The sequence below is a fragment of the Somniosus microcephalus genome, chromosome 2 (genome assembly GCF_052327205.1).
Source record: "Somniosus microcephalus isolate GS21.2 chromosome 2, FLI_Smic_1.0, whole genome shotgun sequence".
Lineage (NCBI taxonomy): Eukaryota > Metazoa > Chordata > Chondrichthyes > Squaliformes > Somniosidae > Somniosus > Somniosus microcephalus.
This window is the reverse complement of record NC_140988.1, coordinates 384,399,126-384,471,214: the sequence shown is the minus strand read 5'-3', so window position 1 is coordinate 384,471,214 and position 72,089 is coordinate 384,399,126. Positions and strand designations below refer to the sequence as shown.

General features: G+C 47.0%; 1 protein-coding gene across 1 annotated transcript; it reads left to right on the top strand.

Annotated features, from left to right (window-relative positions):
- Nucleotides 1-39,098: 39,098 nt before the first annotated feature.
- LOC147123827 (uncharacterized) lies at nucleotides 39,099-70,631 on the top strand (the record flags this gene model as incomplete). Its single annotated transcript, XM_085967338.1, has 2 exons — nucleotides 39,099-40,112; nucleotides 70,578-70,631. Coding segments are annotated over 2 exons (1,068 nt in total), but the record flags the coding sequence as incomplete, so codon positions are not given.
- Nucleotides 70,632-72,089: the final 1,458 nt, after the last annotated feature.

The following is a 72,089-nucleotide window of genomic DNA, read 5'->3' as shown; positions in this document are numbered from 1 at the left end:
AATGTTAAGCAATAAGTCTGAGGAGCCAAGGAAGGTTCGCATCTGTGGGGATTTCAAGGTGACGGTGAACCCAGTCCTTCACACAGTACAATATCCTCTTCCAAGGATAGAAGACATCTTCGCCTCACTGTCTGGAGGGAAGCGTTTTACAAAAATTGACCTAGCACAAGCATATTTGCAGATGGAGGTTGAAGAATCCTCTAGGAAGTATCTCACGATAAACACTCACAAAGGTCTTTACCAGTATCATCGATTGGTATTTGGAGTAGCATCGGCTCCGGCGATATGGCAAAGAGCGATGGAACAAGTCCTGCAAGGGATTCCAGGGACTCAGTGTTACTTGGACGACATCCTTGTGACAGGTGAAGATGACAGTGAACACCTTAACAAGCTAGAACAGCTGCTCACTAGACTACGGGAACATGGGCTACGAGCCAACCGCCCCAAGTGCGAGTTTTTAAAGAAACAGATATCGTATTGTGGCCACGTGATTGATGAAGAGGGGTTACATAAGTCCCCTGACAAAATTGAAGCGGTTGTTAAGGCCCCAGCGCCTGAAAATGTGTCGCAACTGAGGTCATTCCTCGGATTGGTGAATTACTACCATAAGTTTTTGCCGAATTTGTCGACAATTCTGCACCCACTGAACGCCCTGCTACGAATGGGAGTAGCATGGAAATGGAGCAATGATTGTAAGCGGGCCTTTCAAAAGAGTAAGGACTTAATCACTTCAAGAGAAGTATTGGCTCACTACAACCCAGCACTGCCGATCAGACTGGCGTGTGATGCGTCTCCCTACGGCATTGGGGCGGTACTGTCACATAAATTCCTTGATGGTTTAGAGAGGCCGATAGCTTTTGCGTCACGCTCGTTAACTTCTGCCGAGCGTAACTACGCCCAGATTGACAGAGAGGCCCTCAGCCTAGTGTGGGGGGTGAAGAAGTTCAATCACTACCTGCACGGTCAAAAATTTACTCTACTAACCGATCATCAACCTCTTGTCTCCATTTTCAACCCTCAGAAGGGCGTACCGATAATGACAGCACAACGGCTGCAGAGGTGGTCCCTTTTCCTAGGGGCACACCAATATGACATCGAGTACAAAGGAACTAAACAGCATGGGAATGCTGATGGATTGTCACGCCTACCGTTGCCGACGGTGGAAGAAGAAGACCTTGCAGTGGATCCAATGGAGTTATTCCACTCGACCATAGTCGAATGTCTCCCTGTGACGAATGCAAACATAGAAAAGGAAACACTGAATGACCCGACACTATCACAGGTCTATGATTTAACGGTGAAGAGATGGCCAGCACATGGCGAACCACTGCTGCCAGCATTCTCGCCGAGAAGAGAACAGCTGTCAGTGTGCAGAGGAACCTTGATGTGTGGATCCAGAGTAGTAATTCCACCTAAGTTGATGGATAGAGTGCTCAATGAGCTTCATGAGGGTCATCTGGGAGGGGTAAAAATGAAGAACTTAGCCAGAGCGTTTGTGTGGTGGCTGGGAATCGATAGAGAAATCGAAGAGATGACCAAGAGCTGTGCAGGATGCCAGAAGGTCCAAAACACACCACCACAAGCTCCTCTGCATCCATGGGAGTGGCCCTCATCTCCATGGCAAAGGGTGCACATTGATTTTGCTGGTCCCTTCATGGACTCGATGCTTTTAATTGCGGTGGATGCACATTCAAAGTGGCCAGGGGTAATAAAAATGTCCTCAACCACCACGGAAAAAACTATCACAGTTTTACGAACCATATTCGCTAGGAATGGGCTGCCTGAACAGATTTGCTCTGACAATGGACCACAGTTTGTGTCTGAAGAGTTCCGGAGATTCTTAAAGAACAATGGTGTTAAGCATTACACATCTGCCCCATATCATCCAGCCACTAATGGATTGGCCGAGAGGTTTGTTCAAACATTCAAGAAGGCTATCAAGGCAATGTGTAATGAAGATATATCCCTACAACACAAGGTGGACAACTTCTTGTTTGCCTACCGGAATGCGACACATGCGGTTACCAACCAAACTCCAGCCATGATGTTCTTCAATCGAAGACTACGATGCCGCTTGGATTTGGTTAAGCCAAACGTCCGAAGAGATGTGGAGAACAGGCAGTTTCAGAATATGAATGAAAGGCCGACCAGGAGTTTTAAGATAGGTCAACCAGTTTTGGCCCGGGACTACCGCACTGAGAAATGGCAGCCAGGAACGATTTGTACACGGCAAGGACCTCTCATGTATACCATGGTCATTGGAGAGAGCATTGTAAGACGCCATGCTGACCAGATTCTAGAGTCACTGGAAAACCTCAACTCCACACCATGATTTGATACACCTGGCAATGAAATCGACGTACCAATTGCAGCTACCGCAGAATCGGTGATATTAGAAGCAGATGAACCAAACAACGACATTGTTCCCGACTGAACCTTGCCAGAAGAACCTGATACCCCAAAGAGGCGTTATCCAGACAGAATCAGGAAGCCTCCTCAAAGACTGAACTTATAATTGCTTAAACTTAACCAATGTATCTAGCAACCGTAATTGTGATTGTAATTAGTTATCATTTAGTTGTTAAATGAATGTTATGTACTGTTTATCTAAAAGGGGAGGAATTGTTGTGTATGTACCTTTAAGAGAATAACTGGTCTCAGACTGCAGTACCGGCAGTGACCACCCCTGTATAAAAGGCGCTAGTGAGCCTCTGTGTTTTCAGTTTCACTATTGACTTCCATCAGTAAAGACTTGTTTTGTTCAACTCCTGCTGTCCGTGTCTCAATCATTCACGGACATAATACAGACCATTCTAAGGGCTGTGCTTGGGTCATTTGTGTACACAAACCGGATCCTACGGGCATGTTCTGACGATTCTTTGCCCAGCCATGTTGACAATAAATCCAACTCCTCACTAGCACTCAGGCTCAAGCCGCCTGTGGCATTAAGGAAGGATGACTGCCATGCTCTAAAACTCTCTGGCTTGTCATCAAATTTTGTGAGACCTGTCCTTACAAGTTCTCTACGTGCCAAATATTGGGCAATGGCTGTCATATTAGGAGTCTGTGCATGGGTTGCCAGAGTATGATCGCATTGGAAGGGCTGCGATTGGATGGGAGACTGCCATGCCGGATGATCTGTTCTAGCCTTTAAAAAGGGTTCTTTTTAAATGTGAGGAATTTTGGCATAAGTACCTTCCAAGTGTTTGGGAGCGGCGGATTGATGCATAGGTTTCTTCGGGAGCGCTGCAAACTCTCCTTCGTGTGACCAGTCGTCAATAACAAGGAAGGGGTCGTCATCAGTGTAGTGTGAATGATCCACCTGAGTGACCTCATTGTAAGAGTCATGAAAGTTTAAGAAAGTGTAAAGAAGAAAGAAAATACTTTAAAATATTGGTTAAATATTATGGTACAGTATGTGTGTACATTTGTTTATTATTGATGCATATTCTAGTATAATATAGTTAATTTACTTGACTGACTTATTGTATTGAGAACCCCCCTCTTTTCTTGTTCCAATGGTAGAGTCTGAGAGACCCCCTTTATTCTTGCTCCAATGGTATAGTCCTCAAGCTTGTCACATGATATTCAGCCATTTTTACAGTTCAAGCTCCACGAGGCTAGAAAAGGTAGAAGCTTTGAGGGCTGTGGTGCAATACAGTTTTTGACCGTGTGTGTATTTAAACGTGTTTTACTTTGAAATCCTGTTTGAAATGTACTACAGTAAACAGTTAAAAGACAAAGTTACGTTTTGGAACGTTTTATTTCGACACACGTCTACTCATTGTTAAAAGCCTCAAAGCTCAGTGGCTGCATATTGGAAACTACGGAGCGCCACTACATTAGTCAAAAACTAGCTCCCTAAGAAGGAAAGGACGGAATTGTCGGCGAACGTATATACAGGAATCGTCATGGAGCCAGATGGCAATATCAGAAAGCGAAGGTACAGTGACTGTTACTTGCCTTGTTCATTCTATTGAGAAGCTAAATAAGAGCTGCGGGTAAAATGGCCGAGGCCTTATGGAGCCGTGAGGAGCTTCCCCCATCCAGAAGGATTGTTGGCCAAAAGAGGGAAGTAAAGCTCACCCCAAAGGCAATGGAAGAGAAGTAACATAGAAGCATACGTGCAAGGAGGGCTAAATTAGCTCAGATAACTGGAAAAATGAAGATAATTGATTGTCTCATGGAAGATAATGCTAATATTGAGAAAGTTGAAGACATAATGCATTATGATTTTTCCAAGTTGCATGAAGAATTTACTGTACTCAATGAAGATGTATTAGCACTTTTGTCTGAAGATGAGGGAAACGCTGATCAGCACAACTGGTTTGATCTTAAATCATCTAACATTAAGGACTATGTCAAGGCCACAGAACAGTGGATGTTAAAGATTCGTCAAGATGCTGATACAGCAGAGAAAGATAAAGATGATGATGAAGTCGGACCAGATGATAGCATTTCAGAGACTTCAGCCAGACTGAGCAAAAATCGAAAAGAAGGTAGCTCTGTTTCTGGACACAGGTCAGTCGCTTCTACCACATGCTCGTCGTGACACATGAGAGAGTAGGTTGAACGGGCAGTGTTGATGGCGCGCGCAGCATCTTTAGTGGAGAAGCAAGCTCTTGAATGGGAAGAGGCCCAACTGCAGGCCCAACAGGCCCAACTGCTGGCCCAACTGAAGGCAAAGAAAGAACAGCTGGAGCTAAAAACAGCTATTGCGATCTCAAATGCCAAGTTGAGAGTGTTTGAAGATTATGAAGGCTCACAGGATGGCATGAACGACTACTGCCAGTCAATGGTGTCGCACAGAGTTGGATCCAGGGCACCTTCAAGAGTTAAAAGAGAGCCAGAAGACCATCTACTGGCATTACAGTGTGGAAGAGAGGCCTCGCCACTAACAGGAGCACATGATGCTACCCCAGACATCAGACGGTCTAGACTAGACCCTGCTGATGACCACCAGAGGCCTGAAGACCCAGAGAGAAGCCTATACCGAGTGATGCAACGTCAGAACGAAATTACAGAGATGCTTGTAAAACAACAGAATCTGTTTCGACTCCCTCAAAGAGACATACCAGTGTTCCAAGGCGACCCACTCAAGTATAAGCCCTTCATCAGATCCTTCGAACAAGCCATTGACTCCAAAACAGAGAGCAGCAGTGATAAGTTGTACTACCTGGGACAGTACAACAGTGGTAAACCACAAGACCTGGTCAGAAGCTGTGAACACGAGACCGGACCAGGGATACATAGAAGCCAGGAAGTTGCTTCAGGAGCACTATGGTAACGAGCTGAAGATAGCCACTGCATATATTGAAAAGGCTATTAAGTGGCCACAGATCAGATCGGAGGACGGGGAGGCATTGAACACATATGTTCTTTTTCTCATAGGATGTTGCAACACCATGGAGGATGTTGAATTCATGGAAGAGATGGACAATCCTACGACTATGAGAATCATCATCTCTAAGCTTCCTTACAGGATGAGAGAACAATGGAGAGGAACAGCCTTTGAGATAATGGAGAGATGGAAAGGTAGAGCCAGGTTTGCAGACTTAGTGAATTGCATAGACAACCAGACTAAAATTGCTATGGACCCATTGTTTGGAAACATCAAGGATGTCAGCCCTGTATTGATTTCTTTGTGGGTTCAATGATGAGACATTTATGAAAGAGAATGTCTTTTAATCTAAAGCTTGTTCAACTCTTTATACAGCATTTCAGGAGACATCATGCTAGTGATGCATCTAGAACGAAACTGAAACTAAACTGAACTGCCTTGCTTGTCTCTGTCACATGCCCTCTGCTGGTCAGGCACAAGCAATCAATACATGCAAACATGCTGTTAAGGCATCATAGTGGAACAGGCAAATACCATCTCTATTTGCTGATATCATTACATCTCCTTTTCTTAAAACAAAAGTATTTTACTTTTAACTAACAACATGTTTTCTTTGTATTAATCTGCATTTTAACTGTAACACTTAATGAACTTACATTATCATTATCATGATCAAGGTTTTTTAACCTTGCTTTGTGTGTTCACATGAAATATGTCAATACACTAGAACTTGAAGAAAGAATAAGATAACATTACTTCCTTCTATAACAATAGTCCTTAAATTTGCTCAATGAGTCTCTCAGGAGGCTTCACGTGTCTTGAGGATTTTCTGATTGATTGTCCTTGAATCTGAGTTGTTGCCTCAGATGATGGTTTCTCAGCTGTGTGATCAGGTTGTTCAACAGTATCAGTCTTCTGACTTGCTGTGGCTGGTCCCATGGGAAGATCTCGACGATTTCTTCTCAGAACAGCACCCTCATCTGTCTGAATGGTGTATGATCTTGGTTGAACTTCACTCAGGACAGTTCCCTTCTGAGTCCATGTGTTTGTTTTGTCTTTGAACCTTACTTGGTCACCAGTGTGGAGTTCAGGTAGGTTTTGTGTTCCTCTGTCATAGTAGTACTTTTGCTTTTCTTTCTGTTGTTCTTTGAACTTCCTCACTTTCTCCCCCTCTTTTGTTTTCAGGAGGTTCTCCGGGATGGGTAAGTTTGACCTTAGCCGACGTCCCATCAGGAGTTGGGCTGGTGACATACCACACTCGAGCGGCGTTGTGCGGTATACAAGCATGCTCTGGTAGAAGTCAGTTCCGCTGTCTTTTGCCTTGTACATCAGTCTTTTCACTGTGTTTGCGGGCTCTCCTGGGTCAACAGCTCTGGACAACGTGTCTGCTGTATACATCAGCTTACCCGGTGTGTACACAACATTCAGTTCATCATAGACTGTCTCTCCTTCGCTTTCCACAACGAGGACTCTCTTTACCAGGTTCAGTCTCTCACAGGCTTTTAAACCTAGTATGGCTTGCACATCCTTTGGCACCACGATTAATGCTAGCGTGTGCTCTCTGTCCTTGTGTGTTACTTTGACAATGCATCTTCCTTTCACTGGTATATCAGTACCTGAGTATCCTGTCACTTTCACTTTGATTCCATGTATCTTTGGTCTGGGTCTAATTTTCTTAAAATCAGTCTCTGATATCACATTAACTTGTGCTCCAGTATCCAATTTAAATGGAATGTGTATGTCATTCACTTTTAGTGTCAACATCCAGTCTCTTTTTTCTTCTTTGTTTTCAGACACAACATCTACATAGAACTCCTCTATCTCGCTTTCATCTACTGTATGGACCTTGCTTTGTTGCACTTGGTTCTTACAGCAACGGGCATAATGGTTGTTTTTGTTGCAACTATTGCATGTTTTACCATATGCTGGACACTTTCTTGGTGTATGCTGTGTACCGCATCGACTACATGACTTTCGATTGTCCCTTTCATTTTCGTTCGCTGGCCAAGCCTCTTTTTTCACATTGGCGCTCTTTTTGTTAAACGGTTTGTATCCGTTCTTTCGCACTGCATCCACGTTGCAGCTACTGTCACTGAACAGCTCCTTTGCCTGCGACTTCACAGTCTCTGTAGCCTTACACAGTGCTATGGCTTTTCCCAGGTCTAGATCTTGCTCTCTTAGCAGTCTTTCCCTTAGACCATTATCTGGAATACCACACACCAGTCTGTCTTTTATCAGCGAGTCTGTCAGTCCCCCAAATTCACATGTTTTGCTTCGGTTTCTCAGTTCAGTCACATACTGATCAATAGTCTCACCCGTTTTCTGTACACATGAAAAATCTGTGCCTCTCAAACGTCACATTACGTTTAGGTATGCAGTAGGCCTCAAACTGTTCCATTATTTTATCTAGCTTCATTTTGTCCCCATCAGCAGCGAATGTGAAGTTATTATACACCTCCAGCGCTTCATCACCCACGACATGTAAGAACAGTGATGATTTCTTTTTATTACTTTTCTCGTCAGCTCCGATTGCCGCTAAATACAACTCTAAACGTTGTTTGAATCTCCTCCAATTTTCAGCCACATTACCTGTCAACTGAAGCGTCACCGGTGGGTGTAAACCTTCCATTTTTTCACTTCGTTAGCTATTCTCCAATGGTAAGCAACGATGTTCTCTTTTGGCTTGCTAATTTGTGGAGAGCTGATTTAACTTCAGATTTTTTCTCTTCATCTCTTTCAATCACTTCTGACACCATGTATTGATTTCTTTGTGGGTTCAATGATGAGACATTTATGAAAGAGAATGTCTTTTAATCTAAAGCTTGTTCAACTCTTTATACAGCATTTCAGGAGACATCATGCTAGTGATGCATCTAGAACGAAACTGAAACTAAACTGAACTGCCTTGCTTGTCTCTGTCACATGCCCTCTGCTGGTCAGGCACAAGCAATCAATACATGCAAACATGCTGTTAAGGCATCATAATCGAACAGGCAAATACCATGTCTATTTGCTGATATCATTACAAGCCCAACTACTGATGGAAGAGTGAAAGCCAAGCCTGCTGAATCAAAGACTCTCAGGAAAGGTGGTTCCAAGGGAAGCAGCTTTGCAACTTTTGTCTCTCAAGCTGGGGAAGAAAAGCCTCAGAACTCCTCTCCCAAAGAGAGCAGCACAGTGACGCCTGCTAATGCCTTTCAGAAGCCATGTTTATTCTGCCAGAAGAATCACACATTGGATTTCTGCAGTGACATCAAAGCACAGCCACATAAAGACAGAATTGAATTTCTGAAGAACAATGGCCTATGTTTTGGAAGTCTTTCTCAGGGGCACCTGAGCAGAAACTGTAAGCAACAAACAACATGCAGAGAGTGCACTCGGAAACATCCCAGTCTGCTGCATATCCATAAAGAAGAACAAGTCTCTAAGAAGAGTGAAGAAAACAATACCGACGAGAAGGTTGTTTCAAGTGCTCTGGTGTCGCTAGAACCAGAGACTTGTGTATTCACTGGGGCCGGTGACAGTGATTGTATTCTTGCCATCGTACCTGTAAAGATCAAGTCTAAGAGGAGTGAGAAGTTTGTGGAGACTTACGCCTTCATGGATCCAGGTAGTTCAGCAACGTTCTGCACAGAAACACTCATGCGACAGCTGAACATTAGAGGCAGAAGAACAGAAATCCTATTACGCACCATGGGTCATGAGAAGTCAATGCAAAGTTATATCCTGTCAGACTTAGAAGTGTGTGGACTTGAAGAGAAGGACTTCATAGACCTGCCTAATGTTTTCACACAGAGGGAGATTCCTGTTAAAATAGGGAACTTAGCCCTGCAGAAGGATGTGGCGAGATGGCCTTACCTGGAAAAGGTGCGTCTCCCATACATTGAAGCAGAAATTGGCCTATTAATTGGAACCAATGCCTACAAAACTATGGAGCCATGGCAGGTGATAAACAGCAAGGATGATGGACCCTACACTGTCAGGACAGCCCTTGGATGGGTAGTCAATGGACCGGTAAGGAGAGATGATGGCAACAAGTCGAACAAGGAGCAACGACAAAATGTCACAGTTAATCGTATCTCTATCGCAAGCATTGAAGAGCCGTTGATACAACAGTTCAAAGCAGACTTCTCAAAACACAGCTGTGAGGAAAAGACAGAGATGTCACAAGAAGACCATCAGTTCATGGATTTGATGACAAGGTCTACACAGTTCATTGATGGCCACTATCACATTGGTTTGCCACTGAGAAGACAGACCGCGAAGATGCCGAATAATCGCTGCATAGCAGAGCAGCGCGCCATCAGTCTAAAGAGAAAGCTGAACAAGAACCCCGACTTTCACGAAGACTACAAAGGCTTTATGAGAAACATCATCGCGAAAGGCTATGCTGTATAAGTGCCCGAGGAACAGTTGAACAGAGAAGATGGAAGGGTCTGGTACATTCCTCATCACGGTGTGTATCACCCAAAGAAGAAAAAGATCCGTGTAGTGTTTGACTGCACCGCTTCATTCAGAGGAACTTCACTGAATGACCAGCTGCTTCAAGGTCCTGATCTTACTAATACCCTCATTGGTGTCTTGACGAGGTTTAGACAAGAGCTCGTTGCCATGATGGCAGATATAGAATCAATGTTCTACCAAGTCAGAGCCCCTGATGAAGATGCTGATCTTCTGCGTTTCCTTTGGTGGCCAGATGGCGATGTTAGTCAAGCTATGGTGGAATGTAGAATGGCTGTACACTTGTTCGGTGCCACATCATCTCCCAGCTGTGCAAGCTACGCTCTCAGAAAGACTGCAGAAGATGGCAAAGGCAAGGCACCATCAGAGGCTGTGGAGACAATCTTCAGAAACTTTTACGTCGATGACTGTCTGAAGTCCGTGTCAACAGAAGACGATGCCATTGCACTGTCAAGAGACCTTAGAACTCTGTGTTCGAATGGAGGATTCCATCTGACTAAGTGGATAAGCAACAGCAGAGCAGTTCTAGCTTCTATCCCAGAAAAGGAAAGAGCCACTGAAGTCGAAGATCTGGACCTGAGCCACGATGTCCTTCCTATCGAGAGAGCTCTTGGTGTACAATGGTGCATTGAGTCAGACACGTTCAACTTCAGAATAATGGTGAACGAAAGACCATCCACAAGACGAGGGATTCTCTCCATGGTCAGTTCCATCTACGACCCTCTTGGATTCCTGGCACCACTCATTCTGCCGGTGAAGCTGATCCTACGAGAGCTGTGTAGAGACAAGAGAGGATGGGATGAAGATATCCCAGAAGGCCAAGCTCAGAGATGGCTCAGATGGTTGATGGATTTGCAACAACTTTCTAGCTTCAACGTCAGTAGGTGCTGTAGGATTCGCAAAATTGGACTTTGTATTAATAAGGGTCAAGTGGCAGAAGAGGCCATGATTTTAAAGACTGTTTTAAAAGAAGCCCAGAAAAAGGGGCATACAAAATGGCCACCATACCATGTGACCGGCTTATTGGGACACTTTAAAATGGTTCCTGCGCAACCTCAGACAGCTTTGTGGATTCAACCCACAGTAAGTTCTGGAAGCCGTTTCTGAGAGAACGAAACCAGACCCACACATATACATATGGATTAGATGCAGATCCAGCCAAGATCGGCCTGGAGACAGAGGCCATCTAAATGTTGACCCAGACAAAAGGGAACAATTTCATATTCATGAGAACAGCACCCAGGACTAGATAACGAGATCAGCAGGACATTAAAAACAATGAAGGTCATTCCAGACCAGAGATGGGCCTTTACCGGCCTTTTAAAATATTTTAAAACATAATAACTACCCCGCTGTGCTCCCAGCCTGCCAAAAGTTAAACAAAGACTAACCTGATTTTGGGCGGGAAGTGGAAGCTTCTGGGGAGAAAGTATAACTGAAGGAGTTGCAGTTGTACAGACACTCTCTCAAGGAGACACCGGAGTTGTAGTTGCGAAGACGGTTGGAGACAGCAGTGGGTGAAGAGGAGTCGCTTCGGGAGAAGATCAGCAAACTCCTCTCCACCATCGGAGGAGGAAGAAGAATCAAGCCAACATCAAGAAGGCCGTTTCGAAGCCGGCGTCCCGCCCCGGGGAAAACATCGGGAGATCATCGACCATCCCTGGGCCGTTGCCGGAACGAGAGGCCATCGACCCAACTTGGGAGAAGAGACAAAAACGAACTGAAGAAGCGATGGGAGCCAGCCCAAGGCTCCTCTAACCGGGGTCGAGCCGACGATCCCCGACCCCGCCGACATCCAGAACCAGCCGGTGTCCAGCCGCCCCCGACCCCCACCTCAGGAGAGAGGTGTGGCGCAGCTCGCTGGGGCTCCACGATCCACGTGGAGACGGAACGCCTGAAAGGATCAAACGCAGACTGGTTCAAAACCTGGTACTTCCTAGTTGGATTGGTGAGCATGTTTCTGGCCCTTCACAATCAGATCTAGATAGGTTTAAGGGGGTGGATTTAAGGGTACAATTAACATGAGTTGTTGTCCCTCGATATTCCGTGTGTTTCCTTATTTCATGATGATTTTTGTAGAGTATAAGATGCCTGTATTTGCCTTAGTTAGTATTGTGTCGTTATGATTTGTTTGTGTTTTTCCCTCCCATGTACTCTCTTATCTGCTTGCGTTTGATTTATTTTTCCTTATGCAATAAAATTTCATTTCGTTTCATCAAACTTGGTCTATAAGAGTTTTCTCTACATTGTAGTTCCTGCCCCAAAGTCCAGAGTACAGAATCTAAGGGGCGAGTGGGTCGAACCACTCATGGTTTTACTGTGCAAGAGAGAGAGGCCTCTAGAGAGAGAAACCTCTGCGATCTAAAACCCCTTACAATGCATCAAGCCTGTGAGTTTTGGAGTTACAAAGACAGCTCAACTACATCATTTCTCGGACGCCAGTGAGGACGGCTATGGCACGGCTATTTACCTCATGCTGACAAATCAACAGGGCCAGAAACATTGTTCCTTCCTCATGGGGAAATCCAGGGTGGCTCCGCTGAAGCAGGTCACCATCCCGAGACTGGAGTTGACGGCAGCGGTTGTTGCAGTTAAAGTTGACAAGGTGATGCGGAAAGAGTTACAGCTCCCACTAGAAGAATCTGTCTTCTGGACGGATAGCACTACGGTGCTGAAGTATATAGAGAATGAGAAGATACGCTTCAAGACCTTCATAGCAAACAGAATCTCATCCATTAGAGAAGATACACAACCATCTCAGTGGAGGTATGTAAACACCTCATTAAACCCAGCAGATCAAGCCTCACGGGGATTGAAGGCTGAAAACTTCATGAGGAGCGAAACTTGGATACAAGGCCCAAGTTATCTGCTGGAAACAGAGAGATCATGGCCAGAAAGGCCAGATATGCCAAGTCAGATTGCTGAAGACGACGTCGAAGTCAAGAGATCAGCCACAGCAAATCTCATAACTACGAAAGAGAACTTTGACACAGTGAACAAGCTTGTTAACCATTTCTCAGGGTGGCACCAGTTGAGGAAAGCAGTTGCATGGTTTCTAAGGCTGAAAGAATTGCTGCTACACCTGAGCGGTAAGAGAAAAGAGTACCGAGCCACTATCAGTCAGTCTGAAAGTAACCCTGATAAGCAGAGAATGCTTCTACAGCAGTATGGCCTAGAAATTCAGTTGGTTGCGCCAGCCGCTAGCGCCTTAGGAGGAGTAGATGTCGGGCGCTAGGCGGCTAGCGCCCGGGCGCAGCGCGATCTGCGCCTCCCCCCAACTTCACTAGAGATTTAGCGGCGGCGCAAAGTCTTTGCGCGCGCTCAGCTGCGCGCGCAGATCATGACGTCATTTCCTCGTGCAACGCCCTTTGAGCGCCCCCAACCGGAACTTCAGTCGCGCCGCCCCATTGTGCGCCTGGCGCCCCTAGCGACTGTTAGAGTGGAACGGTGCTCAGCCGATGCGGGGCGCGGGGGGCGCAAATTAAAGGGCACTCCTCCTGCATTATAAAAGGCTGCCATTTTGCAGCACTCCTTCTTGACAAACGGATCTTTGGAGAGAGACCAAGGTAGAGAGCTTTCTGCTTTGGCCCAACACTAGGACAGGTACTTCTGGCTTCAGGCCACAGCTTTCCAATTGTCTTTGCCTTCATTGACATCTCATTGTTTGCCAGCATATTATGGGGGCTGCAATGGGTGTCAACGCTGGCTTTCTCAATTACATCCAAAGGGCTCACAGACGCCATGAGAGAGTGGCAGCCCTGGCTAGACGGAGAGGGGGCAACAGGCGTCGGCAAAGGAGGCCTTACCCACCCAGGGTATACCGCCAGCAGTTCTCCTATCTCAACATGTCTGACGAGCAGTGTGTTCGGAGGCTGCGATTCAGAAGGGAGGTGGTCACAGAGATCTGCCACCTGCTTGGCGGTGATCTGCAGCCACAGCTGAGGAGCAGGACGTCTGTGTCGGTGGCAGTGAAGGTGACGGTGGCTCTCAACTTCTATGTCACCGGATCCTTCCAATCCGCTACTGGGGACATTGCCAACATCTCCCAGTTCTCCGTGCATTGCTGCATCTGCCAGGTGACCAATGCCCTTTTCAAAAGGAGACGTCAGTTCATCTCCTTCTCCATGGCCCTTGCCAAGCAGCAACAGCGTGCAATGGGCTTTGCAGCATTCGCGGGCTTCCCCATGGTGCAGGGCGCCATTGACTGCACGCATGTGGCTTTGCGGGCACCTCTGGAGAATGCCGAGGATTACCGCAACCGGAAGGGCTACCATTCGCTGAACGTCCAGCTGGTGTGTGACCACAGGCAGCTCATCCTAGCTGTCAATGCCCGCTTTCCAGGCAGCAGCCACGATGCCTTCATCCTGCGACAGACTTCTGTGGCAGACATGTTCCAGGCACAGCCTCACCCACGAGGATGGCTTATCGGGGACAAAGGCTATCCTTTGTGTACCTGGTTGATGACCCCGCTCCGTGCGCCCAGCACCCCTGCTGAAGAGGGATACAATGAGAGCCATCAAGCGACCAGGAACATCATCGAACAAACAATCGGCGTCCTGAAGCAACGGTTCCACTGTCTGGATCGTTCCGGTGGAGCCCTACAGTATTCGCCGGAGCGAGTCTCCCATTTCGTGGTCGTTTGCTGCATGCTGCACAACCTGGCTATCCGCAGGACTCAGGCACTGCCACCAGAGATTGGAGGACCACCTCAGGAGGAGGAGCAGGAGGAGGAGGAGGAGGACCAGCACAGGAGGGAGGCACAAAGTGCAAGGGCCGCCCGTCGCCGGCTTATTGAACGTCGGTTCTAGGCCCCCTCTCAGGGAATGGCTTGTGCCAATGTCAGCAGATGAATGTAACCGCTCCACAAGCCCTCAGCCGAGCAGGGCAACCAGGACTTAACCAAAAAACCATGCACACTGCAACTTAACTGCAATAATTTATTGAAAACCTCTGCCCTTCCCACATTACATGCTCATGTGGAGAAGCCCCCTCCAAAAAGACAAAACTACCAGTCTCGGCCTTACAAAAAGAAAGAAAGACACCAGTCTCGGCCTTACAAAAACACAACAGGCATTTGAGCATACCTTCTACTTTTTGCCCTGCGAGGGCGATGCCTTTCGCATCCTTGCCTGGCCCCTGCCCGCCCTGCAGCTCCTCCTCAATGGGAGCCCAGTGGCTGCAGCAAGGCTGGGGGAAGGCTGCTGAGGGGCAGATGGCGTGACGGCAGATGCCCTTGGGGGTCGGCCTGCACCAGCTCTGGCCTTGGAGTGGCCGGCTGCTGACTGCTCCAACTCTGGCTGGGCAGCAGCAGTCTGTCCAACAGCTCGTGGCAGCTGCAATGGCGGAGTGCCAGTGTCGGCTGCAGGAATGGTGCCAACCTGGCAGATCGCAGGTGCTCGCTGGTCGCCTGATGCAGCGGCACTCGCACGGGCCAGCACTGCAGCATGCGCAGCAAACAGCTGAAGGACAGACTGCTGGGCTGCTGCTGCGTGGTGGGTGCCCTGGCGATGCCTGGCTGATCCAGCGAGGGTGGCAGCAGTTAGTGCCCGTGTGGCCCTGGTCTGTGTCCGCATGACACCAGCCAGTGAATGGACGGCACGACTGAGCACTTGGCTAGAAGCCGACTGTGCTGCCGCGAAGTCCTGCAGACTCCTGGCCTGTGCTGCACTGAATTGTTGCAGACTCCTGGCCTGTGCTGCACTGAATTGCTCCAGACTCCTGGCCTGTGCTGCCCCGAATTCCTGCACACTCCTTGCCAGTGACTCTATGGAGTCAGGCATCCTTGCCACTGCAGCCATGAGCTCAGTGTGCCTGCGCTCAGCCTGGACGGCCATTTCCTCTAGGAGGCGCACCTCCTCTGCGCTCACTGTCGCAGGACTGGAGGCCACACTCACCCTCTGGGGAGAAGTCTGCCGAGCTTCCCCACCCCTCCCGCGTTGCTGCAGGCCGCTGGGCCCCGGAGCTTCACTCTTCTCCGACTCTTCCCCCCGGCTCCCCTCCAGGGAAGACGTGTCCCCTACATCGCCATGGGCTGGCGTGGCTGAGGGTGGCACTGATGGGCCGGCTTCCTCTTCCTCCTCCTCGTCTTCCGAAGGGCTGACAGTGGCAGCTTGAGGGCCCGCCTCCTCACCTGGCGAGTCACCATCTGAAAGCAGGAAGGCACAAGAGTAGCTTTAGAGTGAGGACAGGGCGGCAGCGAGGGAGGCATGAGTGGTGCCATTCACCGCATTGGTCGGACAGTGGCAAAGGATGCTGATCTGATGCGCAAGTGGAACGAGAGAGGTCCAAAAGGTGATGCCCTTACCATTGGTGCCCAGAACAGGGTCGGCATCTCCACTGGCGACGGGGCCAATCAGCCGGCCTGCCATAATGCACTCCACACGCTGGTCGAGGTCGGAGAGCTCTTTGAGGTCAGGACGGCCTCCCCCGGTCTCAGTTCGGTTGCGCCGGTTGTGCGCCACCTTGGCCTGCAAGAGAAAGGACGGCCTCTAAGTACAGTGTGAAGCCCTGATCTTGTCTGCACTGCCTCCCATGGTCGAATAGCTTCTCCAGTGTGTAGCCCTGATCTTGTCTGCACTGTCTCGCATGGTCGAATAGCTTCTCCAGTGTGTAGCCCTGATCTTGTCTGCACTGCCTCCCATGGTCAAATAGCTAGTACAGTGTGTAAAGTGCTGAATGTGCAATTGATTTTCATGCCAGTCCCATAGCTGCTGGATGAGGGCTGGCCATTAGGGCTTTCAGGTCCCTTTGCCCATAATGTGAGGTGCACATGCAAGGATGAGGAGGACACTGGAAAGGGTACTCACCCTCACAACCCGAGTCAGGTCATTGAACTTCTTCCGGCATTGCACAGGAGTCCTGGCAACCACGCTGTTGGAAGACACCCTGTTGGAGACCTCGCTCCAGGCTTTCCGGTAGGCGCTGGGCAGCGGCCTCTTGCCACCTTCTGGGAACAAAACATGGCGCCTGCGCTCCACTCCGCCAACCAGCAGCCTCAGGTCACCGTCGCTGAAGCGCTGCGCTCTCTCCCTGGCCTTCTCCATAGTCCTGGGCGTTGTACAGGTGAAGCTGAAGTGGTCAGGCCTAGGTTGAGGGCTGCAGTGTGCAGGGCATGGCAGGCAAACAAATCCACCCTCCCCCTTTAAGAGCTGACCGGCGCCAGAGTGTCTGCCATCAATCAAGAACTCGCCGCACCTGCGCTGCGCCCGGCCTCGGGGGTATCGCTTAGCACCGCCGGCTTAGCGCCTAAAGATAGTCGTGCATTGCCTGTTTTAGCGCAGCAGCAACCTCTTGGGGCGATGCGACTGAATATCGGCGAAGGGGGCGCGACTTTGCGCCGGGCGCAAACTTTAGCGGCCGCCCGACTTTACCGCCCCAAAAGTGGCTATACTGAATTTCTAGGCCTATATGCACCAGCACAAGACCACATTGGGCAAGAATTCATTGACCGTGGAGGATTTGGCCAAGGCTGAGATGGAGATAGTTTGCTTCAGTCAAAGACAAAGATATCCAGAAGAAATCGAAGCTTTACAGTGACATACTCCAATCAAGAAAGGTAGCCATATCTACAAGCTGGACCCTACACTCCAAGATGGAGTACTGAGGGTGGGAGGGCGAATAAACAAATCTGCTATGCCAGAGGAGGCCAAGCATCCTGCTATCCTTTCTAAGGACCTCCGGGTTGCTACTCTCATTCTTCAGCATATACACCAGAGTATTGGACACAGTGGGAGGAACCATGTGCTTGCGAAGCTAAGACAAAGATACTGGATTCCAGGAGCTAATTCTGTAATAAGAAAAATACTCCCTGAATGCATTGTTTGCAGACGGTTACATAACCCTGGAAAGACCAATCACAAAGCTCTGCCTGCTACAAGAAGCAGCGTGAAAGGTTCCCGAATAAAAAAAAGAAGGGGACATTTATATTGTAAATATGTTGAACTCATTAGTTTATGACTCTTAAGAATGTTTGAGTAATTGCTATGCTTCATGTGCCTAGTCAATTAGGGGCCGGAATGTAAGAGTCATGAAAGTTTAAGAAAGTGTAAAGAAGAAAGAAAATACTTTAAAATATTGGTTAAATATTATGGTACAGTATGTATGTACATTTGTTTATTATTGATGCATATTCTAGTACAATATAGTTAATTTACCTGACTGACTTATTGTATTGAGAAACCCCCTCTTTTCTTATTCCAATAGTATAGTCTGAGAGACCCCCTTTATTCTTGCTACAATGGTATAGTCCTTAAGCTTGTCACATGATATCCAGCCATTTTTACAGTTCAAGCTCCACGAGGATGGAAAAGGTAGAAGCTTTGAGGGCTGTGGTGCAATGCAGTTTTTGACCGTGTGTGTATTTAAACGTGTTTTACTTTGAAATCCTGTTTGAAATGTACTACAGTTAACAGTTAAAAGACAAAGTTACATTTTGGAACGTTTTATTTCGACACGCGTCTACTCGTTGTTAAAAGCCTCAAAGCTCAGTGGCTGCATATTGGAAACTACGGAGCGCCACTACACTCATGTTGGGCTGGTGATGGCGATTCCGTGTTCTCGTGCAATGGTTCAAAGTTTGGGAAGGAGGAGATGTCTGTGCGTGTCCTAGCCTGCTCCTGGACATAGTCGCTTGTCTGCCTCTCAGTGCTTTGAGGTGATGCAGGACGAGCAATGCTGCGGTGCTCTCCCACCTCTGCTTCTAGTGCCGCTTCCCATATCTCCGCCTCAGCAGTAGCGGCAGCTGCTTCTTAATGTGTAGTGCTTCCAGCGTGGCGTCCAATGTAACAGCCTCTGCTTGTAGTCGGACCTTCTCTTTCTCCAATGTAGCAGCCTCTGCTTGTAGTCGGACCTTCTCTTTCTCCAATGTAGCAGCCTCTGCTTGTAGTCGGACCTTCTCTTTCTTCACAGCCAGTTCCTGTTTAGCAAAGGTCATGCGAGCCTGTGCTGCTTTAGCTTTAGCCCAGGCTCTAGCTGCTGCTACACTGGCTGTTGATGATCTAGATGAGCGTGTACTTCTTGAGCTGGTCACAGATCTCTGCTCGTCTTGGAAGCTCTTGTCGTCCATGGTTGCACCGTGCTGCACTGCGAATGTTGCTTGTTGCGCCAGCTGATGACTTGCCTTTTTACTGTACCGTCCTCCCTACGTGTATGTGTCTGTACGCAGTTAGACAGCCAGCCAAACTCCTTTCAATAACGACATGGGAGTCAGGATGTAGCGTCCAAGCTCCGGTGTTTAATAACGCCACACTTGCATGAGGTCAATGAAACAATACAAATCAGTTGCATTGGGTTGGAGTAAAACTGAGAAAGACAAAAGAAAGAAATGCACCTTGTTACATACATGAGATATAACTAACATCTCAACATGAATATGTAATGAAACTATTCAACTCACAGGCAATGCTTTCGAAGGCGTAACAATGTAAGATTACAGTAGATTAACTTGCAGCACGTTCCATGCTGTGGTGTGACCTCCTTGTTTGCTATCACTATACTACTTCCTGTTGAGTGACCCTTCTGGCCATTTCCCTTTACTGCCACCTACTGGCAGCAACAAAACAAACTCCTGCAATTATAAGGCAGAACAATCAACATAGACCCGAACTCCTTCCAGACCTTCAATTATGTGTTCCATCGCTCTATGAAAGATTTCAGATGCAGATATTATCCCGAAAGGCATTCTGAGGAAACAATACCTGCCAAATGGTGTGTTGAAGGTACAGTATTTGGTGCTCTCTTCATCCAGTTTTAGTTGCCAAAATCCTTGTGAGGCATCGAGCTTTGTAAAGTATCTGGCACCTGACATTTCACTGGTGATTTCTTCTCGCTTGGGAATCTGGTAGTGTTCACGTTTTATGTTTGCATTTAAGTCCTTTGGATCCATGCATATTCTTAGATCATTGTTCTTTTTCTTTACACATACCATGGAGTTAACCCAGTCTGTTGGCTCTTCGACTTTCCTGATGACTCCTAGTGTGGTCATTCTGTACAGTTCTTTCTTGAGCCGGTCGCACAGGGGTGCTGGGACTCTCCATGGAGCATGTACCACTGGCTGAGCATCCTCCTTTAGCTGGATCTTGTAAGTGAATGGTAGAACTCCAAATCCTTTGAACACATCCTGGAAATTACTCACTACAGAATCCACCGAGTCATCTGGTCTGCTTATGGCACAGTTTATATGGTAGACTCTCTTGACCAGCTCTAAGTCCTCACAAGCTTTGTCACCTAGTAGTGAATCGAGTCCTTCAGCCACAACAGAAAACATGAGATGATACATTTTGTCTTTGACTGTCACTTTAAGTCTGCATACACCTAAGCTATCTATTTTCTGTCCATTATAGTTCTTCAGTAGTACTGACTTTTTCTGTATTTTGGGCTTTTCTTTAATATTTTTAATGTCACTCATACTGATTAAGTTTGCTTTTGCCCTGGTGTCTAGTTTCAATGTAACTAATGCTCCATTTACCTGCAGTGACATTATCAATTTGTCCTTTTTTACTGCATTAACTTTATGTTCAGCATTGTCCATTCCTGAGGGCTGCACATTTCCTGTATCCTTTTCGATATTGTCACATGACACCATTCCTACAAAAAATGTCTCGTTTAAATCAGTGTCCTCAATCACATTGACTTTTTGCCCTTTCTTTGTTTTTACTTTTGAAAAGCATTGTTTGGCAAAGTGATTCTTTCCATAACATTTTGTGCACATTTTTCAAAACGCTGGGCATTGTCGTGGCTGGTGTTTGTAACCACAGCGTTTACAATTAAAAATTCCACCCTCCGATTGCTTTTCATTTCTGTTCTGCCCACGTTTCTTCCCCTTGTAGGACACAGCACTGACAGCAGCACAGTCACTCATTACAGTCGCATCATTATTAATTTCACTGAAAGTTTGCGTGCTTTTGAGCTAGCTCACTGGCATGGCATATTTTCACAGCATTCTCCAATGTTAGTTCGGTTTCTCTCAACATACGTTTCCTGACCATTTTATCATGAATACCAAACACAATCTGGTCACGAATCATGGATGATTTCAGTTCAGAAAAATTACATGTCTGTGCTTTCAGTTTCAGATTGGTCATAAAGCTATCAAAAGTCTCATTTTGCTGCTGTGTCCATGAATGGAACACATATCTCTCATAAGTCTCGTTCTTTTTGGGAGAACAATGTGTATCAAACTTCTTTAGCACATCGTCCATTTTTTCTCTGTCCTCCTCTTGATCAAATACAAATGTATTAAATACCTCTATCGCCTGTGGGCCTACAACCGTAAGCAGCAACACTATTTTCCTTGCGTCTGGCATCGTACCAAACCCGATGGCAGCAATGTAGAGTTCGAATTGTTGTTTGAAAGTCCGCCAATTGCAGTCGACATTCCCCGTGAGTTTCAAACCCTCTGGTGGCTTCAAATTCTCCATGTCGCGTTTCACAATATTCAGCAGATTTTACCAATCCTGGTACCATGTTATGTTCATAAATAAATAGATGTTTTCATTATGAACAGCTAGCTACCTACGATGCACTAGGCTACCCACAAGGCAGTAGTCAAGATGGATGCTGTATACTAGTCCACATGGCTGAATAAAGTGACTAGCTCAAGCTAGCTGTTCATAATGAAAACGTCTATTTATTTATGAACATAACACCAAGCTCATGGTCTACAGAGCAGCAGTGATATCCACCCTCCTGTATGCTTCAGAGACATGGACCATGTACAGCAGGCACCTCAAAGCACTGGAGAGGTACCACCAATGCTGCCTCTGCAAGATCCTGCAAATCCATTGGAAGGATAGGCGCACCAACGTCAGTGTTCTTTGTTAGATCCGTGTGTTAATGGAGACACGGAATGCAGGAGTTGATTTAACAAGTGTTTACTGAACAAAGTCTGGAGGTGAACTAACAACACAAGACGCTACACAGGCTTATATACCCGAGTGGTCACTACTGGTACTACAGTATACAGGGGCTTCAAAAACATAGTTCCTCTTAAAGGTACGTACACTACAATTCCTCCCCTTTTAGATAAATAGTACATAACATTTTAAGTAATCATTAAATAACATTTTTACAAGAACGATAATATACACATTTGCTGAAGTTAATCAATTACAAATTCAGTCTCTCTGGAGGCTTCCTGACTTGGTCCGGATAATGCCTCGGTGGTGTAGTAGGTTCTTTTGGCAAGGTCGATTTGGCTTCAATGGTAGTGTCGGGTTTATCTGGTTCCAGTATCACCGGATCGGAGGTAGATGCTATGGGTATCTCTGCTTCATCACTAGGCATATAGAGTTGTGGTGTAGGTTGTCCTATTTTGGATGACTCTATGATCTGGTCAGCATGGCACCTTATTATGCTTTCTCCAATGTCCACGGTATACATCAGCGGTCCTAGTCGTGTGCAAATAGTTCCAGGCTGCCATTTCTCGGTACGGTAGTCCCGGGCCAAAACTGGTTGACCTATCTGGAAGGTTCTAGTTGGCCTTTCATTCATGCTTTGAAATTGCCGGTTCTCTACGTCCCTTCTGACGTTTGGCTTGACCAAATCCAGCCGGCATCTTAGTCTTCTATTGAAAAACATCATGGCGGGGATTTGGTTTGTAACCACATGTGTTGCATTCCTGTACGCAAACAAGAAGTTATCTACCTTATGTTGTAGATTTATGTCTTCATTACCCATGGCCTTTATGGCCTTCTTGAAGGTCTGGACAAACCTTTCAGCCAATCCATTGGTGGCGGGAGGGTATGGGGCGGACGTGTAGTGCTTAACCCCATTGTTTTTTAAGAACTTCCTGAATTCTTCGGATACAAATTGCGGTCCATTATCAGAACAGATCTGTTCAGGCAGCCCATTTCTGGCGAATATGGTCCTTAATACTGTGATGGTTTTTTCCGTGGTGGTGGAGGACATCTTTATTACCTCCGGCCACTTGGAGTGTGCATCAACCGCGATTAAGAACATTGAGTCCATAAATGGACCAGCAAAGTCGATATGTACCCTTTGCCATGGAGATGAGGGCCACTCCCATGGATGTAGAGGGGCTTGTGGTGGGGCGTTTTGGACCTTCTGGCATCCTAGACAGCTCTTGGTCATTTCTTCGATGTCTCCATCGATACCTGGCCACCACACAAACGCTCTGGCTAGATTCTTCATTTTCACTCCACCCAGATGCCCCTTGTGAAGCTCCTTTAGCACTCTATCCCTGAGTTTGGGTGGAGTCACCACTCTGGATCCACACATCAAGGTTCCTCGGCACACTGACAGCTGTTCTCTTCTTTGCGAGAATGCTGGCAACAGTGATTCGCCATGTGCTGGCCATCCCTTCACCGTTAAATCATAGACTCGTGAGAGAGTCGGGTCATTTCGCGTTTCCTTTTCAATGGTAGAATTTGTCACCGGTAGACATTCCACTATGGTCGAGTGGAATATCTCCACTGGGTCCACTGTAGGCGCCTCTTCCACCGTTGGCAACGGTAGGCGCGATAACCCATCAGCATTCCCATGCTGTTTTGTTCCTTTGTACTCTATGTCATATTGGTGTGCCCCTCGGAAAAGGGACCACCTCTGTAGCCTTTGAGCTGTCATAATGGGAACGTCCTTTTTAGGGTTGAATATGGAGACGAGGCGTTGATGGTCAGTCAACAGGTAAACTTTTGTCCGTGTAGGTAATCGTTGAATTTCTTCACCCCCCACACCAGGCTGAGTGCCTCCCTGTCGATCTGGGCATAGTTACGCTCAGCTGAGTTCAATGAGCGTGACGCAAAAGCTATCGGCCGCTCCGAGCCATCAGGGAATCTATGCGATAATACCGCTCCCACGCCGTAAGGGGATGCATCGCACGCCAGTCTGATTGGCAGTGATGGGTTGTAATGAGCCAACACTTCCCTGGACGTGATCAAGCCTTTGCATTTATGGAAGGCACGTTTACAGTCTTCGCTCCATTTCCAAACTACTCCCGTTTGTAGCAGTGCGTTAAGCGGGTGCAGAACCGTCGACAAGTTTGGTAAAAATTTATGACAGTAATTTACTAATCCCAGGAACGACCTTAATTGGGAGACATTTTCAGGCGCTGGGGCATTTACGACCGCTTCAATTTTTTCAGGTGACTTATGCAACCCTTCTTCGTTAATGACATGGCCACAATATGATATTTGTTTCTGGAAAAATTCACATTTGTGGTGATTTGCTCGTAGGCCCCGTTCTCTCAGCCTCGTGAGCACCTGCTCCAAGTTGGCAAGGTGCTCGTTGTCGTTTTCTCCTGTTACGAGGATCTAGGTAGCATTGAGTCCCTGGAATCCCTTGCAGGACTTGCTCCATAGCTCTTTGCCAGATAGCCGGAGCTGATGCCACTCCGAAAACCAGTCGATTGTACTGGTACAGGCCTTTGTGTGTGTTTATCGTGAGATACTTTTTAGAGGCCTCCTCAACCTCCATCTGTAGATATGCCTGTGCTAAGTCAATTTTGGTGAAACGTTTCCCTCCGGATAGTGAGGCGAAAATATCTTCTATCCTCGGAAGAGGATACTGTACCGTGTGAAGAACCGGGTTTACAGTCACCTTGAAGTCCCCACAGATGCGAACTTTTCTCTGTTCTTCAGATTTATCATTATTCAACATTTTCTTCATGACCGGGACGATGGGTATTGCCCACTCGCTCCAATCTACCTTGGATAACACGCCTGCTTTTTCCAAATTCTCCACCTCTGCCTCGACGGCTGGACGAATTGCGTATGGCATCGGCCTTGCCTTAAAAAACTTGGGAATTGCCGCATCTTCCACTTTTATTGAGGCGGTGGCGCCTTTCAGGGTTCCTAGTTCCTGTTGAAACACTTCTTTGGCGTTAGCCAAGATTTGTTTTAATCGTCCAGGTATGACGTCATCATCGTTTTTTTTCTTACTGGTCACCGTCAGTGCCTGAATGGAGTGCCAGTCTAAACGTATCTTTCTGATCCATTCACGTCCCAACAACGGTGGACCACCATCTTGCAGAACGTATAAATACAACTTCTGTATTTCCTTGCCGTTGTATACAACAGGCCCCCTTATTTTCCCTCTGGGGTATACTTTCTGCCCCGTATATGTCTTCAAGACAATGGATGTGTCTTTCAAAGGTATATGCGGAAATAGCCGCTCGTAATCCCATCGACTCATGGCGGTCAGAGCTGATCCTGTATCTAGCTCCATTTTGATTGGGGACCCCGCTATCGTGAGGGTAACCCAAATGGTCTGGTAATCTCTTTGGCAATTACATTATGTAATTTGAGACAGCTTAGTCTCTTGTTTCTGGAGTCGCTATCGCTCTTCTGGTCTTCGGAGCTACTGTCTGTCATCATTTGTACCTTTCTGTACTTTTCCTTATTGACCTTTTTACTGTCAGCGGATTTCTTTCCAGATCTGCATACACGTGCAATGTGTCCCATCTTTCCGCATTGCCTGCATGCTTTGTCCTTGAACCAGCAGTCCTTCTGGTCATGGGTGGATCTGCCGCAGCGATAACATCTCTCGAAACCCCGTGTCATTTCATGGGTGCCGAAGTCCTGTGGCTTTTGCTGTATCTCTGCAGCTCCTCTTGCTGCTGCTTCGTATGATACAGCCACACTGAAAGTCTTGTCCAGTATCAAATCTTTCTCAGAAAGTAGTCTTTTCTGTGTTCCTTTGCTTAGGAGACTGCAGACGAATTTGTCTCGTAGAGAATCTGCCAGTCCTGCCACGAATTGGCAGTGCTTTGACAGCTTTCGTAATTCGGTGAGGTAATCAGCGTTACTTTCATTCTTGTGCTGATTCCTCCTGAAGAATTTGAATCATTCCGCTATCAGCAGCGGTGTTGGGTTTAAGTGCTCCTGTAAGGTATCAACAATCTCCTTAAAATTCTTGTCCATCGGTTTGGCTGGAGTGATCAAGTTTCGTAACAGCCCGTATGTCCTTGCGCCCATCAGATTTAGAAGTACCGATGCCTTTTTATCATCCGCTACTTCATTCGCCTTGCAATATACCTCCACTCTTTCCACATATGTGGTCCAATCTTCTATATCACTATCGAAAGCAGTAATATTGCCAGTCTTCGGCATCTTGAAAATCTAAAATGGCGCTTCCCGCGCTTTTCTTTCTTCCCCGTCGAGTTAAGATGGCGCCTCCCGCGCTTTCCCGCCGCTGCCGCTGCTGCCAACGCTGTTCTCCGTGGTTCCTGTTGCGACCTGCAGCTTTTCGCGGTATTTCTATTTTTTTTTATGTATCGCTTCAATAGTTTCCCCGTTACTTGGAGAACCGTTCCCGTCGTGGAGTGGACCCTCTGGGACTTTCCCCTCCCTCTGCTCGGTCCGAATGCCAACCTGCTTTGCAGCCCCGGCCGCGCCCTGAGTGCTCCACCCTTTCTCTCTCTCTTTGATTCTGCTTCCCGACTCGCTGCCCGGCCCCGTTGCAGAGCCACCCGATCGAGCTCTAGCCCGCTGCAGCCCAGGAAGGGTCAGTGCACTACCTGTCACCAGCCCGTTTAGCTGGGGAAACCACAGACTGGAGACCAAGCCTGGCCCTCGTTTTCGAGTTATTTTAATTTAATTTTTTTTCCTTGCTTCTGGCTTCGACCTTCGTCTGAGGAATCGATCCCCTTGAGGTGCTGCCGAATTGCAGGTAAGTTTGTTTCTAACTCGTCGCCACTGTTAGATCTGTGTGTTAATGGAGACACGGAATGCAGGAGTTGATTTAACAAGTGTTTACTGAACAAAGTCTGGAGGTGAACTAACAACGCAAGACGCTTCACAGGCTTATATACCCGAGTGGTCACTACTGGTACTACAGTATACAGGGGCTTCAAAAACATAGTTCCTCTTAAAGGTACATACACTACATTCTTGCTCAGGCCAACATCCCCAGCATCGAAGCTTTGACCAGGCTCGATCAGCTCCGATGGACGGGTCACATTGTCCGCATGCCCGATACGAGACTCCCAAAACAAGCGCTCTACTCGGAACACTGACACAGCAAGAGAGCCCCAGGTGGGCAGAGGAAACGCTTCAAGGACACCCTCAAAGCCTCCTTGAAAAAGTGTAACATCCCCACTGACACCTGGGAATCCCTAGCCCAAGACCGCACAAAGTGGAGGAGAAGCATCCGAGAAGGCGCCGAACACCTTGAGTCTCCTCGCCGGGAGCAAGCGGAAGCCAAGCGCAGGCAGCGCAAGGAGCGCACATCAACCCAAGCACCCCACCCGCCCGCCCCTTCAACCACCTTCTGCCCCACCTGTGACAGAGACTGTAGGTCCCACATTGGACTCATCAGCCACCTGAGAATTCATTTTTAGTGTGGAAGCAAGTCATCCTCGGTTCCGAGGGACTGCCTATGAAGAAGAAGAAAGAAGTATCACCACACGGGCTGCAGCGGTTCAAGAAGGTGGCTCACCACCATCTTCTCAGGGCTAATTAGGGATGGGCAATAAATTCTGGCTGTGCCTGTTGTGTATGTAATATGTATGTTACTTTAAACCTATGGCCAGGGCAGCACTACTTTGTAGGGCGTAGTGATACCGTAGTACCACTCCTGGCCATAGGGGTATAAATAGTACTGTGGGTACTGATCTCCCCTCAGTTCCCGCCTGTTGGTATGAAGTAAAGACCTAAGTTGAACCTTCCAAGCTGTCTCCTCATTATTGTATTAAGTATAGTCACATACTTTACACTGGCGACGAGTTACGTTCGAACTCACCAGTACACGGTGCAACAAGGATCGGTAGCAGTACGGAGAGAGAAGGAGAGAGGCTTCTTACCAGCCAGCCTGCGGAGTCCAGCGTCGACCGAAGGAGGCCGCCCAGTTCGGGAGGAGCGGCAGCAACGGAGCGAGAGAGAGAGGTTCCAGCGGAGGCTGCGGCAGCTGAGAGAAGAGGCTGAATGGGCGTTCCAGACACGGGGCAAAAGTCCACCCAGGGCCAGGTAAACTGCAATCCTTCCCGGGGAACATGAGCTACAAGGGCCAGAACGGGCAGGCGATCTGGGGAACAAACGGAGCCACGAGGACTAGCGGGCCACGAGAGGGGAAGGTCGTTGTAATAGCGGCGGTGGCAATAACGGGAGCTGCAAGAAAAAAAATAACGACGCTGGAGAGAGGTCGTTGACAGCAGAGGGAGAAAAGGCGGGAAAAGCGCCATCTAGTGGACAAAGGGGAAAAGTTTTTCTCTTCAGCAGTTTAAAATAAAAACAAACGCCATCTAGTGGAAAAAGGCGGGAAAACCTCTTCAGCAGTTTTAAAATGTCCAGAGAAGCTTGGTTGTCAGAATTTGTTGCGGACACAGAAGAATGGGACGCATATGTCAAAAGGCATGAACTTTATTGCGTAGTAAACAAGGTGAAAGATGACGAAAAGGCAGCAACCTTATTAAATTCTATGGGGGCAAAAACATACGGTCTGCTGAGGAATCTTCTTACTCCAGAAAAGCCAGCAGACAAAACGTATGCCCAAATTGTTGATACGTTAAAGGAACATTTAAACCCTAAGCCACCATTTATAGCGGAAAGGTACCGCTTCTACAGACGCGACCAAAGGAATGATGAGTCGTAGGCACCCTATTTGGCTGAGCTCAGACGGTTGTCCAAACATTGCCAGTTTGGAGCCTTTTTGGCGGAAGCGATCAGAGACAGATTTGTCTGTGGCATGTTAAATGAGAGTACATGAAAACGGTTGCTGGCCAAGAAACAGCTCAGCCTAGATCAGGCGATGGAAATAGCATCGGTACATGAAGCAGCAGCACAGGGTGCTGCTCAAATACGACAAAACACAACCGGCTATGACACCCATGAGGTGACATTTCACAAAGGTAAATGCTACTGTTGTGGCAAAACCACCCACGACCAAAGTAATTGTTGGTTTCGTGATAAAATATGCTGGCAGTGTGGGAAAAAGGGGCATATAGCGAAAGTTTGTCGGTCGGGTACGAAACCCAATAGTGGGGGCAATCCGAGCAGTACCAAGGCAAGGACAAAAATACATAAGATATCTGACAGTAGCTCAGATGAGTCACAGGAAGGCACAAAAGCAGAGCCTAAAGGTCTGGGATGTCTCAAGTTATATGGTGTAGACAAAACGGAGGACCACAGCACAATGTGGGTTAAAATGAAGGTCGCAGGCGTCGAAGTTAATATGGAGCTGGACACGGGTTCAGCCCTATCAGTAATTAATGAACAAGATTATAACAGGCTGTTCAAACGCATTCCCTTAAAGGATACCGAAATCAAATTAAAAACATATACGGGACAAAAAGTTTACCCGAAGGGAAAAATGCAAGTAACAGTTAAATACAACGGCAGAAAAGTGCCAGGACTTTATTTATACGTCCTACCAAACGGTGGACCACCACTTTTGGGTAGGGAATGGATAAGAAAAATCCACTTCGACTGGAAGTCGATACACGAGTTAAAAGTAGAGACCACCAAGGATGATACAACCATGACAAGCAGGCTGTCGAAACTATTGGCAAAAACGCCAGAGGTGTTCCAACAAGGGCTGGGGACCTTAAAGGACATTAGAGCAAAAATAACTATTGCTCAAGACGCAAACCCCAAGTTTTGTAAGGCCAGACCGGTGCCTTACGCCATTCGGCCAGCTGTGGAAGCAGAACTGGACGCCTTAGAGAGTGCAGGTGTCCTTACAAAGATTGAGTGGAGTGAGTGGGCCACGCCCATCGTCCCAGTTATAAAGAAATCTGCAAATAACACGCCGGGGGAACCAAAGAAGGTTCGCATTTGCGGGGATTTTAAGATAACTATTAACCCAGTCCTGCACACGGTACAGTATCCGCTGCAGCGGATAGAGGACATATTCGCATCGTTAGCTGGGGGTAGACACTTTACGAAGATTGACCTTTGTCAAGCTTATTTACAGATGGAGGTGGAGCAGGACTCGAAAAAGCTCCTAACGATTAACACACACAAGGGATTGTACCAGTACAATCGCCTGGTGTTTGGTGTGGCGTCCGCCCCAGCCATATGGCAGAGGACCATGGAACAGGTCCTACAGGGCATTCCAGGAACGCAGTGCTACCTGGATGACATCCTGGTGACAGGACAGACTGATAACAACCACCTCGCTAACCTGGAACGAGTACTTCTGCGGTTGCAACAATACGGACTCAGGGCGAACAAGCAGAAATGTGAGTTTTTCCAGTAACGTATCTCATACTGTGGTTACATTATAGATAAGGAAGGCCTGCATAAGTCCCCGGAAAAGATCGAGGCAGTAGTGAAGGCCCCGCCCCCTGAGAATGTATCTCAGTTACGATCATTCTTAGGCCTTATAAACTATTACCATAAGTTCCTCCTGAACTTATCGTCCATTTTACATCCACTAAATTCCTTGCTGCAAAAGGGAGTCTCCTGGAATTGGGACGAAGCGTGTGAGGCTGCTTTTAAAAAGGGTAAACAACTCATTACATCAAAGGAAGTGCTCGCACACTTTGACCCAAAAATGCCAATGAGGTTGGCATGTGACGCCTCCCCGTATGGTATAGGGGCAGTGTTGTCACACAAATTTCCCAATGGGACGGAGAGGCCAATAGCATTTGCCTCAAGGTCGTTAACTACAGCCGAAAGAAACTACGCGCAAATCGACAGGGAGGCCCTCAGTCTGGTGTGGGGTGTAAAAAAATTCCACCACTATCTACATGGGCAACGTTTCACACTACTGATGGATCATCAACCGTTGGTGTCCATATTTAATCCAACAAAAGGGGTGCCCCTGATGACGGCCCAAAGGCTACAGAGATGGTCACTGTTCTTAGGAGCACACCAGTACCTTATCGAATATAAGGGTACCAAACAGCATGGCAATGCGGATGGCCTGTCGCGGCTACCATTGCCTGCCGAGATCGAAGAGATAGTACAGGACCCCGTGGAAATATATCATACGGCGGTTATGGAACACTTGCCCATCACCAGCCAATGTATCGAGCGGGAAACACAGAACGACCCGACATTGGCAAGGGTTTACGAATTGACTGTGAAAGGCTGGCCGGCACAGGGGGACGCATCATTGCCGGCGTTTTCGGCAAGGAAGGACCAGTTGTCCGTCTGCCGGGGCACATTGATGTGCGGAGCCAGGGTGGTGGTCCCTCAAAAATTACAACATAAAGTGTTTCGGGACTTACACGAAGGTCATCTGGGGGGTGTCAAAATGAAAAGCCTCGCCAGAGCCTACGTCTGGTGGCCCGGCATTGACAGGGACATCGAGGAAGTAGCAAAAGCATGCCAAGGGTGCCAGATGGTACAGAACGTACCACCCCAAGCCCCACTACATCCGTGGGAGTGGCCCTCAACGCCGTGGCAAAGGATCCACGTGGACTTCGCTGGGCCCTTCATGGATGCGATGTTCCTTATTGTAGTGGACGCCCACTCAAAATGGCCGGAGGTCATAAAGATGTCATCAACGACAGCCGAAAAGACGGTCGCAGCCTTAAGGACCATTTTTGCCCGAAACGGGGTGCCCGAGCAAGTCTGTTCGGACAATGGGCCACAATTTGTGGCAGAAGGATTTCAAGCATTCCTAAAAAGGAATGGAGTGCGACATTATACGTCCGCACCATATCATCCGTCTACAAATGGGCTGGCAGAGCGATTTGTACAGACTTTTAAAAAGGCCATCAAGGCGATGGGGGAGGAAAGGTTGCCACTACAACACAAGGTGGACAATTTCCTATTCGCGTACCATAATGCTGCACATACGGTGACCAACCAGGCCCCCGCCGTCATGTTCTTTAATAGAAGGTTAAGGTCTCGCCTTGAATTGCTCAGACCAAACATCCGGAGAGATGTGGAAAACCTAGTATTTCGTAGGGCTCCTGACAGACAGACATGGAGCTTCGAGGTGGGGCAGCAAGTGTTGGCCCGTGATTATAGAAATGAAAAGTGGCGGTCTGGTACGATAAAGGCCCGCCAGGGACCTTTGATGTACACAGTGGATACTGGGGACGGCATAATCAGACGACATGCTGATCAACTTGTGGAGTCCAGAAACCCAACTGATTCACTACCTCAAACGTCTCAGCACATTGTTCCAGCGGAATCACGGCCCAGCTCGTCGCTACAGAAGTCTCAGGATTGCGAGGAGTTCATCACTCCAGTGAGCTCCACAGCATAGGATGTGCCATCAGACACCGACGACTCCAGCGATGAAGTGGTGACGGAAGTACCGCCGCCTACACCGAGACCGACTAGAGAAAGACGTTATCCTAGTCGAGACAGGAGGCCTCCTCAGACACTGAATCTATAACATGTTTCTTTTTATATATATATATAGGTAGACAACTCTGATGTAAATATGTTATGTATGTTGTGTTACCAAATGTTATTAGCCCTAGTTATGGTGCATCTGTTGACTTAATTGCACGGGTACATTTTAATTAAAAGGGGAGGAATGTTGTGTATGTAATACGTATGTTACTTTAAACCTATGGCCAGGGCAGCACTACTTTGTAGGGCGTAGTGATACCGTAGTACCACTCCTGGCCATAGGGTGTGTACTGTGGGTACTGATCTCCCCTCAGTTCCCGCCTGTTGGTATGAAGTAAAGACCTAAGTTGAACCTTCCAAGCTGTCTCCTCATTATTGTATTAAGTATAGTCACATACTTTACAGTGCCAGTGATGCCCACACCCTGTGAATGAATAAATAAAAAAAAGTAGAAAGTCTCACTTTATTGCACAATCCCGAGAGTGATTCGAGCCCCTGGCAGGACATCCTGTTTTTGCAGGAAGTGGTGAGTTTTAGTTTCATTTACTCTTCCAGCTCCATCGTGGATTCCGAGAAGATTATTGTTCAATTCTGCAAAGCTCCAGGTGAAATTGGACTTTGCGGTGCCCGTTTTCTGGGCAGAAACACATCCAGCATCATGTTGGTTCAGTCGCTGTGGAGATGGCTCTGGTGAGTGCTGGGAACAGGTGCAAGGCCCCTTGGATCGGATAATAAGGGACCGAACACCTGTTTCCGGACCCATCCTGGAGATGTGTTTGCTTTGAGCGGAACTGTGCTCAGGATTACCAGGTCTACATGCGGCTTAACCAGCGATCCTTAAAAGGACAACTGGAGGCCGTCACCAAAAGGTAAGTTTTCAAAGAATACTTACCTGAATGTAGAGCCGGGAGGATCAGGAGTGTTCCTCCTGTCTCCACGTTAAATTTGTGGCCAGTGCTTGCCCCCTCCTGACTGCCTCTCCCTTCCCAGACTTACCATTGACCCTCGCCTGGCACCCAGGCAGCCAATCTCTCCCCCCCTTGTGACTGGCAAGCTGCCTGTGGGGCCGTGACTGGTGCCCACAGCTCACCAGTGCTGTACTCATGAGGCCAGCGGACCAATTTGCCCTGTTCCTGAAGCTGGCCTCTTCAGGTGTGTGCCAGGATCGCCCCTCAGTTCAGGCGCAATTCAGCTTCTAGGCCTCTGAGTTTTCATCGGGTTACTCGCACCTACGTCCTGGTAAAGATCAGTTTATGTTATTTTAATTGTAAGTGTATGTGTGAGTAAATTGTTTTTTCAATCTTAATAGGGACCAAGTTGAACTCGAAGAGAGAACTGAGGATATGCACCGCTTTGTAACCGAGTTTCCTAAGTCGAAAATCCGGCTGACAGGATACATACGTGAACTACGAGAAATTGCAAACAGCATCGATCAGTATCACAAAGGTGCAACAATTGCAAATGTCACAGGATCTTCCCTAAGTGCTGTGGGAGGCATCCTAACCCTTGCAGGAATAATCGCCGCTCCTTTCACAGCAGGTGGGACCTTGGTGCTCAGTACGGTGGGAGCGGTCATGGGTGGGGCTGGTACTGCCACTAATAGAGTCATAGAGTCATAGAGTCATAGAGTTTTACAGCACAGAAAGAGGCCCTTCGGCCCATCGTGTCTGCGCCGCCCATCCATCCCTGTCCAGTCTAATCCCATTTTCCAGCATTTGGTCCATAGCCTTGTATGCAATGGCATTTCAAGTGCTCATCCAAATGCTTCTTGAATGTTGTGAGGGTTCCTGCCTCTACCACCCTTTCAGGCATTGAGTTCCACATTCCCACCACCCTCTGGGTGAAAAAGTTCCTCCTCAAATCCCCTCTAAATCTCCTGCCCCTTACCCTGAATCTATGCCCCCTTGTTATTGACCCCCCTACTAAGGGGAAAAGTTCCTCTTTGTCTACCCTATCTATGCCCCTCATCATTTTGTACACCTCAATCAGGTCCCCCCTCAGCCTTCTTTGCTCCAAGGAAAACAACCCCAGCCTGTCCAGCCTCTCTTCATAGCTGAGGCGCTCCATCCCAGGTAACATCCTGGTGAATCTTCTCTGCACCCTCTCCAAAGCAATCACATCCTTCCTATAGTGAGGCGACCAGAACTGCACACAGTACTCCAGCTGTGGCCTCACCAGCGTTTTGTACAGTTCCATCATAACCTCCCTGCTCTTATATTCTATGCCTCGGCTAATGAAGGCAAGTATCCCATATGCCTTTTTAACCACCTTATCTACCTGTTCCGCTGCCTTCAGGGATCTATGTACATGTACACCAAGGTCCCTCTGACCCTCTGTACTTCCTAGGGTCCTACCACTCATTGTGTATTCCCTTGCCTTATTTGTCCGTCCAAAATGCATCACCTCGCACTTTTCAGGGTTAAATTCCATTTGCCACTTTTCCGCCCATCTGACCAACCCGTTTATATCGTCCTGTAGCCTGAGGCTTTCCTCCTCACAATTTACCACCCCACCAATTTTCGTGTCATCTGCGAACTTACTGATCATACCTTTTACATTCTCATCCAAATCATTTATGTAGATCACAAACAACAAGGGACCCAGCACCGATCCCTGAGGTACCCCACTGGACACAGGCTTCCAGTCACAAAAGCAACCTTCGACCATCACCCTCTGCCTCCTGCCACTCAGCCAGTTTAGGATCCAACGCGCCAAGGCACCCTGGATCCCATGGGCTCTTACCTTCTTGACCAGTCTCCTATGCGGGACTTTGTCAAAAGCTTTACTGAAGTCCATGTAAACCACATCCACAGCATTTCCCTCATCCACCCCCCTAGTCACCCCCTCGAAAAATTCAATCAGATTTGTCAGACATGATTTACCCTTGACAAAGCCATGCTGACTATCCCCGATTAATCCTTGCCTCTCCAAGTGGAGACTAATTTTGTCCCTCAGAATTTTTTCCAATAATTTCCCTACCACAGATGTTAGGCTCACTGGCCTGTAATTCCCTGGTTTATCCCTGCTACCCTTCTTGAATAATGGTACTACGTTAGCTGTTCTCCAGTCCTCTGGTACATCCCCTGTGGCCAGAGAGGTTCTGAAAATTTGTGTCAGAGCCCCTGCAATCTCCTCCTTTGCCTCCCACAGCAGCCTGGGATACATCTCGTCTGGGCCTGGGAATTTATCCACTTTTTGGCCTGCTAAAACCGCTAGCACCTCCTCCCTCTCGATGCTAATATGTTCAAGTATGTCACAGCCCCCTTGCCCGATTTCTATGTCTGCATCGTCTTTCTCCATAGTGAACACAGATGCAAAAAATTCATTTAAAACCCCGCCTACATCATCTGGCTCTACACACAGATTGCCACTTTGGTCCCTAATGGGCCCTACCCTTTCCCTGGTTATCCTCTTGCCCTTAATATACTTATAAAACATCTTAGGATTTTCCTTTATTTTGCTCGCCAGTGTTATTTCATGGCCCCTCCTCGCCCTCCTAATTTCTTTTTTAAGTATGCCCCTGCATTTTTTATACTCCTCTAGGGCTTCTTCCGTCTTTAGTCTTTTGTAACTGCCAAAAGCCCCCCTTTTATTTCTAATGCATTTTTGTATATCCCTTGTCATCCAAGGTTCCCTTTGCTTGTTGGTCCCACCCTTGACCTTTACAGGAACATGTTGGCGTTGTACTCTCTCTATTTCCCTTCTGAAAGTCTCCCACTGTTTTGATGCGGATTTTCCTATAAGTAGCTGCTCCCAGTCCAATTTGGCCAGATCCTGCCTTATCATATTAAAATCGGCCTTCCCCCAATTTAGAACCCTTATTTCCGGGCCGTCTTTGTCTTTTTCCATGACCACCTTAAATCTCACCGAATTGTGGTCACTGTCGCCAAAATGCTCTCCTACTGACGCTTCCACCACTTGCCCGGCTACATTCCCCAGAATTAGGTCCAGTACCGCCCCCTCTCTTGTAGGACTTTCTACATGTTGGCTCAAAAAGCTCTCCTGGATGCACTTTAAGAATTCTGCACCCTCTAAGCCTTTCACACTCTGACTATCCCAATTTATATTGGGGAAGTTGAAATCCCCCACTATTATTACCCTATTATTTTCGCACTTTTCTGAGATTTGCCTACATATCTGTTCCTCTATCTCCCCCTGACTGTTTGGGGGCCTATAGTACACTCCCAGCAAAGTGCTTGCCCCCTTTTTGTTTTTAAGTTCTACCCATATGGCCTCATTAGAGGAACCCGCTAATATATCATCCCTCCTTACAGCAGTAATTGACTCCTTAATTAATATTGCAACACCCCCTCCCCTTTTACACCCCCCTCTGTCTCGCCTGAAGATTCTATACCCCGGAATATTGAGCTGCCAGTCCTGACCCTCCCTCAACCATGTCTCCGTGATAGCAACAATATCGTACTCCCATGTGTTCAACAACAACTTCAGTTCATCCACCTTATTTGCAAGACTCCTTGCATTAAAATAAATGCCTTCCAGCCCTGCCATATTCTCTTTTGCCTTCACATATTTGCTTTGCCTTCCCAGCTGACTTGTTTTTCCCTCTGTATTTGGCTGTAAATCACCCCCTACTATAGCTCCACTCTGTACCCCATCCCCCTGCCAAGTTAGATTAAACCCCCCCCAGCAATGCTAGCAAACCTCCCCGCAAGGATATTGGTTCCCCTCTGGTTCAGGTGTAAACCGTCCGACTTGTACAAGTCCCACCTTTCCCAGAAGCAGACCCAGTGATCCAGGAAACTAAAGCCCTCCCCCCTGCACCATCCCTTTAGCCACGCATTCATCTGTTCTATCTTCCTATTCCTATACTTACTAGCACGTGGCACCGGGAGTAATCCAGAGATTACAACCCTTGAGGTCCTGCTCTTTAATCGTTCACCTAGCTCCCTAAATTCTTGCTGCAGGACCTCATCCCTCTTTTTACCTATGTCGTTGGTACCAATGTGGACCACGACCACTGGCTGTTCACCCTCCCCCTCCAGAATGCCCTGCAGCCGCTCAGTGACATCCTTGACCCTGGCACCAGGGAGGCAACAAACCATCCTGGATTCACGTCTACGGCCACAGAAACGCCTATCTGTTCCCCTTACTATAGAATCCCCTACCACTATTGCTCTCCCACTCTTTTTCCCCCCTTCCTGGGCAGCAGGAGCACCGCCAGTGCCAGGAAGTTGGCTGCTGCTGCCTTCCCCTGGTGAGTCATCCCCCTCAACAGTATCCAAAGCGGTATACTTGTTTGAAAGGGGGATGTCCGCAGGGGTTCCCTGCACTACCTGCCTGCCTTTGTTGCTCCACCTGATGGTCACCCCCTGTGCTGCCCTACCCTGAGGCGTGAACAACTCGCTAAACGTGCTATCCACGAGCCTCTCAGCATCGCGTATGCTCCAAAATTCATCCACCCGCAGCTCGAGCGCCACAATGCGGTCTACAAGTAGCTGCAGCTGGATGCATTTCCCGCACACATGGTCGCCAGGGACACTGGCAGCGTCCCTGATTTCCCACATAGAGCAGGAGGAGCAGAACACGGGTCTGAGCTCTCCTGCCATGACTTACTCCTTTAATTAATCTAAAAATTTATTCAATACCCCAGTTACAGGTATACTCTAGGGCGCTTTATTTACCAACTGTCCTCACCACAACAGAGCCCCTAGAAATTTACCACCACAGAATTCAAGCTTGTAATGAAAAGAGAGAAATACTCACCAACCAATCACTTACCTGCTCCCTGGTGACGTCACACCCCGATTACTTTTTACCTCCCTGCAACTACCGAGCTCGCAGACTGGAGTTTGGTATGTCTCTCCTGGCCTCGCTGCCGCTTTTATTGCCGCCGCGTCTCCCACAGGTCCCGCCTCTCGCTGCCTGCCGCCGCTGCTCTGAGGCCTCTCCTGGCCTCGCTGCCGCTTTTATACCTCGCCGCCGAGTCTCCCACAGGTCCCGCCTCTCGCTGCCTGCCGCCGCTGCTCTGAGGCCTCTCCTGGCCTCGCTGCCGCTTTTATACCTCGCCGCCGAGTCTCCCACAGGTCCCGCCTCTCGCTGCCTGCCGCCGCTGCTCTGAGGTCTCTCCTGGCCTCGCTGCCGCTTTTTATCGCCGCCGCCGCGTCTCCCTCAGGTCCCGCCTCTCGCTGCCTGCCGCCGCTGCTCTGAGGTCTCTCCTGGCCTCGCTGCCGCTTTTATACCTCGCCGCCGAGTCTCCCACAGGTCCCGCCTCTCGCTGCCTGCCGCCGCTGCTCTGAGGCCTCTCCTGGCCTCGCTGCCGCTTTTATACCTCGCCGCCGAGTCTCCCACAGGTCCCGCCTCTCGCTGCCTGCCGCCGCTGCTCTGAGGTCTCTCCTGGCCTCGCTGCCGCTTTTATACCTCGCCGCCGAGTCTCCCACAGGTCCCGCCTCTCGCTGCCTGCCGCCGCTGCTCTGAGGTCTCTCCTGGCCTCGCTGCCGCTTTTATACCTCGCCGCCGAGTCTCCCACAGGTCCCGCCTCTCGCTGCCTGCCGCCGCTGCTCTGAGGCCTCTCCTGGCCTCGCTGCCGCTTTTATACCTCGCCGCCGAGTCTCCCACAGGTCCCGCCTCTCGCTGCCTGCCGCCGCTGCTCTGAGGCCTCTCCTGGCCTCGCTGCCGCTTTTATACCTCGCCGCCGAGTCTCCCACAGGTCCCGCCTCTCGCTGCCTGCCGCCGCTGCTCTGAGGCCTCTCCTGGCCCCGCTGCCGCCTTAATTACCTCGCCGCCGAGTCTCCCACAGGTCCCGCCTCTCGCTGCCTGCCGCCGCTGCTCTGAGGCCTCTCCTGGCCTCGCTGCCGCCTTAATTACCTCGCCGCCGAGTCTCCCACAGGTCCCGCCTCTCGCTGCCTGCCGCCGCTGCTCTGAGGCCTCTCCTGGCCTCGCTGCCGCCTTAATTACCTCGCCGCCGAGTCTCCCACAGGTCCCGCCTCTCGCTGCCTGCCGCCGCTGCTCTGAGGCCTCTCCTGGCCCCGCTGCCGCCTTAATTACCTCGCCGCCGAGTCTCCCACAGGTCCCGCCTCTCGCTGCCTGCCGCCGCTGCTCTGAGGCCTCTCCTGGCCCCGCTGCCGCCTTAATTACCTCGCCGCCGAGTCTCCCACAGGTCCCGCCTCTCGCTGCCTGCCGCCGCTGCTCTGAGGCCTCTCCTGACAGCTGGCATCACTGAATCTGTTCTGCAGTCACAGCAACAGAAAAGGGTAGATCAGATCATCAAACAATACAACAGTGACTGGGAAGAAATGTCAGAATGTTTGAAAGACATCTGCAGTTTTATTCAATTCTTGAGTCAATGCAGCGAGCTAGAAATGACAAAATGGTACTATACTGAAGGAAGGCAAGAGTGTTTACAGGGATCCAGCAAGGCATGGAAAGACTTCAACAAGTACAGGAAAAAATGTGAGCCTGTAAGTAAAGCTGTAGGTAAATGTGGCTCTGTCGGCATGAAAATCTTTAATGTGACGGCATCAGTACTGGCCAAACAAATGTCTAAAAGCATAAGAGCTTTTTCAGGAGCGGTGTCAGCAGTCTTTATTGCACGGGATGTCTACTCTATAATAAGGGACTCCATTGAGCTTAGCAAAGGAAGTAAAACTGAAGTTGCTAAAAAGATACGAGATGAAGCTCAGAGGATAGAGGATGCATTAAAAGCATATGAAGAAATGCATCGATTTCTAATAACCCATATTTTACAATCGGAGGCTTCCTGCATGCGCAGGCCTCCGATCTGGAGTAAATCTACGCCCTTGCCTGAGCGCTCCAGAGGTCCGGCCATTTCCGCTCCTGGGCCTCTGCTCTACAACATGAACAGGTCCCATGTATCCCAGGGGTGCAGGCGGACAGGTCCCACGTATCCCAGGGGCGCATGCAGACAGGTCCCACGTATCCCAGGGGTGCAGGCGGACAGGGCCCACGTATCCCAGGGGCGTAGACGGACAGGTCCCATGTATCCCAGGGGCGCAGGCGGACAGGTCCCATGTATCCCAGGGGCGCAGGCGGACAGGTCCCACGTATCCCAGGGGTGCAGGCGGACAGGGCCCACATATCCCAGGGGCAAGAAGGGTAGCAGGGATAAACCAGGGAATTACAGGCCAGTGAGCCTAACATCTGTGGTAGGGAAATTATTGGAAAAAATTCTGAGGGACAAAATTAGTCTCCACTTGGAGAGGCAAGGATTAATCAGGGATAGTCAGCATGGCTTTGTCAAGGGTAAATCATGTCTGACAAATCTGATTGAATTTTTCGAGGGGGTGACTAGGGGGGTGGATGAGGGAAATGCTGTGGATGTGGTTTACATGGACTTCAGTAAAGCCTTTGACAAAGTCCCGCATAGGAGACTGGTCAAGAAGGTAAGAGCCCATGGGATCCAGGGTGCCTTGGCGCGTTGGATCCTAAACTGGCTGAGTGGCAGGAGGCAGAGGGTGATGGTCGAAGGTTGCTTTTGTGACTGGAAGCCTGTGTCCAGTGGGGTACCTCAGGGATCGGTGCTGGGTCCCTTGTTGTTTGTGATCTACATAAATGATTTGGATGAGAATGTAAAAGGTATGATCAGCAAGTTCGCAGATGACACGAAAATTGGTGGGGTGGTAAATTGCGAGGAGGAAAGCCTCAGGCTACAGGACGATATAAATGGGTTGGTCAGATGGGCGGAAAAATGGCAAATGGAATTTAACCCTGAAAAGTGCGAGGTGATGCATTTTGGACGGACAAATAAGGCAAGGGAATACACAATGAGTGGTAGGACCCTAGGAAGTACAGAGGGTCAGAGGGACCTTGGTGTACATGTACATAGATCCCTGAAGGCAGCGGAACAGGTAGATAAGGTGGTTAAAAAGGCATATGGGATACTTGCCTTCATTAGCCGAGGCATAGAATATAAGAGCAGGGAGGTTATGATGGAGCTGTACAAAACGCTGGTGAGGCCACAGCTGGAGTACTGTGTGCAGTTCTGGTCGCCTCACTATAGGAAGGATGTGATTGCTTTGGAGAGGGTGCAGAGAAGATTCACCAGGATGTTACCTGGGATGGAGCGCCTCAGCTATGAAGAAAGACTAAACAGGCTGGGATTGTTTTCCTTGGAGCAAAGAAGGCTGAGGGGGGACCTGATTGAGGTATACAAAATGATGAGGGGCATAGATAGGGTAGACAAAGAGGAACTTTTCCCCTTAGTAGGGGGGTCAATAACAAGGGGGCATAGATTCAGGGTAAGGGGCAGGAGATTTAGAGGGGATTTGAGGAGGAACTTTTTCACCCAGAGGGTGGTTGGAATGTGGAACTCAATGCCCAAAAGGGTGGTAGAGGCAGGAACCCTCACAACATTCAAGAAGCATTTGGATGAGCACTTGGAATGCCATTGCATACAAGGCTATGGACCAAATGCTGGAAAATGGGATTAGACTGGACAGGGATGGATGGGCGGCGCAGACACGATGGGCCGAAGGGCCTCTTTCTGTGCTCTAAAACTCTATGACTCTATGACTATGACTATGACACAGACGGACAGGTCCCACGTATCCCAGGGGTGCAGGCGGACATGTCCAACGTATCCCAGGGGCGCAGGCGGACAGGGCCCACGTATCCCAGGTGCACAGGCGGAGAGGGCCCACGTATCCCAGGGGCGCAGCCGGACAGGTCCCACGTATCCCAGGGGTGCAGGCGGACAGGGCCCACGTATCCCAGGGGCGCAGGCGGACAGGGCCCACGTATACCAGGGGCGCAGGCGGACAGAAAGCGGAACTCTCCACCCGCAGAGGCCCTTCTCCAGGGCAGGCGAGGGTGCTGCCTGTTGTTGGGTGCAGCTCTTACTATCTGTTTTAATGTTTCTTGCCAGTTTACTCTCATAATTCATCTTCTCCCTATTATTTTTTTAGTCATCTTTTGCTGGTTTAAAATTTTTTCCCAATCCTCTGGTCTCCCACCAATCTTGGCAACATTGTAATAATAATAATCATAATCAACTTTATTGTCATTGTTAGTGCACAAGTGCAGTACAACAAAATGTAAGCTTGCGGCTCCTGAGAGTGTACATTTTGATTAGACATTTAACATACATTTGGCTTGTAACATAAACATAACCATAATAAAGTGCATTGGCAGATGTGCAGGCTTTAGAGTTTATTTGTGGAGTTCAGTAGGATGACAGCCCTGGGAAAGAAGCTGTTCCTAAATCTGGTCGTACGGGTGCGAATGCATCTGTAGCGTCTCCCAGATGGCAGGGGGGCGAACAAACTGTGGCTGGGGTGGGTAGGGTCTTTGGTGATGGTCCGTGACCTCCGTAAACAGTGTTTCTGGTATATGTGCTCTATGGTCGGTAGCCGGTAATGCGTTGGGCAGTTTTGACTACCCACTGCAGGGCTTTCCGGTCATAGGAGCTACAGCTGCCATACCACACTGTGATACAGTTCGTCAGGATGCTCTCTATTGTGCAGCGGTAAAAGTTAGAGAGGATCTGGGGTGACAGGTTACATCCCTTCAGCCTCCTTAGGAAATATAGGCGCTGCTGGGCCTTCTTCACCAAAGAGGAGGTATTGAGGGACCAGGAGAGGTCTTCCGTGATGTGGACTCCGAGGAACTTAAAGCTGTCCACCCTTTCCACCACAGCCCCATGGATGTGGATGGGGGTGTGACTTCCGCCTTTAGTATTCAATTTGATACCATCCTTTACTTCCTTAGTTAACCACGGATGGTGCTCCCATCTCTTAAAATCTTTCTTTCTTACTGGAATATATTTTTGTTGAGAGTTATGAAATATCTCCTTAAATGTCCGCCACTGCTTTTCAACTTTCTTACCCTTTAATTTGTTTTTCCAGTCCACTTTAGCCAGTTCTGCCCTCATGCTATTGTAATTGCCTTTGTTTAAGATCAGGACACTGGTTTGAGATACAACTTTCTCACCCTGCAACTGAATTTGAAATTCAACCATGCTATGATCACTCTTTCCTAGAGGATCATTTACTATGAGTTCATTTATTAATTCTGTCTCATTATATAGTACCAGATCCAAGATAGCCTGCTCCCTGGTTGGTTCCATTACATACTGTTCTAGAAAACCATCCCGGATGCACGCTATGAACTCCTCCTCCAGGCTACCATGGCCAATTTGATTTGTCCAATCAATATGGAGATTAAAATCACCCATGATTATTACCGTACCTTTTTTACAGGCCTCCATTATTTGTTGATTTATACTCTGTCCAACAGCATTGCTACTGTTCGGGGGCCTGGAGACTACGCCCGCCAGAGATTTTTCCCATTATTATTTTTTATCTCCACCCAAACCAATTCTACATCTTGATCTTCTGAGCCAATATCACTTCTCACCACTGCACTCATCCCATCCTTTACCAACAAAGCCACCCCACCTCCCTTTCCTTTCTGTCTATCCTTCTGAATTGTCAAATACCCCGGAATATTCAGTTCCCAGCCCTGGTCACCTTGCAACCACGTCTCTGTAATGGCGATCAGATCATACCCATTTGTATCTATTTGTGCCGTCAAATCATTTATCTGGTTACGAATGCTGCATCCATTCAGATAAAGAGCCTTTAACTTTGTCTTTTTACCATTTTTCCTTGTGTTGGCCTTTTTTTCTGTTACACTCTTATTTTTAACACTCTGGTTATTATTTCCCCCATCTCTATCCTGCTCTATTGCTTCCTCATTTCTCATTGACTTCTTAAATTCCCGCTCACCTGCATCCTCCCCCCCCACTATTTAGTTTAAAGCAGAAAGCGGAACTCTCCACCCGCAGAGGCCCTTCTCCAGGGCAGGCGAAGATGCTGCCTTTTGTTTTAAAGCAACCTTCTGTTGTTCACTTGTGTAGTAACAAGTTCAGTCTTCTGATTAGAATAATGTTATTCTTTAACTTCAATTTACAAGCGGAGTATCGTCACAGATAGAGCACGCGAGCATAGGCATACGTTCCAGGGCTAAGGCATGGGGGAGGTTTGGCTTGGTCGCAAAGGAGAAGGGGGGAAGCAACAGAGGAAGCTGAAGAGAGAGTCTCAACCTTAGTGACCAAGAGCTACTCACACTGGCTGGAGGTGAAGGTCAAGTGGGCAGAGGAGAGGGATTTAAGGAGACAGTTGGAAATGGAGAAGACCGACCTTTACTGTCCAGGATGGCCCTGGAGCAGTTTATGGTTTTCCCAGAGGAAAGTGCAGCCTGATAACACTTGAGGCAATCCAGCCAGATCTGGTGATTGGTGACTAAACCAGACACTCTCAAGTTTACAAAAAGAAAATACTGCAGATGCTGGAAATCTGAAATACAAACAGAAAATGCTGGAGATACTCAGCAGGTCTGGCAGCATCTGTGAAGAGAGAAACAGAGTTAATGTGCAGGATTTTCATTGGGCCGTGGAGGCGGGATGGGAAGCGTGTGGGGGGTTAAAATCCTGAAATCGGGGGGGGGGTGGGCACGAACCCATCCCGCCCCCAACCTGCCTCCATGCCAGTTTCAAAGGAGGCGGGTACCCGCCCCGCACTGGGACCCGCCTCCCCGAGGCGGGAAGGGGATTAGTGCCAATTAACTGCCTGTTAACAGGTAGTTAACAGGCAGCTTTTAGCCTAATCCCTATTTTCATTGTAGAAATGTGGGCTTCCCGACGGCTCCAAACCACGCCAAGTTAGCGAGGCGGGCCGTTGGGATGAAGGGCTTGGAGGGGTCGAGATGTCCAGTGTCCAGGTGAGTGATGGGTGCATGAGTGCAGAGGTAAGTGTGTTTGGTGTGTGTAAAGTGTTTAAAGAAGTTTTACTTACATGTACTTACCTTTACAGCCTTCCCTCCTTCAGGTCTCGGGAGTCCCTCATCTCACCGGCACAGAAAGCAGAATGGCCACGATCTGTCAAAATTTGCAGCATTCAGCTTTCTGTTCTGGGGAGATCTCTAAATCATCCTGAGAGGAAGGAATTAACTTGGAGTACAGATTGTCAGTGTTTGACAGCTTCAAACAGCTGTCGAACGCTAATATTTCATCTGTCAAAAGCTCTTGACAGATGAAATGTCAATCTGTGACGTCACCTGTTGCCGGGTGGCCCTTAATTGACCTGCTGAGCCCGCTGGGTGGGCTCAACAAGGTCAATCAAGTGAAAATCGCATGGGTTGGCTAGAACTCGATGGAGGCGGGACTACAACCCCAAAAGTTGTAGTCCCGCCTCCTACCCGCCTCCTCAATGAAAATCCAGCCCAACGTTTCAGGTCGATGACCTTTCGTCAGAGCTGGAAAAAAGTTCAGAAAAGAGTTCTGATGAAGGGCCATTGATCAGAAACGTTAACTCTGTTTCTCTCTCTACAGATGCTGCCTGATCTGCTGAGTATTTCCAGCATTTTCAGTTTTTATTTCAGATTTCCAGCATCCGCAGTATTTTACTTTTGTGTAAGTCACCTAGCCTGGGAATCACTTGTTTCTGAAATTGGAAATGGAAGATAAATTGATAGAAATGAAATTGAACATTGACAAAACCTGTCAGTTCAACAATACTGCTTTTTGGATTTTGGGATAATTTTGAAATAACAAAATGGACTCAGGCACTATATATTGGGTTACTTTTGGGAAAATAAAAGATACTCTAAAATAATGATATTAAAAAGTGTTAATAACTGGGACCAAGTGAGAATGCTTGATCTATGTTTTCAATCTTAAATATTGTACTAGACAGTAAAGTTCCTCCAGGGCCCATGAATGAGATATGAATGATCATTAATGGGATGTGTAAAATGGAGCGAGGAAGTGATTGATGGTGTGAGATAGAAACAGGAGAATTACACCACCAAATGGAAATTTTCCAAACTTTCTGGTGAAAGTCAGGAAAGTGTAGTTAAGAATAGTAAATTGATAACTTTCTCTTGGAGACATTTGTGTCCCTGCCTATAATGAACTTTTTAAGAAAACTGAATTTTATAGTCCGGCCTCTACCCAAGACATCGGGACCATGCGGTGGAAGATGAACAAAGACCTCCAGACAATCTTTTGATAAGATCACCTGGAAGCCCGAGAAGGCTTCGGAGGGCACGTGTGGCATGATATTGAGATACCGGTATGAGTTTGCAAATGTGATTCGTTACGTATGAGGCAATTACCATCCGGGAATGTGTGGTGAATCTGCACTGAAGAACAGGTCTCAGACATGCTCAGTTACTTGACAACAGCAAGACATGAAATGGTTAATGTGGCTCAGGAGAGCGAGACAACTTTTAAAGCATTGACACATACTCCATCGAGAAACTATCTAATTAATGAAACAATCAGAATAGAGTTAAACACACTGGTACCTGTTCGAGGGATTGAAATTGAAATTGAAGTGGAGAGTTACATGGAATGGGACAATTGAGGGCCATGAAGAAATCATTTTTAGTAAGAATTATCCACAAGATGGATATGAGTAAAAGAGAGATCTGGAGAATTTTTAAGTTCATTGATTTGTTGATTAGATGTTAAACTGTAATGTCACTTGAAATGATTGTAAGACTGAATTTAACTGTGACTAATAATTGTGTTTTGTAGGTAACAGAGCATAGGAAAAACCAGTATGAATCCAGTATGAGGTGATTTTTGGTGGTGCCTCCTGTGTCACTACTACCGCAACTACCATGCTTTATGGGTCTAACAGGACCTGTCCCATCAACCAATATGTTTTACTCAATATCAAAACCTATGCTCAAGTGAAACTGACAGTAAATGAGATACTTAAGTATGAGCTGCACAATTATGTGACACAATTCGGATACGACATTTCCCTGTTGTCTGAGGGTTTCAGTGAGCTTGTGATGTGACTGAACTCCTCCCTAAAGCATTTTTATATTTTGGAGCAAGACAACTCGAGAATAGGTTTTGAAATTGACAGCATAAGGAACGATTCACACTGGTGGGATATTGAGCTTAATATATCAGCACACCCTTAGGTTCGTATTATTTCACACGCTCTGGTAGTTCTCCAACTTGTAATGATAGTGTATTTGATATATCTATAACCTGTGTAGTAAGACTTTGATACATAAGCCAATTGTATGCTCATGCCTATGAATAACCAGCACCAACAATTTAATTGAGCACACTGAAAGAGAAGATCCGAAGCATTGTAGAGGAGACCCCAGGTGGGGTAACATCAGGAAAGATAGAAGAAACAGAGGATATCCCAGGCGGGGCAGAATTGGAACACCGGAACAGTGAATTGAATTTGAGTAAGGGGTCAGATCAGGGCCATTACTGCCAGATCATATGATGCAGCAATAGGAACAGCGGGCGGAGCAGAAATGATAGACTGGGACGCACTAGAAGGCAAAACATATCAGCACGGCCGACATGATGGTTGGGGAGACCCCGGGGTGTCCTCCATCCATGAGGATAGGCGGTTGTCGGCCCCTGTGAGGGTCATAGTTAGCACCCAGGCCTATAATGAAAAGGGGGATAAAACCTCATTTGAGAAGCACTCCATTCCCCTCAATTAGAGGACTCCAATTTGCAGCAACACTAGTCAGAGAATAGATTGAAGTAGACGAGGAATCAATGTTTAAAACATTTCATCCTCGAGGGGCTTGTACGAAAGGCTGATATTTAGAGATATTTAGTAGGCGAGAATCATATATGTATAACTTCAAGTGTAGCCATTGACCAAATAATATTACCCATAATTACTCCTGGGTAACTAAAAAGCTAAGACTTGTACAAAATGCAGCTGCAAAGACAGTCAAAAGCAGTTTTGACTAAGTTCTGATAACAAACAGCCATAGGCTGCGAGTGAAGGTTAAATTGCTAAATAACATATTATGATGCTAAGTAGAAATTAGAATTCGCTTAACAAAACTAATTGCAAAGATATTTTAAAAATAATTAGTATAAGGACATAAAATGAGAGAGATCATGGAGCTAAGGTATTTATCTGATAGTTTAAAGTGAGATAGTTTGGATACCTCAAGACTAGTGAAACAGCGCTGTTATGGGCCCTTGTTATAAAGACCTTGTACCAGGGAGGCTATGAAATGAAAGAGATATGGTAAGTTCCAATGGGGTGAAAAACTATAAACAAGATAACAAGACAGTGGGACAGGGTTGACAGAAAAATACTGGAAAGGCGGGATTCTACCTTAGTCTGAGTGACAATGGTATTTTGACCATTAGAACTAATTAAAAAAGGTGATTTTGTTAAAGACCATATATGGACACTGGCCTAACCAACTTTTGATAAAAGGGTTAAAACCTCGATACTCAAAGAACAACTTTACACAGACTTACTGCGAGAACAAAGGAACAGACTTACGACGACATCACCTGTGTCCAAGAGGTTCCAGAGACCGAGGGCTGCGAGCTACTCATTAAAACTATCGCCTAATATTAAGTATTAATTACGCTGTAAGCTTAATAAATCTGATCTATTGCTCAAACATACTGGCTGCTGCCTATTTGTGTCGTGTCCAAGAACTCTGAGTGGTCACTTGACCGACTCACACCTTATTAACCTGTGTCGCTATTTTTAGTGATTTGTGTATTTGTACTCTGAGATCCCTTTGCTCCTCTACTCCATTTAGATTCGTATTTTCCAAGTATAACGGGAACTCCTTATTTTTCATACCAAAATCTAATGCCTCACATTTATCTATGTTGATATTAATGTCGTCTTGTAATTTGTTGCTGTCCTCCTCAGTATTTTTTTATTCATTCCTGGGATGGGGGCGTTGCTGGCAAGGCCGGCATTTATTGCCCATCCCTAATTGCCCTCGAGAAGGTGGTGGTGAGCCGCCTTCTTGAACCGCTGCAGTCCTTCTTTGTAGCGGTTTAGTACAACTGAGTGACTTGCTAGGCCAATTCCGAGGGCAGTTAAGAGTCCACCACATTGCTCTGGGTCTGGAGTCGCATATCGGCCAGACCGGGTAAGGGCGGCAGATTGCCTTCCCTGAAGGACATTAGTGAACCAGATGGGTTTTTACGACAATCCGATTGTTTCATGGTCACCATTACTGATACTCGCTTTTTATACCAGATTTATTTAATTAACTGAATTTAAATTCCCCAGCTGCTGTGGTTGGATTTGAAGTATTAACTATCCCCTCCAATTTGGTACCGTCCGCAAATTTAGAAATTGCGTTTTTGATTCCAAAGTCTAAATCATTAATAAATTTATAAACTAAAGGGTACAATCTTAAAGTGGGTGCATGAACAGAGAGACCTGGGGGTATGTGTGCACAAATCGTTGAAGGTGGCAGGGCAGGTTGAGAAAGTGGTTAAAAAAGCTTACGGGATCCTGGGCTTCATAAACAGAGGCATAGGGCTGGATTTTATCAATGGAGGTGAGTAGGAGGCGGGACTACAACTTTCGGGGTTGTAGTCCCGCCTCCATCGAGTTGTGGCCAACCCACTCGATTTTCACTTGATTGACCTTGTTGAGCCCACCCAGCGGGCTCAGCAGGCCAATTAAGGGCCACCCGGCAACAGGTGATGTCACAGATTGACATTTCATCTGTCAAGAGCTTTTGACAGATGAAATATCAGCATTTGACAGCTCTTTGAAGCTGTCAAACACTGACAATCTGTACACTAAGTTAATTCCTTCCTCTCAGGCTGATTTAGAGATCTCTCCAGAACAGAAAGCAGAGGCTGCAGGTTTTGACAGCTCACGGCCATTCTGCTTTCAGTGCCGGTGAGATGAGGGACTCCCGAGACCTGAAGGAAGGAAGGCTGTAAAGGTAAGTAAAACTTCTTTAAACACTTTACACACACCAAACACACTTACCTCTGTACTCATGCACACATCACTCACCTGAACACCGGACATCTCGAACCCTCCCAGCCCTTCAGCCTGACGGTCCGCCTCGCTAACTTGGCGTGGTTTGGAGCCATCGGGAAGCCCACACTTCAGGGATAAAAATAGAGATTAGGCTAAAAACTGCCTGTTAACTACCTGTTAACAGACAGTTAATTGGCACTAATCCCCTTCCCGCCTCAGGGAGACGGCTCCCAGCACAAGTCGGGTACCCGCCTCCTGGGAAACGGGCATGGAGGCGGGTTGGGGGCGGGATGGGTTCGTGCCCCCCCAATTTCACGATTTTAACCCCCCACATGCCTCCAATCCCGCCTCAACGGCCCGATGAAATTTGAGACCAGAGAGTGCAAAAGCAAGGAAGTTATGATGAACCTTTATAAAACACTGGTTCGGCCTCAACTGGAGTATTGTGTCCAATTCTGGGCACCACACTTTAGGAAGGATGTGAAAGCCTTAGAGAGGGTGCAGAAAAATTTATAAGAATGGTTCCAGGGATGAGGGACTTCAGTTACGGGGATAGACTGGAGAAGCTGGGGTTGTTCTCCTCATAGAGTCATAGAGTCATAGAGTTTTACAGCACAGAAAGAGGCCCTTCGGCCCATCGTGTCCACGCTGCCCATCCATCCCTGTCCAGTCTAATCCCATTTTCCAGCATTTGGTCCATAGCCTTGTATGCAATGGCATTTCAAGTGCTCATCCAAATGCTTCTTGAATGTTGTGAGGGTTCCTGCCTCTACCACCCTTTCAGGCATTGAGTTCCACATTCCAACCACCCTCTGGGTGAAAAAGTTCCTCCTCAAATCCCCTCTAAATCTCCTGCCCCTTACCCTGAATCTATGCCCCCTTGTTATTGACCCCCCTACTAAGGGGAAAAGTTCCTCTTTATCTACCCTATCTATGCCCCTCATCATTTTGTATACCTCAATCAGGTCCCCCCTCAGCCTTCTTTGCTCCAAGGAAAACAACCCCAGCCTGTCCAGCCTCTCTTCATAGCTGAGGCGCTCCATCCCAGGTAACATCCTGGTGAATCTTCTCTGCACCCTCTCCAAAGCAATCACATCCTTCCTATAGTGAGGCGACCAGAACTGCACACAATACTCCAGCTGTGGCCTCACCAGCGTTTTGTACAGCTCCATCATAACCTCCCTGCTCTTATATTCCATGCCTCGGCTAATGAAGGCAAGTATCCCATATGCCTTTTTAACCACCTTATCTACCTGTTCCGCTGCCTTCAGGGATCTATGTACATGTACACCAAGGTCCCTCTGACCCTCTGTACTTCCTAGGGTCCTACCACTCATTGTGTATTCCCTTAACTTATTTGTCCGTCCAAAATGCATCACCTCGCACTTTTCAGGGTTAAATTCCATTTGCCACTTTTCCGCCCATCTGACCAACCCGTTTATATCGTCCTGTAGCCTGAGGCTTTCCTCCTCGCAATTTACCACCCCACCAATTTTCGTGTCATCTGCGAACTTACTGATCATACCTTTTACATTCTCATCCAAGTCATTTATGTAGATCACAAACAACAAGGGACCCAGCACCGACCCCTGAGGTACCCCACTGGACACAGGCTTCCAGTCACAAAAGCAACCTTCGACCATAAGAACATAAGAACATAAGAAATAGGAGCAGGAGTAGGCCAATTGGCCCCTCGAGCCTGCTCCGCCATTCAATAAGATCATGGCTGATCTGATCCTAACCGCCAATCCACTATGACAGGACTATCTCCTGAATCTAACAGCATTAGACACACGAAAACAGGAGCAGGATCAGGCTACACGGCCCCTGGGCCCGCTCCGCTACCCACAGGGCCATGACCTATCCGAACCTAGACTCATGTCCAAATTCCTGCCCGCTCCCCGTAACCCTTAATTCCCTTTTCTACTAGGAAACTGTCTATTTCTGTTTTAAATTTATGTAATGATGTAGCTTCGACAGCTTTTTGGGGCAGCATATTCCATGGACCTACCACCCTCTGAGTGAAGTAGTTCCTCCTCATCTCAGTTTTGAAAGAGCAGCCCCTTATTCTAAGGCTATGCCCCCTAGTTCTAGTTTCACCCATCATCTGGAACATCCTCCCTGCATTCACCCGATCCAACCCCTTCATAATCTTATATGTTTCAATAAGATCGCCTCTCATTCTTCTGAACTCCAATGAGTAGAGTCCCAATCTACTCAACCTCTCCTCATATGTCCATCCCCTCATCCCCGGGATTAATCGAGTGAACCTTCTTTGTACTGACTCGAGAGCAAGTATGTCCTTTCTTAAGTATGGACACCAAAACTGTATGCAGTATTCCAGGTGCGGTCTCACCAATACCTTGTACAACTGAAGCAATACCTCCCTATTTTTATATTCTATCCCCCTAGCAATGAAAGCCAACATTCCATTGGCCTTCTTAATCACTTGCTGCACCTGCATACTAGCCTTTTGAGTTTCGTGCACCAGGACCCCCAGATCCCTTTGTACTTCAGTACTTTCAAGTTTCTTGCCATTAAGATAATAACTTGCTCTACGATTTTTCCTGCCAAAGTGCATAACCTCACACTTTCCAGTATTGTATTCCATCTGCCAAATCTCTGCCCACTTACTTAGCCTGTCTATGTCCCCTTGCAGGTTTTTTATGTCCTCCTCACTCACTACTTTCCCTCCCATCTTAGTATCATCTGCAAACTTTGATGTGTTACACTCGGTCCCCTCCTCCAAATCGTTAATATAGATTGTAAAGAGTTGGGGACCCAGCACTGACCCCTGCGGAACACCACTGGTTACTGATTGCCAGTCTGAATATGAACCATTTATCCCAACTCTCTGCCTTCTGTTAGATAGCCAATCCTCTATCCATGCCAGAATATTACCCCCAATCCCGTGATTTTTTATCTTAAGCAATAATCTTTTGTGTGGCACCTTGTCAAATGCCTTTTGGAAGTCTAAATACACTACGTCCACTGGTTCACCTTTATCCACCCTATATGTTACTTCCTCAAAGAACTCCAGCAAATTTGTCAAACATGACTTCCCCTTCATAAAACCATGCTGACTTTGTCTTATTAAATTATGATTATCCAAATGTCCTGTTACTGTCTCCTTAATAATGGACTCCAAAATTTTACCTACCACAGATGTTAGGCTAACCGGTCTATAGTTTCCAGCCTTCTGTCTACTGCCCTTTTTAAATAAGGGTGTTACATTAGCAGTTTTCCAGTCTGCCGGGACCTTTGCTGAGTCCAGGGAGTTTTGGAAGATTATTACCAATGCATCCACAATCCCTACCGCCACTTCCCTCAAAACCCTGGGATGTAAGCCATCAGGTCCAGGTGATTTATCCGCCTTGAGTCCCATTATTTTACCAAGTACTACTTCCTTAGTGATTTTAATCGTATTTAGCTCCTCCCCCCCCTATAGCCCCCTGCTTGTCAAGTGTTGGGATATTCTTGGTGTCCTCTACTGTAAAGACTGATACAAAATATTCATTCAGTGTTTTTGCCATCTCCATATTTCCCACCATTAATTTCCCGGTCTCATCCTCTAAGGGACCAACATTTACTTTAGCCACCCTTTTTCTTTTTATATAACTATAAAAACTCTTACTATCTGTCTTTATATTTTTTGCTAATTTACTTTCATAATCTATCTTCCCTTTCTTAATCAATCTTTTTGTTATTTTTTGCTGTCTTTTAAAGTTTTCCCAATCCTCTATCCTCCCACTAGATTTGGCTACCTTATATGCCCTTGTTTTTAGTCGAATACTATCCTTAATTTCTTTACTTAGCCACGGATGGCTGTCTTTTCTTTTACACCCTTTTTTTCTCAGTGGAATATACTTTTTTTGGAATTTGTAAAATAACTCCTTAAATGTACACCACTGATCATGTATCGTCTTATCCTTTAACCTATTTTCCCAATCCACTTTACTCAATTCCGCTCTCATACCTTCATAGTCTCCTTTATTCAAGCTTAGCACGCTTGTTTGAGATACAGCCTCCTCACCCTCTAACTGAATATGGAATTCAACCATGTTATGGTCACTCATTCCAAGGGGATCCTTTACTGGGACATTTTTAATTAATCCTGTCTCGTTACACAGGACCAGATCTAAGGTTGCTTGCCCCCTGGTTGGTTCAGTTACATACTGCTCAAGAAACCCATCCCTAATACACTCAATGAACTCATCCTCAAGGCAGCCCTGCCCAATTTGATTCGTCCAATTTATATGATAGTTAAAATCCCCCATAATTATAGATGTTCCCTTATTACAAGCCTCAACTATTTCCTGATTGACACTCCGTCCAACCGAGTTGCGACTGTTCGGAGGCCTATATACTACACCCACTAGTGTTTTTTTCCCCTTATTATTCCTTATCTCCACCCAAACTGTTTCATTATCCTGATCCTTTGACCCAATATCATTTCTCTGTATTACAGTGATTCCTTCCTTTATTAACATAGCCACCCCACCTCCCCTTCCTTCCTGCCCTCTGCCTCCTGCCACTCAGCCAGTTTAGGATCCAACACGCCAAGGCACCCTGGATCCCATGGGCTCTTACCTTCTTGACCAGTCTCCTATGCGGGACTTTGTCAAAAGCTTTACTGAAGTCCATGTAAACCACATCCACAGCATTTCCCTCATCCACCCCCCTAGTCACCCCCTCGAAAAATTCAATCAGATTTGTCAGACATGATTTACCCTTGACAAAGCCATGCTGACTATCCCCGATTAATCCTTGCCTCTCCAAGTGGAGACTAATTTTGTCCCTCAGAATTTTTTCCAATAATTTCCCTACCACAGATGTTAGGCTCACTGGCCTGTAATTCCCTGGTTTATCCCTGCTACCCTTCTTGAATAATGGTACTACGTTAGCTGTTCTCCAGTCCTCTGGTACATCCCCTGTGGCCAGAGAGGTTCTGAAAATTTGTGTCAGAGCCCCTGCAATCTCCTCCTTTGCCTCCCACAGCAGCCTGGGATACATCTCGTCCGGGCCTGGGGATTTATCCACTTTTTGGCCTGCTAAAACCGCTAGCACCTCCTCCCTCTCGATGCTAATATGTTCAAGTATGTCACAGTCCCCTTGCCCGATTTCTATGTCTGCATCGTCTTTCTCCATAGTGAACACAGATGCAAAAAATTCATTTAAAACCCTGCCTACATCATCTGGCTCTACACACAGATTGCCACTTTGGTCCCTAATGGGCCCTACCCTTTCCCTGGTTATCCTCTTGCCCTTAATATACTTATAAAACATCTTAGGATTTTCCTTTATTTTGCTCGCCAGTGTTATTTCATGGCCCCTCCTCGCCCTCCTAATTTCTTTTTTAAGTATGCCCCTGCACTTTTTATACTCCTCTAGGGCTTCTTCCATCTTTTGTCTTTTGTAACTGCCAAAAGCCCCCCTTTTATTTCTAATGCATTTTTGTATATCCCTTGTCATCCAAGGTTCCCTTTGCTTGTTGGTCCCACCCTTGACCTTTACAGGAACAAGTTGGCGTTGTACTCTCTCTATTTCCCTTCTGAAAGTCTCCCACTGTTTTGATGTGGATTTTCCTATAAGTAGCTGCTCCCAGTCCACTTTGGCCAGATCCTGCCTTATCATATTAAAATCGGCCCTCCCCCAATTTAGAACCCTTATTTCCGGGCCGTCTTTGTCTTTTTCCATGACCACCTTAAATCTCACCGAATTATGGTCACTGTCGCCAGAATGCTCTCTTACTGACACTTCCACCACTTGCCCGGCTACATTCCCCAGAATTAGGTCCAGTACCGCCCCCTCTCTTGTAGGACTTTCTACATGTTGGCTCAAAAAGCTCTCCTGGATGCACTTTAAGAATTCTGCACCCTCTAAGCCTTTCACACTCTGACTATCCCAATTTATATTGGGGAAGTTGAAATCCCCCACTATTATTACCCTATTATTTTCGCACTTTTCTGAGATTTGCCTACATATCTGTTCCTCTATCTCCCCCTGACTGTTTGGGGGCCTATAGTACACTCCCAGCAAAGTGCTTGCCCCCTTTTTGTTTTTAAGTTCTACCCATATGGCCTCATTAGAGGAACCCGCTAATATATCATCCCTCCTTACAGCAGTAATTGACTCCTTAATTAATATTGCAACACCCCCTCCCCTTTTACACCCCCCTCTGTCTCGCCTGAAGATTCTATACCCCGGAATATTGAGCTGCCAGTCCTGACCCTCCCTCAACCATGTCTCCGTGATAGCAACAATATCGTACTCCCATGTGTTCAACAACAACTTCAGTTCATCCACCTTATTTGCAAGACTCCTTGCATTAAAATAAATGCCTTCCAGCCCTGCCATATTCTCTTTTGCCTTCACATATTTGCTCTGCCTTCCCAGCTGACTTGTTTTTCCCTCTGTATTTGGCTGTAAATCACCCCCTACTATAGCTCCACTCTGTACCCCATCCCCCTGCCAAGTTAGTTTAAACCCCCCCCAGTTAGTTTAAACCCCCTTCAGAGCAGAGAAGGTTGAGAGGAGATTTGATAGAGGTGTTCAAAATCATGAGGGGTCTAGGCAGAGTAGATGGAGAGAAACTGTTCCCATTGGCGGAAGGGTCGAGAACCAGAGGACACAGATTTAAGGTGATTGGCAGAAGAACCAAAGGCAACGTGAGAAAAAACTTTTTTACACAGCGAGTGGTTAGGATCTGAAATTCACTGCATGAAGGGGTGGTGGAGACAGACTCAATCATGGCTTTCAAAAGGAAGTTAGATGAGTACTAGAAGGAAAAAAACTTGTAGGGCTACGGGGAAAGGGTGGAAGAGTGGGACTAGCTGAAGTGCTCTTGCAGAGAGATGGCACGGGCTCGATGGGCTGAATGGCCTCCTTCTGTGCTGTTACCATTCTATGATTCTATGAAATTGTGAACAGTGCTCCCAGCACTGATCCTTGTGGGACCCCATTTCCAACCTTCTGCTATTCTGAATAGCTACCCTTTACCTCTTGTCTCTGCTTTCTGTCTTGTAGCCAGCTAGCTATCCATTCTGCTACTTGTCCCCTGATTCCACATGCTCTGACCTTATTCATTAGTATATTATGTGGCACCTTATTGAAGGCCTTTTGGAAATCTAGATATATTACAACTACTACATAACCCTTGTCTACTCTGTTACCTCTTAAATGAATTCAATTAGGTTGGTCAAGCAAGACTTTGAAATCCATGCTGACTATTCATTATTATATTTTCTAGATAGGTTTCTAAACATTTTTCTATTTTTCCTTTCTGTATGATTCTCAAAATTTACAGATCCCCCATTACGAAAGAAAAACCATATTAAAGTGATTTTGGACCCTTGCTAAAAACTACAGGAGGATAAAAAGCATGTTGGGCCCAGCAGGGAGATTCAAGGTCAAAACCAGACTTGGCATTTTAAAAGGACATGCAGGCATGTTTTAGGAAATTTGGGATCTACCTATGTAGTATTCGAGGGAATCAAACTGTCTGGGGGAAACTGTAAACGTCACTCAGCCCCTATCAAGACATTTACATGCTAAGAATAGACCCATGGAAGAACAGCTTTACAGAACCATCCAAAACTTTGCATAATGCAAAACATGCCACCAACCAACAAAAGAACCTTGGCCCCCACAGGAAAAGACAACTTTACTGCAATTAAACAAGAGGTTAAACAATCGATGGGACCATCCCGAAACCACTTCACACGTTCTTAAAAATCTTAAGATCGATGGGACCATCCCGAAACCAATTAAACAATTCAAACCAATCAAAATTAACGAGCCCGACCAAAATCTAACAATACACCAGGATTGATTTACATACAAACATAGAAGATAGGAGCAGGAGTAGGCCATTCGGCCCCTCGAGCCTGCTCCACCATTCAATGAGATCATGGCTGATCATCCAAATTCAGTACCCTGTCCCTGCTTTCTCCCCATACCCCTTGATCCCTTTAGCCTTAAGAAATATATCCAACTCCTTCTTGAATATATTTAATGAATTGGCTTCTACTGCCTTCTGTGGTAGAGAATTCCACAGGTTCACCACTCTCTGGGTGAAGAAGTTCCTCCTCATTCCTACCCCTTATCCTTAGACTGTGTCCCCTGGTTCTGGATTCCCCGACCATCTGGGAACATCCTTCCTGCATCTAATCTGTCCAGTCCTGTCAGAATTTTATAAGTTTCAATGAGATTCCCTCTCATTCTTCTAAACTCCAGCGAGTACAAGCCCAATCGTCCCAATCTCTCCTCATACGTCATTCCTGCCATCCCAGGCATCAGCCTGGTGAATCTTCGCTGAACTCCCTCCATGGCAAGAACATCCTTCCTCAGATAAGGCGACCAAAACTGCACACAATACTCAAGGTGTGGTCTCACCAAGGCCCTGTACAACTGCAGCAAGACATCCTTGTTCCTGTACTCAAACCCTCTCGCTACGAAGGCCAACATACCATTTGCCTTCTTAACCGCCTGCTGCACCTGCATGCTTACCTTCAGCGACTGGTGCACAAGGACACCCAGGTCTCGTTGCACTTCTCCTTCTCTCAATCTGTTGCCATTCAGATAATAATCTGCCTTCCTGTTTTTGCCACCAAAGTGGATAACCTCACATTTATCCACGTTATATTGCATCTGCCATGCTTTTGCCCAATCATCCAGCCTGTCCAAATCATCCTGGAGTTTCTCGGCATCCTCCTCACAGCACACACGCCCACCCACCATTGTGTCGTCTGCAAATTTGGAGATATTGGCCCAGTAATTCCTGTCACAACGCGTGAGTAAGGATGGGGTACTCAGGCGTGTGCCCGGAGGAATTGCCGGTTTTCAGCATGCACAGCGCATGCGCTGAAAACCGGCATTTCCTGTCCTCTGACCCAAGGGGTTCAGAGGCAGAACGCGTGCGACTGCACAGGCAGCGCGTGCGCAGTGAAATTCCTTTTTTTTTCAGAGTTGCCTGAGTGTAAAGGCCTCCGGTTTTTACGCGTGGAAAAACCAGACGTAAGTACTTAGTTTTACAGGTAAGTGGGCTTTTAGTACAATTTAGAATTTTTTTTTCCACAGGTTTATTATTTTTAAAGAATCTACAGTAAGGTAAGTTTAGTTTTAGACCCTATTTTTAAAAAATTTATTTTTTTCAAAAATTTGATTAATTGTTTAAAATATTTTTTTAAACTTATTTATAGTTAATATAATCAGTGGGATGTTTTTTAAAATTTTATTTAAAGTTTAATAGTGTTTTGGCAGCCCATACTTTTCATGAGTTTGACAGTTCTTACTCTCAAACTCATGAATGCAGTTTCCCCTCCCCTGATTGGCTGCACAGTGCTCACCTGATCCCAGCCGGCACATCGCACTAACTACGCCGCTGGATCAGGTTAGCACAGCGCGCCGACATCTGAACCGGGCCAGTGACAGGAAATGCGAGCAGGCCTGGGCTTCAGATGTCGGCGCGCAGGGTGAGTGCACATCGGGGGCTTGCATGCGCGGCAAGCTCCCGATCATAATTTCAGGGCCATTACATCTAGTTCCCTTGTCTAGATCATTAATATATATGGTGAATAGCTGGGGTCCAAGGACCGATCCCTGCGGTACCCCACTAGTCACTGCCTGCCACTCGGAAAAAGACCCGTTTATTCCAACTCTTTGCTTTCTGTCTGCCAACCGGTTCTCTATCCAAGTCAATACTGTGGTGTATGTGCCTTTAAGAGCCCCTGTGTACTGTAATGCTGGTAATGGCCACTCGGGCTATATAAGCCTGTATAGTGTTTTGTATCTTTTAGTTCACCTCCAGACTTTGTCCAGTAAACACATGTAAACCAACTCCTGCATTCCGTGTCTCCATTAACACACGGATACAACAGTGGCGACGAATTGGAAACGGACTTACCTGCAATTCGGCAGCACCTCAAGGAGATCGATTTCTCAGACGAAGGAAGAAGGAAGAAGGAAGAAGGAAGAAGGAAGAAGGAAGAAGGAAGAAGGCAGAAGGAAGAAGAAAGAAGAAAGAAGAAAAAAAGAAAAAAAAAAAATGTGGTTTCACCAGCTAGCCAGGCTGGTGGCAGGTACTGCAATAATCCTTCCTGGGCGGCGGGCTGGGGCTCAATCGGCTGGCTCTACAGCAGGGCCAAGCAGTGAAGGCGCAGGCAAACAAATACGAAGGGTGGAGCACTCTGGAGACGGCCAGCTCTGCAAAGCAGGTCGGCGTTCGGACCACGCAGAGGGCGGGGAAAGTCCCAGAGAGTCCGGCGGGAACAAGTCTCCGACTATTAAAAATATTTGTACAAATAAAAACCGCGGAGAACAGCATTGTCAGCAGCAACAGCGGCGGGAAAGCGCGGGAGGCGCCATTTTTTTTTTCAGCAAGGAAGAAAGGAAAGCGCGGGTGGCGCCATTTTTTTTTCAGGATGCCTAAGACTGGCAACATTACTACTTTCGATAGTGATGTAGAGGATTGGGCCACATATGTGGAAAGAGTGGAAGTATATTGCACAGCGAATGAAATAAAGGATGATAAAAAGGCATCGGTACTTCTAAATCTAATGGGCGCAAGGACATACAGGCTGTTACGAAACTTAATCACTCCAGCCAAACCGATGGACAAGAATTTTAAGGAGATTGTTGATACCCTACACTGCCAATTCGAGGCAGGACTGGCAGATTCTCTACGAGACAAATTCGTAAGTGAAGGAACACAAAAAAAGCTACTTTCTGAGAAAGATTTGACACTGGACAAGGCTTTCAGTGTAGCTGTATCATACGAAGCAGCAGCAAGAGGAGCTGCAGAGATACAGCAAAACCCACAGGACTTCGGCACCCATGAAATGACACGGGGTTTCGAGAGATGTTATCGCTGCGGCAGATCCACCCATGACCAGAGGGACTGCTGGTTCAAGGACAAAGCATGCAGGCAATGCGGAAAGATGGGACACATTACACATGTATGCCGATTTGGAAACAAAAAATCCACTGACAGAAAAAAAATCAATAAGGAAAAGTACAGAAAGGTACAAATGATGACGGACAGTAGCTCCGAAGACCAGAAGAGCGATAGCGACTCCGGAGACAAGAGACTAAGCTCTCTCAAATTACATAATGTAATTGCCAAAGAAGATTACCAGACCATTTGGGTTACCCTCACGATAGCGGGGTCCCCAGTTAAAATGGAGCTAGATACAGGATCAGCTCTGACCGTCAAAAGTAGACGGGATTGCGAGCAGCTATTTCCGCATATACCTTTGAAAGACACATCCATTATCTTGAAAACATATACGGGGCAGAAAGTATACCCCAAAGGGAAAGTAAAGGTGCCTGTTGTATACAACGGCAAGGAAATACAGAAGTTGTATTTATACGTTCTGCAAGATGGTGGTCCACCGCTGTTGGGACGTGAATGGATCAGGAAGATACGTTTGGACTGGCACTCCATTCAGGCACTGACGGTGACCAGTAAGAAAAGAAATGATGATGACATCATACCTGAACGATTAAAAGACATCTTGGCCAACGCCAAAGAAGTGTTCCAACAGGAACTAGGAACCTTGAAAGGCGTCACCGCCTCAATAAAGGTGGAAGATGCGGCAATTCCCAAGTTTTTTAAGGCAAGGCCGGTGCCATACGCAATTCGTCCAGCAGTCGAGGCAGAGCTGGAGAATTTGGAAAAGACAGGCGTGTTATCCAAGATAGATTGGAGTGAGTGGGCAACACCCATCGTCCCGGTCATGAAGAAAATGTTAAATAATGATAAATCTGAAGAACAGAGAAAAATTCGCATCTGTGGGGACTTCAAGGTGACTGTAAACCCAGTCCTTCACACGGTACAGTATCCTCTTCCGAGGATAGAAGATATTATATCCAGAAGGAAACGTTTCACAAAAATTGACTTGGCACAGGCATATCTACAGATGGAGGTTGAGGAGGCCTCTAAAAAGTATCTCACAATAAACACACACAAAGGCCTGTACCAGTACAATCGACTGGTTTTCGGAATAGCATCAGCTCCAGCTATCTGGCAAAGAGCTATGGAACAAGTCCTGCAAGGGATTCCTGGGACTCAATGCTACCTAGACGACATCCTTGTAACAGGAGAAAATGACAACGAACACCTTGCCAATTTGGAGAAGGTGCTCACTAGGCTGAAAGAACGGGGCCTACGAGCAAGCTGCCCCAAGTGCGAATTTTTCCGGAAACAAATATCATATTGTGGCCACATAATTAATGAAGAAGGGTTGCATAAGTCCCCTGAGAAAATTGAAGCGGTCATAAAAGCACCAGCACCTGAAAATGTCTCACAATTAAGGTCGTTCCTGGGATTGATAAATTACTACCATAAATTTTTACCGAACTTGTCAACTGTTCTGCACCCTCTTAACGAACTGCTACAAACGGGAGTAATTTGGGAATGGAGCGAGGACTGTAAACGTGCCTTCCATAAATGTAAAGGCTTGATCACGTCCAAGGAAGTTTTGGCTCATTACAACCCATCACTGCCAATCAGACTGGCGTGCGATGCATCCCCTTACGGCGTAGGAGCGGTATTATCACATAGATTCCCTGATGGCTCAGAACGGCCGATAGCTTTTGCGTCACGCTCATTGAACTCAGCTGAGCGTAACTATGCCTAGATCGACAGGGAAGCACTCAGCCTGGTATGGGGAGTGAAGAAATTCAACCATTACCTACACGGACAAAAATTTACCTTGTTGACTGACCATCAACCCCTCGTCTCCATATTCAACCCTAAAAAGGGCGTTCCCATTATGACAGCACAAAGGCTACAGAGGTGGTCCCTTTCCCTAGGGGCACACCGATATGGCATAGAATACAAAGGATCAAAACAGCATGGAAATGCTGACGGTTTATCGCGTCTACCGTTGCCAACGGTAGAAGAGGCACCTACAGTGGACCCAGTGGAAATGTTCCACTCTACCATAGTAGAATGTCTACCAGTAACAAATTCTGCCATTGAAAAGGAAACGAGAAATGACCCGACTCTCTCACGAGTCTACGATTTAACGGTGAAGGGATGGCCAGCACATGGCGAACCACTGTTGCCAGCATTCTCGCAAAGAAGGGAACAGCTGTCAGTGTGCCGAGGAACCTTGATGTGTGGATCCAGAGTGGTGATTCCACCCAAACTCCAGGATAAAGTGCTAAAGGAGCTTCACGAGGGGCATCTGGGTGGAGTGAAAATGATGAATCTAGCCAGAGCGTTTGTGTGGTGGCCAGGTATCGATGGAGACATTGAAGAAATGACCAAGGGCTGTCTAGGATGCCAGAAGGTCCAAAACGCCCCACCACAAGCCCCTCTACATCCATGGGAGTGGCCCTCATCTCCATGGCAAAGGGTACACATCGACTTTGCTGGTCCGTTTATGGACTCAATGTTCTTAATCGCGGTTGATGCACACTCCAAGTGGCCGGAGGTAATAAAGATGTCCTCCACCACCACGGAAAAAACCATCACAGTATTAAGGACCATATTTGCCAGGAATGGGATGCCTGAACAGATCTGTTCTGATAATGGACCACAATTTGTGTCCGAAGAATTCAGGAAGTTCTTAAAAAACAATGGGGTTAAGCACTACACGTCCGCCCCATACCATCCCACCACCAATGGATTGGCTGAAAGGTTTGTCCAGACCTTCAAGAAGGCCATAAAGGCCATGGGTAATGAAGACATAAATCTACAGCATAAGGTAGATAACTTCTTGTTTGCATACAGGAATTCAACACATATGGTTACAAACCAGACTCCCGCCATGATGTTTTTCAATAGAAGACTAAGATGCCGGCTGGATTTGATCAAGCCAAACATCAGAAGGGACGTAGAGAACCGGCAATTTCAAGGCATGAATGAAAGGCCAACTAGAACCTTCCAGATAGGTCAAGAAGTTTTGGCCCGGGACTACCGTACCGAGAAATGGCAGCCTGGAACTATTTGCACATGACTAGGACCGCTGATGTATACCGTGGACATTAGAGAAAGCATAATAAGGCGCCATGCTGACCAGATCATAGATTCATCCGAAAAGGGACAACCTACACCACAACTCTATACACCTGATGATGAAGCAGAGATACCCATAGTCTCTACCTCCGATCCGGTGATGCTAGAACCAGATGAACCAGACACTGTCATTCCAGCCGAATCGACCTTGCCAAAAGAACCTACTACACCACCGAAAACTACTACACCACCGAGGCGTTATCCGGACCGAGTCAGGAAGCCTCCAGAGAGACTGACTTATAATTGATTAACTGCAGCAATATGTAGATTATTGTTCTTGTAAACATGTTAAATAACAATTACTTAAAATGTTATGTACTGGTTGTCTAAAAGGGGAGGAATTGTGGTGTATGTGCCTTTAAGAGCCCCTGTGTACTGTAATGCCGGTAATGGCCACTCGGGCTATATAAGCCTGTATCGTGTTTTGTATCTTTTAGTTCACCTCCAGACTTTGTCCAGTAAACACATGTAAACCAACTCCTGCATTCCGTGTCTTCATTAACACACGGATACAACAAATACCTTGCTGCCAATCCCATGTGCCTTAACTTTACACACTAATCTCTTATGCGGGTCCTTATCAAAAGCCTTCTGAAAGTCCAAATACACCACATCCACTGGTTCTCCCTTATCTATTTTACCAGTTACATCCTCAAAAAATTCCAGTAGATTAGTCAAGCACGATTTACCTTTTGTAAATCCATGTTGACTTTGTCCGATCCTGTCACTGTTTTCCAAGTGCTCTGCTATTACATCTTTTATAATGGACTCTAGCATTTTCCCTACTACCGATGTCAGGCTTACCGGTCTGTAATTCCCCATTTTCTCTCTACCAACTTTTTTGAATAGTGGGGTAATATTAGCTACCCTCCAATCCATGGGTACTGTTCCAGATTCCATCGAATGTTGGAAGATGATCAGCAATGCATCTGCTATTTCTAGGGCCACTTCCTTAAGTACCCTAGGATGTAGATTATCAGGCCCTGGGGATTTATCAGCCTTCAATCCCATCAATTTCCCTAACACCATTTCCCTACAAATACTGATTTCTTTCAGTTCCTCCCTTTCATCAGACCCTATGTTCCCCAACATCTCTGGGAGGTTATTTGTGTCCTCCTTTGTGAAGACAGAACCAAAATATGTATTTAAATGGTCCGCCATTTCTTTGTTCCCCATTATAAATTCCCCTGATTCTGACTGCAAGGGACCTACGCTTGACTTCACCAATCTTTTTCTCTTCACATATCTATAAAAGCTTTTACAGTCAGTTTTTATGTTCTCTGCAAGCTTACTCTCATATTCTATTTTCCCTTTCTTAATTAATCCCTTTGTCCTCCTGGCACGAAGATTAGCAGGCCTCGAATAATATAATTGGAGGCCTGTTTTTTACAAGAAAGCAGTTAGTTCATCGAGGGGAGTTCATCAAGGAAATCATCAAGGAGCAGTTCAAGCAGTTCTCTCTCTCTACAGAGTTCAGCAGTCAGTTCAGAAAAGCAGTTCTCTCTCTCTGGAAGCAACAGGAGTGCTCTCTTTCTGGAAGCACCAGTTTTCTACAGAAGTTCTCAACAGTGTCAGCGATCCAGAACATCACCAGACATGCAGTTGAAGTCCTCTACCGTGTCCGGGGTACAGCAGGCACCAACCAACACATCCAGCGAACCCCGAAACCGCGAACCAGCTCAACTGTCAAGGATTCATTTGGTAAGCATTATCCCTGGTCCTCTGGAGCCCAACTTAGCTAGTGAAGTGGGATTGGGAGGGGTGAATTATTCTGTCTATTATTATTTTCCCTCGTATATTCCAAAGTGCTCCCCCAATTTAGAGTGTTAAGATTATTGTGTTGTGTATTTTCTTTCTCAAATAAAGATCAAAGTTCTTTCACCAAAATTCAGTTGTCTGCTGCAATTTCATTACAGCCTCCAAATAAGTCCCAGGTCTAGAACCAAGGGAGTGGGAGCGATTCGAACCACTCATAAGTCAGAGGCAAAGCTGACCCCAAACACCACCCCCTACATTTTGTAGGGATTCCATTATCTTTCCTACCACCAATGTTAAGATGACTGGTCTATAGTTCCCTGAACATGTTCTATCTTCTTAAAATATAGATATTTCTCTAGCTATCCTATTGGAAGAGGGGTAGGGGGTGGGGGTTGTGAGAAAGTAGCCAAAGATGTGGATTAAACTTGCCATGCTCCTGTTCCAAACTATCACTAAGAACCTTTCAAGACTACCCAAAGTCACACCACATACAAATAAAATTAAATGGATTTATTATGGAGCTCTTCACATACTTGACTTATGAAGCAAGGTTGAGCAGGCTGGGCCTATAATCATTGGAGTTTAGAAGAATGAGAGGTGATCTTATTGAAACATATAAGATTCTGAGGGGGCTCGACAGGGTAGATGCTGGGAGGGTGTTTCCCCTCGTGGGGGGATCTAGAACGAGGGGGCATAGTTTCAGAATAAGGGGTCGCCCATTTAAAACGGAGATGAGGAGGAATTTCTTCTCTCAGAGGGTAGTGAATCTGTGGAATTCTTTGCCCCAGAGAGCTGTGGAGGCTGGGTCATTGAATATATTTAAGGTGGATTTTTGAACAATAAGAGAGTGATGGGTTATGGGGAGCGGGCAGGGAAATGGAGCGGAGCCCAAGATCAGATCAGCCATGATCTCATTAAATGGCAGAACAGGCTCGAGGGGCCGAATGGCCTCCTCCTGCTCCTATTTCTTATGTTCTTATACCACTATCTTCCCCCTTGCTTCCCGACACCTCAACAACAGGTTTGTGAGGCAACAGCACGTTCAACGACTGAGGGAGAAGAAAGGGAGGGTGAGCCCTCGATACGTTGACTTCTGCTCCAGTGGGGCTGGCCAACTTGCTGTCCTCTCCCAGTGATTGCAGGTAGCCTTAACCTGTAAGCAGAGCACATTGGTAAACAGGTTAGCAGGTGACTGAGCAAAGGAAACAGGTGCCTGTGTCCCGAGCACATCCCTCCCTGACCCATCCGTTTGCATTTAAATGGAAGATTGGCGGAGGTGCTCGATTCCAATCACTTCCAAACATTTCCCGCAAGCCCTAAGAATGGGTTACTGAGAGGATTAATATTGTGATTGCAATCCAAACCATATTTAGCAGTACGGTCGGATAATGTGAGCAATATTCTGATGATTGTTGATTTTGACACCAACCACCAAACTGGCAATCGAGGTGTTACAATGACTTCAGGCACTGTTGTTTTAATGGAAATATCACGGATGCTCCAGTCTCCATGGGTACTGGATGGTATTTGGTCTGCCATCTTGCTTCTGTTTATCTTTGTTTTTAAATGAATATGTTCCTGTAAATGAACCTGTCGATAAAAGTCTTTCCACATATTCGGTAAACAATTACAATGATTGACTTTAGGCTAACACAGATATAGCAGAGAATAAAGCTAGGCATCACTTTGTAGAAGACCTCAATTATTGTCAAACCATTTACACGAATAAAGGTGTTGGGGTAAAAATTGAGCTGTAACGTTATGTGATCATGGGGACACCATCACCTTCAGGTTATCCACCAAGTCACACACCATTGTGAGGTGGACACATGTTGCAGTTCCTTCATTCTCTCTGGGTTAATGAGGGGAACACAATATCTGTCCAGTCAGGATGGTGTGTGACTCGATCGGGAATTACGTACCTGACACCGTTGTGGAAGCAGCATCAGCACAAAGAATGCAGCAGAGAGAGAGAAGGTTCCCACTTTCTCAGGAAAACCAGGAATGGGCAATAAATGCGGCATTGTCGGCGTTCCCCACATCCCAAGAACAAATTAAAGAAAGCATAACATAACCATACCACAGGCTGATGTGTTACACTCCTCAGTTCTGATCATTGTACTATAATCCTCGTGATCCTGACCAACGGATCCACCACAGACCCAATTCACGTACGAACCAGGGTCAAGCAAGGCTGTGTCATCGCACCAACGCTCTTCTCGATCTTCCTGGCTGCAATGCTCCATCTCACCCTCAGTAAGCTCCCCGCTGGAGTGGAGCTAATTTACAGAACAAACTGTTCAACCTCCGTTGCCTCCAGTCCAGATCCAAGGTCGTCCCATCCTCTGTTGTCGAATTACAATATGTAGATGACGCTTGCGACTGCGCACACTCTGAGGTCGAACTCCAAACCATCGTTAACACCTTCACCGAAGCATACGAGAGCATGGGCCTTACACTAAACATCCATAAGACAAAGGTCCTCTACCAACCTGCCCCCGCCACTCAGTATTGCCCCCCGATTATCAAAATGTACGACAAGGTCTTGGACAACGTGGACCACTTTCCATACCTTAGGAGCCTACTGTCAACAAGGGCAGACGTCGATGACGAAGTCCAACACCGCCTTCAGTGTGCCAGTGCAGCCTTTGGTCGCCTGAGGAAGAGAGTGTTTGAAGACCAGGACCTCAAACCCGGCACTAAGCTCATGGTCTACAGAGCAGCAGTGATACCCACCCTGCTGTATGCCTCAGAGACATGGACCATGTACAGCAGGCACCTCAAAGCACTGGAGAGGTACCACCAACGCTGCCTCCACAAGATCCTGCAAATCCATTGGCAGGATAGGCGCACCATCATCAGTGTTCTCGCTCAGGCCAACATCCCCAGCATCGAAGCTTTGGCCACGCTCGATCAGCTCCGATGGACGGTCACATCGTCCGCATGCCCGATACGAGACTCCCAAAACAAGCGCTCTACTCGGAGCTCCGACATGGCAGGAAAGCCCCAGGTGGGCAGAGAAAACGCTTCAAAGACACCCTCAAAGCCTCCTTGAAAAAGTGCAACATCTCCACCGACACCTGGGAATCCCTGGCCCAAGACCGCACAAAGTGGAGGAGAAGCATCCGGGAAGGTGCCGAACACCTCGAGTCTCTTCACCAGGAGCAAGCGGAAGCCAAGTGCAAACAGCGGAAGGAGCACATGTCAACCCAAGCACCCCACCCACCCGCCCCTTCAACCACCGTCTGCCCCACCTGTGACAGAGACTGTAGGTCCCACATTGGACTCATCAGTCACCTGAGAACTCATTTTTAGTGTGGAAGCGAGTCATCCTCGGTTCCGAGGGACTGCCCAAGAAGAGGAGAGAAGCTACAATCCTCATGTTACACCCCAACAGCTCAGACAATGGTACATACCATGCTGATACCACTGATTACTGTGTTACTGCCCCTCAGCCCAGCTATTAGGTTCGTATATCAGGAGGAAGCGGGCACGATACAAACTCATGGGCCTACATTTTACTCTCCAATGGCATGACCCACATTGGGTGTTCTTGATATTATGATCTTGCGTGCCACATGCTTTCTCCTATCTTTTTGGAAAGCAGATTAAAAAGTACACTCGTGAAATGAGGCCAGTTATGAACTGGTTTATTTTGCAAGAAATTTCCAAATGAACACAATAAAGTTTTCAAAGGTGAGATTCAATCAATTCCCAACTGCTCTCCATATCATAAAACAAATATGCAATCCTACCCTTATTACAGGGTAATCATAGAATCATAGAAATTTACGGCACGGAAGGAGGCCATTCGGCCCATCGTGTCTGTGCCGGCCAACAAAGAGCTCTCCAGCCTAATCCCACTTTCCAGCTCTTGGTCCGTAGCCCTGCAGGTTACGGCACTTCAAGTGCTTATCCAAGTACTTTTGAAATGTGATGAGGGTCTCTGCCTCGACCACCCTTTCAGGCAGTGAGTTCCAGACCCCCACCACCCTCTGGGTGAAAAAAGTTCTCCTCAACTCCCCTCTAAACCTTCTACCAATTACTTTAAATCTATGCCCCCCTGGTTATTGACCCCTCTGCTAAGGGAAATAGGTCCTTCCTATCCACTCTATCTGGGCCCCTCATAATTTTATACACCTCAGTCAAGTCTCCCCTCAGCCTCCTCTGTTCCAAAGAAAACAACCCCAGCCTATCGAATCTCTCCTCATAGCTTAAATTCTCCAGTCCAAGGCCCCTCTGTTCCTCTACACTTCTCAGTGTCCTACCATTTATTGGGTATTCCCTTGCCTTGTTAGCCCTCCCCAAATGCATTACCTCACACTTCTCCGGACTGAATTCCATTTGCCACTGTTCTGCCCACCTGACCGGTCCATTGATATCTTCCTGCAGTCTGCAACTTTCTTCTTCATTATCAACCACACGGCCAATTTTTGTATCATCTGCAAACTTCTTAATCATACTTCCTACATTCTAGTCCAAATCATTGATATATATCACAAAAAGCAAAGGACCCAGTACTGAGCCCTGCGGAACCCCATGGAAACAGCCTTCCAGTCACAAAAACACCCTTCGACCATTACCCTTTGTTTCCTGCCACTGAGACAATTTTGCATCCAACTTGACACTTTGTCCTGGATCCCATGGGTTTTAACTTTGTGACCAGTCTGCCGTGTGGAACCTTATCAAAAGCCTTGCTAAAATCCAGATACACTACATTAAACGCACTACCCTCATCGACCCTCCTTGTTACCTCCTCAAAAAATTCAATCAAGTTAGTCAGACACGACCTGCCCTTAACAAATCCATGCTGACTGTCCCTGATTAATCCGTGCATTTCTAAATGTAGATTTATACTGTCCCTCAGAATTTTTTCCAATAATTTTCCCACCACCGAGGTTAGGCTGACTGGCCTGTAATCACTCGGTCCATCCCTTTCTCCCTTTTTAAGCAATGGTACAATGTTAGCAATCCTCTGGCACCACACCTGTAGCCAGAGAGGTTTGGAAAGTGATGGTCAGAGCCTCTGCTATTTCCTCCATTGCTTCTCTTAACAGCCTGGGATACATTTCATCCACGCCTGCCGACTTATCGACTTTCAAAGGTGCTAAACCCCTTAATACTTCCTCTCTCACTATGTTTATCCCATCTAATATTTAACACTCTTCCTCATTACCTACAATGTCTACATCATCCCTCTCTTTTGTGAAGACAGATGCAAAGTATTCGTTAAGAACCATACCCACATCTTCCACCTCCACACACAGATTACCTTTTTGGTCTCCAATAGGCCTTACTCTTTCCTTAGTTATCCTCTTGCTCTTTATGTATTTATAAAACATTTTTGGGTTTTCCTTGATTTTATTTGCCAATATTTTTTCATGCCCTCTCTTTGCTTTCCTAATTTCCTTTTTAATTTCCCCCCTGCACTTCCTGTACTCCTCTCGGCTTTCTGTAGTATTGAGCTCTCAGTATCTGACAAAAGCTTCCTTTATCCTACCCTGTATGCCCCTTGACATCATAACATAAGAACATAAGAAATAGGAGCAGGAGTCGGCCATTCGGCCCCTCGAGCCTGCTCTGCCATTCAATAAGATCATGGCTGATCTTCTACCTCATCTCCACTTTCCTGCACTATCCCTTGATCCCTTAATATTCAAAAATCTATCGATCTCTGTCTTGAATATACTCAACGACTGAGCCTCCACAGCCCTCTAGGGTAGAGAATTCCAAAGGTTCACCACCCTCTGAGTGAAGACATTCCTCCTCATCTCAGTCCTAAATGACCGACCCCTTATTCTGAGACTGTGACCCCTGGTTCTAGACTCCCCAGCCAGGGGAAACATCCTCCCTGCATCTACCCTGTCAAGCCTTGTAAGAATTTTGTATGTTTCAATGAGATCACCTCTCATTCTTCTAAACTCTAGAGAATATAGGCCTAGTCTACTCAATCTCTCCTCATAGGACAATCTCCCCATCCCAGGAACCAGTCTGGTGAACCTTTGTTGCACTCCCTCTATGGCAAGTATATCCTTCCTTAGGTAAGGAGACCAAAACTGTACACAATACTCCAGGTGTGGTCTCACCAGGGCCCTATATAATTGCAGTAAGATGTCTTTACTCTCATACTCAAATCCTCTTGTAATAAAGGCCAACATACCATTTGCTTTCCTAATTGCTTGCTGTACCTGCATGTTAACTTTCAGTGATTCGTGTACAAGGACACCCAGGTCCCTCTGAACACCAACATTTCCCAATCTCTCACCATTTAAAAAATACTCTGCTTTTCTATTTTTCCTACCAAAGTGGATAACTTCACATTTCTCCACATTATATTCCAGTTGCCATGTTCTTGCCCGCTCACTTAGCCTGTCTATATCCCCTTGAAGCCTCTTTGCATCCTCCTCACAACTTACATTCCCACCCAGCTTTGTATCATCAGCAAACTTGGATATATTACATTTGGTCCCCTCATCCAAATCATTGACGTAGATTGTGAATAGCTGAGGCCCAAGCACTGATCCTTGTGGTACCCCACTAGTTATAGCCTGCCATCCTGAAAATGAACT